At 40.9% G+C, this 72,089-nt stretch overlaps 1 protein-coding gene across 1 annotated transcript; it reads right to left on the bottom strand.

Moving 5' to 3' along the window:
• Nucleotides 1-31,631: 31,631 nt before the first annotated feature.
• On the bottom strand, nt 31,632-43,342 carry VMA21 (vacuolar ATPase assembly factor VMA21). Its single transcript, XM_012477339.2, has 3 exons — nt 43,260-43,342; nt 37,304-37,413; nt 31,632-36,426 (listed from the first exon to the last, which is right to left on the bottom strand). The coding sequence occupies exons 1-3, from the start codon at nt 43,310-43,312 to the stop codon at nt 36,284-36,286; spliced, it is 306 nt and encodes a 101-aa protein (XP_012332762.1). The 5' UTR covers nt 43,313-43,342; the 3' UTR covers nt 31,632-36,283.
• Nucleotides 43,343-72,089: the final 28,747 nt, after the last annotated feature.

The following is a 72,089-nucleotide window of genomic DNA, read 5'->3' as shown; positions in this document are numbered from 1 at the left end:
TCTACTCACCAAAAACGAGAAATAAACTGACAATACATGCAACAACCTCAATGAATCTGCAAAGATTCATGCTGAGTAAAAAAGCCAAACATGAAAATTTGCATGCTGTATGATTCCATTTATATAACATTCTTGAAATGACAACATTGTAGAGATGAAGAGAAGATTAGTGTTTGCCATAGATTAGGAATGAGACCAGACTATGGATGCTGGAGAGAGGTGGGTGTGGTTGTAAAGGGCAACACAAGGGTTCCTGGTGATAATGGAAGAACTGCTCAGTGTCTTGATGGTGATCATTAATACTTATCCAGGGGATAAAATGTTACAGAATTTAACACACACACACACACACACATACACACATATATAAAACTAAAAATTGTGAATAAGATCAGTGGATTGATCTACTCTACAATGGAAAAACTACATATGAAGAAATTGGGCAAAGTGTACAAGGGATTTCTGTATAATTTCTTACAAGTGTATGTTAATCTACATTGATCTCATTAAAAAATAAAATTCAGGAAGGCATTAAAGACACAACAGTCAGTTGTGAGAAACATAATTTTAAGGCTTTTAGAAGAAAAGAGAGGTGAATGTCTTCATGACCTCAGGATACGGAAAGATTTCATTTAAAAATATATAAGTAGCACAAACCACAAAGTTAATGATTAATATATTTGACTACATTCAAACAAAAATTCTGTGTAACAAATAGCATTTCAAACACAAAAAGGCAAGCCAGAGAGTGCTAGAAGATACATGCAGTACAGGACTCTAACAAAGGATTGATCAGAATATAGACCAATAAACTACAAAACAGTCTATTTTTTAAAAACAATGGGCAAAAGATACAAACGCAATTCCTCAAAGAGAAACCCTGATCAATGTACATGGAAAAAATTTATCAACTATCCTAGTCACCTGAGAAATGCCCACTAAAGCACAAGAAACCATTTCACACCCACCAGATTGGCAAACATTTCATTTAGTATTATTTTGAGACAACGTCTCCCTCTGTTGCCTGGGCTGGAGTGCAATGGCCGTGATCACAGCTCTCTGCAGTTCAATCTGGGCTCAGGTGATTCTCCTACTTCAGCCTCTCAAATAATTGCGACTACAGGCATGCACCACCAAGCCCAGCTAAGTTATTTGTTTTTTGGTTCTGTTTTTGTTTTGTAGAGATAGGGTTTCACCATGTTGCCCAGGCCGGTCCTGAACTCCTGAGTTCAAGTGATCCTCCTGCCTTGGTCTCCTAAAATGCTGGGATTATAGGCGTGAGCCACCATGCCCAGCAGAGCAAAAATTTTAAAGGTCTGAAAATACGAGTTGCTGGCAAAGAAGTGGGATAACTGGGGCTCACATACACTGCTGGTAGCGTGTAATTTAGTAGAAACACTTAACTCAACTTGGCAACATCCAGTAAAATGGAAGATGCATATATTTTGTGACTCAACAATTTTACTTCTAGATCTATAACCTAGATAACAGCTTAAAATCTTTTTGGTTCACGAGTTATAGTATGAAATTCACTTTACATTGTAGCCTAATATATATATGTATAGTTGAAGCAAAAATGTTCTGCAAGAATTTTTATCCTGCATGAAAAGCCTTCTGATATTTTCTTTTCTTTTTCTTTTTTTGTTTTTTTTTGAGACAGAGTTTCCCTCTTGTTGCCCAGGCTGGAGTGCAACGGTGCGATCTCGGCTCACCACAACCTCCGCCTCCTGGGTTCAAGTAATTCTCCTGCCTCAGCTTCCCAAGTAGCTGGGATTACAGGCATGCACCACCATGCCCGGCAAATTTCATATTTTTAGTAGAGGCAGGGTTTCCCCATGTTGGTCAGGCTGGACTGAAACTCCCGACCTAAGGTGATTCGCCCACCTTGGCCTCCCAAAGTGTTAGGATTACAGGAGTGAGCCACCGCGCCCAGACTACCTTCTGATATTTTCTATTCCATTTTATTTTTTTACTACATAGCACAACCAATTAAACTGATCTCATGATATACTAATGCAGTGTTTTTCAGCTCTGGCTGCATATTACAATAATCTGGGGGAGCTATTAAATTTCCATTGCTGAGGTCACAACCCAAATAAATTAAGTTAGAATACCTGGGGGGAGGTAACCGCAGCATCAGCAGTTTTTGAAGTTTCCCAGATGGTTCCAATGGGTAGCCAAAGTTGGGAATCACTGAAATAATTGGCCAAAATGTGAAGTTTGGAAATCACTGCCCTAACTGCTGAAATTCTAATGAAGGTAAGTTAGTAACAGTATTGTGCCAATGTTAATTTTTTGGTTTTCATTATTGTACTATAGTCATGTGATATTAATATTAGAGGAAAGGAAGTGAACATTATATAGGAACTCTGTACTGTTTTTGCAACTTTTCTGTGAGTCCAAAATCATTTCAAAATAAAAATGTTTTTTAAAAAGAAGAGAGAACTGCAAACTGCCCTAGAGAAATTATTGCACCAAGAGATGTGAATAAGAATATTCACAGCAACACTTGTGTGTAAAGTCAGAAAACTGGAAAGGTTAAAAAGTCCACCAAGAGGAGAACGTGTAACACACTGTGGTACATTCCTACAATGGCATACTATACAGTAGTTAAAATACATGAACTAAAAGTACATATATCTACATGGATGGATCTTAAGAGCAGATAATGAGTGACGTAAAGCAAGTTGCAGAGGGTAATTTATAGCATGATACTATTTTGTGAGGCTTAAAAGCAGGCAAAATAGTATTACATATTTTACAGATGCAGAGAAATGGATGGGAATGAAGACCACTAAATTCAGAATAGTGATTACTTTGGGGAGGAGGCAGGAGAATGAAATCAGAGTCGGGTGGATGAGAGACTTCAATTGCATTTGTACTGGTTCATTACATAAGCTGAGTAGTGGGTATGTAAGCTTTGGTTGCATTACTCTTTTTTTGCTCATTTGTATGTCTAACATATTTTATAATTTAAAAAATAATCTGATCATAACAAACGCCCCACATTGGTTAGGGATGCTGATTGTGGGGGAGGCTATGCATGCACAGGGGCAGGGAGTATATGGGCGATCTCTGTATCTTCCTCTCCATTTTGCTGTGAACCTAAAAGTGCTCTAAAATTAGCCTTATTTTTTTTTTAAATTAAGTCAAAGGACTGGTAAATCATCAGGTGGGATAGAAAAGAGAACGGTGGTAGAGAAGCTGAGTTTGGGAGCAAGTAAGTGGCAGTCACACACCATGCCTGCTCTCTACCCAACCAGGTCATCTGACAGTGTATTTGACTGCCAACGTGCATAGAAAAGGACTATGCCATGTGAATGCCAAACCCTTGGGGCTAGCATTTCATTAGTAACTTGAAGAAAGTAAGCTCAGATGACAGCCCAGCTTCCTTCCTCCCTCCCTCCCTTCCTTCCTTTTGTTTTGATGGAGTCTCACTGTGTCATCCAGGCTGGAGCGCAGTGGCGCGATCTCGGCTCACTGTAACCTCTGCCTCCTGGATTCAAGAGATTTTCCTCCCTCAACCTCCCAAGTAGCTGGGACTACAGGCTCACACCACCATGCCCAGCTAATTTTTGTGTTATCAGTAAAGATGGGGTTTCACCATGTTGGCCGGGATGGTCTCGATCTCTTGACCTCATGATCTGCCTGCCACGGTCTCCCAAAGTGCTGGGATTACAGGCATGAGCCACTGCGCCCAGCCAACAGCCCAGTTTCTCTGATCTCACCTTAAAGATAAACTCCTTTATGTTGGGTATTCTCTCAAGGTAGGGCTTAGAATGAAAAACAAAGCCCTGGGAGCAAGGTCAATCAACCGCAAACATTTCTCTAGTGTAGTCCAAACTCTGGACTCTACAGCTGGAATAGAAGTATGAGGAATGGAATAGAAGTACGGAATAGAAGCCGAGGCGGATCACAAGGTCAGGAGATCAAGACCATCCTGGTCAGCATGGTGAAACCCCGTCTTACTAAAAATACAAAAATTAGCCAGGCATGGTGGCACATGCCTGTAATCTCAGCTACTCAAGAGGCTGAGGCAGGAGAATCGCTTGAACCAGGGAGTCGGAGGTTGCAGTGAGCTGAGATCGTGCCTCTGCACTCCAGCGTGGTGACAGAGTGAGACTCCATCTCAAAAATTACAAAAAAACAAAGTAGGAGGAAAAAAAGTGGTGGAAAATGGACTAGAGACACCCCTTTTCCTTTAAATAAGAATCAGGCTCTGTTAGGGCTGTTAGGTCCATCAGACCTTTGCCATGACCATTCTTAGGTGTGATCACACTGCTGACCTCCACTGCCTACCCGAAGCCATTCACCATCACACAGAGGAATAAATGGGGGAGGTGAAGGAGTTAATTTAGGATCCAGGACAGCTTCGAAGAGGTGGGTCAGGCAGCAATCAAGGGCTGTGGGCACCTAAGACCAGCATGAGGGTACTATGTGCCTAGGGTACTGCAAAAGACAATAAAGAAAGGAAGGTGGGAGGCACCAAAGACAAACCCCATCTACTTCCTAACAGGCTCAGGCCCCGTCCTGTCTCCCACACTTTCTCCCAGCTAGCAGATGGAAAATGCCTCCCAAGCAGGAAGGGAATATGTTGGCTCCTACTCCATCTTCCTCTGGTAGAGTTCCAGGGTCTAGGGGTGGAAGGTACAATGTGCCAGCACCATTCATCCTGCTTTCATGCCACATGTAAGAACTTCTCTCTTTTCCCCTTGCCTTGTACCTCCTCTTTAAAAGGAAAAACCCATTCTTCATGCTTGCCGGTGGAAGAGGCTCCATGCGGATGCCTACCTACGGAAAGTTGGGGAGACCCACTCATACATGAGGCCATTATCTGAATCCTCCACAGCAAATGTGAATCCCAGATGGGTATCACCTTGCTTATGGCACAACACTAGCTGTAGAGAGATCAAAGACAGAGACGAGCGGAAGGACTGGAAAGGGATTTAGAAGACTGAGTTTACAAGGTTTGGCTACTGATATGGGGATGAAGAGAAAATTGTTAAAGATGGGAATTGGTGAAGGATTTACTAAGTGCTTGGCAACATAATGGGTGCCATTCCCTGAGATATCTACATAGTGTAAGAGAAGTAGGTTGGCTGGGACAGGATGATGGTAATTGAGGAGTGTAGGGGACAACTGAGTGGAGGTGCCCAAAAGGCAGGCGGCTTTTCACATCTGGCATTCAGGAGAGGTCTGAGCTGGAGGCATGTATTTGGACATTACGGCATAAAGATGATGACTAGGGAGTAGACAAGATGGCCTAGGATAGACTGGAGAGAAAGAACAGGACTGACTCACTGAAGACAGACCACTAAGTAAACACAGAGTTGGGTAGCATGTTTAATGCTCACCTTGCTGCTTCTCTGTGACAGTTCTTTGAATAACAAAAAACTTTGAAAAAACACCAGTACTCCAGTAGAAAATCAACACATTTGATTTAATTTCTAATGCACCTTTCCCACCACAACTGCTATACATTTTGAATAAATTGAGGCAGGGGAACTTACTGGAGACAAATTAAACCAAAAAGAATTTGTGAGGAAGACAGTGTACTTTGATGAGATGAAATTTGTTCCCTAAACCACTTTGAACAGCTCTTTATCTCATTAAGCAGGATCAAGCTTTTTAGACAAAAACGTATTTTGGTCAAGTCTTTAGACACTGGATTGAAAAACTGAAGAGAATAATCAGACAGTAATTTCCTGGGTCCTAGTTGAAAAATTCTGTAGAGGTGCTTTGGCCAACCATATACAGAGCATAATTTTATGTCTAAGCTGCTGATGACAGTGCATATTTCCCATAATAGGCACTCTAGCTGCACGCCATAATGAACTGAGAGGAGGTGAGAGCCTATTGATGGATTTACTAAAACCTTAGCAATGGCCAAGTGATACTGATCAGAGAACATCAAGAGTCCATATGATTAAGTCTTTAGCATTCTAAGTTCCTTAGAACAGCCCCTCCATGTCAGCACTGAATTTTAGTTCCCTTTGTAAGTGACAAGAATGCATTAAGAAGAGGTTTGCACAAATCAGAAAAGCTCCCTTCTCTCCAGGAGGCTCTGGTGCTATAGTGATGAATCATTGAGGTGAGGATACTTGAAGCAGTTCCTGTACCAAGAAAGTTGCTTTGAATCCTTTGTAAAAGAAATCCTTCATCACCAGCCTCTCTTCCTTCCTTCCATTTCTAGAATCTACCTGGTAAGAGGAGACAGAAATGACCACTGAGATGAAGGCCTGCTTTACCTGCTCTATCGGTTTTCTAGAGATACTTGTAACTAAGTATCGCATACTGGGTGATTTAAACAACAGAAATGTATTGTCTCACAGTTTTTGAGGTAATAAGTTGGAAATCAAGGTATCCAGAGGGTTGGTTCCTTCAGAAGGCTGCAAGAGAAGCATCTGTTCCAGGCCTTTCTCTCCTTGGCTTATAGATGACCATCTTCTACCTGTGTGTTCACATGGCATTCTTCCTGTGCGTGTGTCTGTCTTTGTGTGCAGATTTCCTCCTTCTATAAGGACACCAGTCATACTGAATTACAGCCCACCCTAATGCCCTCATTTTAACTTGATTACCTCTATAAAGACACTATCTCCAAATAAGGTCACATTCTGAGCTGAATCACCTACTGGGATTAGGACTGCAACATATCTTTTTTTGGGGGAATATGATTCAGCCCCTAACACCTGCCAAGCACATAATCTGGTCCCTAGAAAAAGCACCATTCCCACATTGGGCAGCCTATTACTGGTAAGAAACTTTGAGGGTTGAACCCATGGACTTTCAGAGCTGCAAGGGCCCCTAGAAACCATGTAGTGCTACAAAGGACTGGTCCAAATTCACAAGGCAATGCCTTAGTTAAGACTCAGTTCTTAAAGGTACCAGAAGCCCTACGCAGAGGCCATGGGGAAGACAGCAAGATGAGTATCTTTTTCAAGGACTAACCCACAGGGCAGGAGCCTCCCCAGGGTCTTGCTCTGATGGCATAATGGGTGGCACTCCAAACCACTTTTCTCAGCAGCTGTTGTACCTCCCCTCATGTCCTCCTCCCGCCCTCATCCCATTTCTAGGTATCCATGAGGCCTGACAGTGAGTCCAACTGAAATGGGTTATTTCACCTTTCGAAGCAGATTTTAAATCCATTTCAAAAGTAAAGGAAAGAAGCCAGAAGTGGAAAATAAAGTGAAGTGACTCACCTCATCATTACAAAATATGATTGAAAACTGCATTAACTTAGACATATACTGAGCTTTCTCTTTTAATATTAAAATGAAGAATAAAAGTTATTGCTCAACCTTCATGAAGTTTTCTCTCTCTGAGGTCTGCAGACCAGTCTGTTATCTCTTTTTTTCCTCTCCTTTTTAAAAATTGAAACTGGACCCCTTCCTTACACCTTATACAAAAAACAACTCAAGATGGATTAAAGACTTAAATGTAAAACCCTAGATGAAAACCTAGGCAATACCATTCAGGACATAGGCATGGGCAAATATTTCATGACAAAAACATCAAAAGCAATTGCAACAAAAGCAAAAATTGACAAACGGGATCCGACTAAACTAAAGAGCTTCTGCACAGCAAAAGAGAAACTATCATCAGAGTGAACAAACAACATAAACAATGGGAGAAAATTTTTGCAATCTATCCATCTGACAAAGGTCTAATATCCAGAATCTACAAGGAACTTAAGTTTACAAGAATAAAATAAACAACCCTATTAAAAAGTGGACAAACAACATGAACTGACACTTCTCAAAATAAGAGATTTATGTGGCCAACAAACATATGAAAAAGAGCTCAACATCACCGATCATTAGAGAAATGCAAGTCAAACCACAATGAGATACCATCTCATGTCAGTCAGAATGGAGGTTATTAAAAAGTCAAGAAACAACAGGTGCTGGCAGCTGTGGAGAAATAGGAATGCTTTTACACTGTTGATGGGAATGTAAATTAGTTCAACCATTGTGGAAGACAGTGTGGTGATTCCTCAAGGACCTAGAAATAGAAATTCCATTTGACCCAGCAATCCCATTACTGGTATATATCCAAAGGATTATAAATCATTCTATTATAAAGACACATGCACACATATGGTCACTGCAGCACTATTCACAATAGCAAAGACATGGACTCAACACAAATGCCCATCAGTGATACACTGGATAAAGAAAATGTAGTACACATATACCATGGAATACTATGCACCCATAAAAAGGAACAAAATCATGTCCTTTGCAGGGACATGGATGGAGCTGGAAGTCATTATCCTTACCAAACTAACACAGGAACAGAAAACCAAACACTGCATGTTCTTGCTTATAAGTGGGAGCTGAACAGTGAGAACACGTGGTCACAGGGAGGGGAACAACACACACTGGGGCCTATGGGGTGGGGGGAGGAAGAGCATCAGGATAAATAGCTAATGCATGCAGGGCTTAATACCTACGTTATGGATTGATAGGTGCAGCAAACCACCATGGAACACATTTATCTATGCAGCAAAGCAGCATGTCCTGCACATGTATCCTGGAACTTAAAATAAAACTAAGTATAAAAAAATTGTGCTAAAATCCACATAACATAAAATTTATCATCTTAAGCATTTTTTAATGTACAGTTCATGGCAGTAAGTATATTCACATTGTTGTGCAACCATCACCACCACCCACCCACATAATTTTTTCTTCCTCCCAAACTGAAATTCAATACCTATTAAACACTAACTCACCATTCTCCCCACCCCACCATCCCCCAGTAGAATGGCAACCACCATTCTACTTTTTGTCACTAGAACAATGTCCAAAAGAGTTGTCCCTAGATCTTCTTCTAGTATTTTTATGTCTCACATCTTATATTTAAATCTTTAATTCATCTTAAGCTGATTTTTATATACTATTTAACTGAGCATAGTATCTTCAAGGTTCATCCATGTTATAGTACATGTTGTAATTTCCTTCCTATTTCTTCCTTTATGAAAGGTCTAGTTTTCAAAACTTCACTGTTGGGTTGTTTTTAGTTGGGAGAGGCCACTAGGGCCAAGTGTAATTGCAATTGGGAAGTCATTATGTTAGAAGTGAATCCTGGACCCAGTGACTAAGGCTTACAGAAAAGGAAAAAGGATAGTACAGAAGTGATGAATTCAAGGAGATTCCCCACCCCTGCACACCTGCATCTGTATAAGACACAAGCCCAAACATGCAAGGCAAGGTCTTTTGCCTTATCCATTCAATCCAACTCAAAATGTGTTTCTTGAATGCTGATATGCAAAACATTATGGGTCATGTAGAGAGAACTTCAGTGGCTTAGGGTAGGCCAGTGCAATGAGCTCACATACAGAAGGCAGAAAATAGAGGTTAGGGGACCAAATACATTTGTCCATCTGCCTTTTCCTCTTTGTGTACATGCAGCCCCCTCTCCCCAGTCCTTGGCATCATAGCTTGGAAAACAGTGCCTCCAGCCATCTTTGGCCACTTTAAAGCCAAGTGTAGGGAATTGATTGATCAATGTGTCATTCATTCAGCCCCTACCTTGTTCCAAAGAGGACTGAAGGGGAACAGTACAGGTCATCAAACCTTTAAGTTTTCTATTACCAGAGCTTCCCAACCAGTGGGTTGCATATTAGTCACAGGCTTGTGTAGATACTGATTCCCTCAGCCCTTCTATTGACTGGGCAGAGTCTCCAGCAGGAGTTTAGTTTGTGGAAAGGACACTTCAAGCTGTAAACAGCCTCATTTGTCTAATTTCAGTGTATGGTACAATATTATCATTTTCTAAGTAGGTACTCATATTAAAAATAATTGGGAAGCCTTAGACTATTTATTGTCCATGGTTCATCTGGCCATCTCAACCTTTATCAGTTCCTACCTCCTCTATCGGTCTCCTCTTTCAATTCCAGCCCAGCATTCAGGGCACATTAATCTCCCTCTTCTCAAGGGTTCAGATGGAAAGATGCTCATTAACTACCTCATTCTGAATGTCAGGGACTAGCCCATGTACAGGAGCTGCACAGGAGAAGGTAATTAATACTTATTCAGCATATACCAAACATGGAGATTTTACATATATAATCTCAGGTCATCCTCACCACAGTGGCCACCATTATTAACCCCAGTTGACAGATGAGAAAACCAAGGCTCACAGTAGTTAGAATACCTTACCTGCGTATAGAGCTATGATATATAGAGGCATAATTTGAACTCAGGGCTGTCTTGCTCCAAAGCTCACGCTCTTCATCTCATACTTGACTGCAGACATGACCATGTCTTCCGGTTTCATTTCTTCTCACCAGACTGAGGATCACTTCTACTTCAGGACCCCCCACACTGTCTAACACAGTGCTAGGGTACATAGTAGGCACTTCATGAATGCTTCTTGAGTGAGCTTGTTTCTAGCTTAACACATCTAGCTCTTTCCAGGGCTCAACACTGTTGAGAATCAACAGCAGACCAGGTTTCTCACTAACATCCATTGACTGATGTGACATAGTTTGGTTAAGTCTGGCATTTTCTCATTGACTTTGATATCTCCCAAAATGGAAGCAGAGTCTCAAAAACTAGTAACTGAATGTTCTATTTGAAAAGTTAAAGTTAGTACACCATGATTAGATGTCTACAAGCAATTTTAGCCTATTTAGTCTTGTGGATCTATAATCACTTTCAAGTTACAATCATGGCATTATTTTCTGATCCATTTTTGAACAAAGGTCTTAATGACTTCTGTTTCACTCAAAATCCATTGATCCATTAGGAGCTTTTAAACTTCCCCTGACAGTAGAGTGCATGAGTACAGCCCTATGTTCTACTGGGACTGGAAATAATGTACTGATTTCAAAATACCACCTTGGCAGAAATCAACTGACAATACTTAAATCAAAACTTCTCATGAATCGTAGTGCTCATTAGAGCACTTAACCTCAAATAAATACTTCAACTCCATGTGAAATTAGAAAAAATGTTGAACACATTTTCAAGATCATTGATATCTGGAAAATTGTTAAGTATTTCAGAGTACCTCACTGATTTCCAAACTAGTGCTTAGAAACTTCATCACAACAGCTCAAGAGGAGGCAGGCTGGGTGCATAGGCTAGGACCCCCTCGGTGACACTGCATAACGTCACTTCTCTTAGACCACTTTCCAATCTATAAAATGAGGGGGCAGAACTAGTCAATCTCAGATACCATCAGACTCTAAAATTGCTACTGTTCTGTGGGGTTTTTTTGTTAGGTTTAAGAATAATGTAATCAAGACAAGTGGTCCTCAAATTTTTACATTCATAGCCTACTTTTGATTATTACAGTTTTCTTGTGTCACACCCTAGGGGAATAAAACACACAAAACAATACCAAACAAGCAAGCCAAAATTACAACACACAAAAGTTCAGTTTAACAAAGTCTCTCTGTGTCTATAAAAGAATTCCTAGTCATCACTATAGGCACCTGGTTGCTTTTTAGCCCTGAGTCACTGTGAGAACTGTTGGGTTCCCTAACCAGAGTTGCCCCGCAGTATCCATGGGAGATTGGTTCCAGGACCACCTAGGATACTAAAACCAAGGATACTCAAATCCTTTCTAGAAAATGGCATCATATTTGCATATAACCTATCTACATCCTCCCATATAATTTAAATCTTCTCCAGATTACTTATAATACCTAATACAATGTAAATACTAGGAAAATAGTTATACTGCATTATTTAGGGAATAATGGCAACCATACAAGTCTGTACATGTTCGGTACAGATGCAACCATCCATTTTTTAAAGAATATTTTCTAGTCATGGTTGAATCCACAGATGTAGAACCCATGTATACGAAGGGCCGACTGTACTTAGGAAGCAAAGTTCTTGCATGTACCCCAACCACTGTCTTTCTTTGGTTCATGTCTAATGTTATAATCCATATGCCTTACCTTTTCTTTGAAGCAAATTGCATTCCTGTTCCAACCTCATTCATTTAGGTGCAAGGGGAAGAGAAAATCAGAACAGTAACAGGAGATGGGGTAGAGTGGCTGAAAGGTGACATAGGACTTCTGGTTTTACTCTAAGCCGAAGTTTTGTGCAGAAGAGTCACATGATGTAAATCTTACTCTTCAAATATCACTCTGGCAACTATACAGAGAAGAGACTGAATGAGGCAAGGGCAGAAGCAGGTAGAGTAGCCAGGAGGCTCCTGGAGTGATTCAAGTGATGCTAAGAATAACTAGAACTGGAGTGGAAGCAGGAATGGTAGTGAGAAGTGGAAATATAGACAGAATTCATTGATGGATTGAATTTGGGGTATGAGAAAGAGAGGTCAAATTAAACTCCAAGGTTTTAGCCTGAACAACTGCTATTTACTGAGATGTGGAAGTCTGCAGAAGGAGCAAGTTCAGGGGAACAGATGAGGGATTTGATCTGAGGTGTCTGTTGCATACCCAGTAGCTGTGCATAATTCACATCTGGGTGTACAAGTCTAGGGTTCACGGGAGAGGCCTGGGCTGGAGATATATGTTTGGAAGCAGTACATACATGGTTTTGAAAGCCATGAGATTAAATAAGATTAGAAAGGCAACAAGTATAGCAAGAGAAAGGAGAATGCCTAAGGAATGAACCATATGGCCCTCTAACCTTCAGATTAGATAGGGAGGAACTGTTAGAAGTGAGGGCAAAGGAGCAGCTGGTGTAGTAAGAGGAAAACCAGAAGACTATGGAGCCCTGGAAGCCGAGAGAAAAAAACACAACCACAACTTGCTTATTTCAAGACTTTTTCTGATACATACTGCCAGAACAGAGCATATGACTAAATTGTGGAAGAAGAGAATCTTGTTCAATGAACAAAATCTGGTGGCACAACCATCCCACTTAACTACAACACTGCCTGCTATGACCCAAGCCACAGAAGCTGACCCTGGCTCTTTTTTGCCACCAAGCTCTCAAAGAAACATTATAAGCAGAAAAGTTGAGCAGGGATTTCAGTTAGCCAGACCTTGGTCCAGACCTCAGCTCTGCCATATACTGGCTGTGTAATCTTGGACAAGCTGCTTCAGTTCTCTGACCCTTAATTTCTTCACTTTTAAATGGACTATACCTCCTAGGGTACTGGAAGAGTAAAAATGAGCACATATGCACATATAATTTGGCACAGAGTAAACAGTTCAGAGTGCCAAATATTATTAACTACTCTCTCTCTCTCTCAAGAAATACTAAAAATTAATCTATTATACTGAATGGGCAAAAACTGGAAGCATTCCCTTTGAAATCTGGCACTACAAAAGGATGCCCTCTCTCACCACTCCTATTCAATATAGTATTGGAAGTTCTAGCCAGAGCAATCAGGCAAGAAAGAGAAATAAAGGGTATTCAATTAGGAAAAGAGGAAGTGAAATTGTCTCTTTGCAGATGACATGATCGTATACTTAGAAGACCCCATCATCTCAGCCCAAAATCTCCTTAAGCTGATAAGCAACTTTAGCAATGTCCCAGGATACAAAATCAATGTGCAAAAATCACAAGCATTCCTATACACCAATAACAGACAAACACAGAACCGAATCAAGAGTGAACTCCCATTCACAATTGATGCAAAGAGAATAAAATACCTAGGAATACAACTAATAAAGGATGTAAAGGACCTCTTCAAGGAGAACTACAAACCAATGCTCAAGGAAATAAGAGAGGACACAGATGGAAAAACAGTCCATGCTCATGGTTAGGAAGAATCAATATTGTGAAAATGGCCATACTGCCCAAAGGAATTTATAGGTTCAACACTATCCCATCAAACTACCAATGACCTTCACAGAACTGGAAAAAAAACACTTTAAACTTCATATGGAACCAAAAGAGAGCCCGCATAGCCAAGACAATACTAAGCAAAAAGAACAAAGGTGGAGACATCACACTGCCTGACTTCAAACTATACTACAAGGCTACAGTAATCAAAACAGCATGGTGCTGGTACCAAAATAGAGATACAGACCAATGGAACAGAATAGAGGCCTCAGAATTAATGCCACACGTCTACAACCATCTGATCTTTGACAAACCTGACAAAAACAAGCAATGGGAAAAGGATTCCCTATTTAATAAATGGTGTTGGAAAAACTGGCTAGCCATGTGCAGAAAGCAGAAACTGGATCCCTTCCTGACACCTTATATAAAAATTAACTCCAGATGGATTAAAGATTTAAACATAAGACCTAACATAAGACCATAAAACCTAAATATAAGACCATAAAAACCCTAGAAGAAAACATAGGCAGTACCATTCAGGACATAGGCATAGGCAAGGACTTCATGACGAAAACACCAAAAGCATTGGCAACAAAAGCCAAAATAGACAAATGGGGTCTAATTAAACTCCAGAGCTTCTGTACAGCAAAAGAAACAATCATTAGAGCAAACCAGCAACCAAAGGAATGGGAAAAAAATTTTTGCCATCTACCCATCTGTCAAAGGGCTAATATCCAGAATCTACAAAGAACTAAAACAGATTTACAAGAAAAAAACAAACAAACCCATCCAAAAGCGGGCAATGAACAGACACTTTCAAAAGAAGACATATATGAAGCCAACAAACATATGAAAAAATGCTCATCATCACTGATTATTAGAGAAATGCAAATCAAAACCTTATTGAGATACTACTTCATGCCAGTTAGAATGGTGATCATTAAAAAATCTGAGGACAACAGATGCTGGAGAGGATACAGAGAAATAGGAACACTTTTACACTGTTGGTGGGAGTGTAAATTAGTTCAACCATTGTGGAAGACAGTGTTGTGATTTCTCAAGGATCTAGAAATAGAAATTCCATTTGACCCAGCAATCCCATTACTGGGTATATACCCAAAGGACTATAAATTGTTCTATTATAAAGAGACATGCACACGTATGTTCATCGCAGCACTGTTTACAATAGCAAAGACCTGTAATCAACCCAAATGCCCATTGATGATAGACTGGACAGAGAAAATGTGGCACATATACACCATGGAATACTATGCAGCCATAAAAAACAGCGAGTTCATGTCCTTTGTAGGGACATGGATGAATCTGGAAACCATCATTCTCAGCAAACTGACACAAGAACAGAAAATCAAACAACACATGTTCTCAATCATAGGCAGGTGTTGAACAATGAGAACACATGGACACAGGGAGGGGAGCATCACACACTGGGGTCTGTTGTGGGGGCTAGGGGAGGGACAGCAGGGAGTGGGGAGGGTGGGGAGGAGCAATGAGGGGAGAAATGCCAGGTACAGGTGATGGGAGGATGGAGGCAGCAAACCACCTTGCCATGTATGCACCTATGCAAAAATCCTGCATGATCTGCACATGTACCCCAGAACCTAAAGTATAATGATAAAAAAAGTTAATGTATTATCTGAGAAATCAGTTGTGCTGCCTTTATATTCCCAAAGCTCAGAGAAAAATCTATGTAATCTACACCCTTGAATTCTAAGGTACATATGATTTCCCACTTTGACTACCCATCCCCCACTGCTTCTCACTGCTACCTCCTCTCACCCCACAATCGAGCTTTACCTTGTCCATGCTGGTCTCATTTCCATTTAATGCTGTAACCTGAATCCCAGCCACATTCACAGAAATGGCCATTTGCCAGCCCTGATCCTCGTGGCTCTCAAAACATCATTTGACACTGTTGATCATGCCCCTTTTCTTGAAGCCACACACTCTGATCCTCATCCCTCTTGGTCTTCTCCCTGGACTCCTCTCCTTCACCTGCCTCTTAAAGCCTGGACTACTGGGCCTCTGTCCTGAGTCCTGTTCTCCTTTCACAGTCTACACAGTTACCCAGGGGAGCTCATGAATGCCATGCTTCACCTCCGCACCAAGGTAAGGGCTTTTCCCTCCAAAATCTATACTAGGATTTTCCTGTCTCGTGAGCTCCAGACCAGGATAACCAAATGCCTATTGGGCATCTTCTTGCCCTCTCAATATACTGACAGGTACCTCAGGTTTAATGAAGGTCTAAAGCAGAATCCATTCTCTCCTCCGGCCTCCAAAATCACCTGTTCCTCCCTCAGTCATCAGTCTCAGTCACCCACTCCAGAAACCATAAGCCCCTCCTTTCCCTCACTCAAAAAATGTAATTGATCCCGTAACAAGAATTGTTAAGTGCTACCTTCAAAACATATACATCAAGATATGCATGCCTCTCTGTGATAGAGGGGCCTGCTCCTTGGTATAGTATATAGCTGTTATCTCTGGATCGTGAAACTAGACATAATCTTAACTTTGTATTTTTGCATATTTCTATTTCTAAAAATTTCCTCCACAAACGATCTTCAAACTCTTTCTCTAAATGCTTGCTATTCAAAGTATGGTCCCAGATCAGCAGGATCTGCATCAACTGGGAGCTTCAGGCCCGACCCCAAACCTACTAAATTGGCATTTTAACCAGATTTCCTTGCGATTTTTATGAATGCCCAGTTGGAGAAGCACTGCTCTAGTTTCCTGCCACTCCCTGGCTCCCTCCTTATTCTCATCTACCTCCCCGCGACTTCCTCACACATCTAGGATGCCTCTCTCCTCTATGCTTTTGCTCATGCCATCACCTCTATCTGCAATCTGACAGCCTCTCCCCACCATCCTTGTCTTCTGCCTTCAAGATTCATCTCAGGAAAATAAACACTGGGGTAAAACATCAGGTTTATGACAGGCAAAATATTAATACTTTTAATATATAAAGATCTTAAAATCAATGTAAAAAGACCATACCGTGACCAAAGGTATAGACTAGAGAAGGAAAAGAAAGTGGCCAATAGACATTTGAAAATCAGTGTAAACATCACTAAAAATCAAAGAAAAACACTGAATACATAGAAACAGAGTGTAGAATGGTAGTTAGCAGGAGCAGGGTGCAGGGGCACAGAGGATATGGGAAGATGAAAGTCAAAGGGCACAAACTTGTAGTTCTGTAGGCTAAATCTGGAGATCTAGTGTACAACATAGGGACTAGAGTTACTAATGTCATACTGTATACTTGAAATTTGCCCAGAGAGTAGGTTTTTTTGTACTCTTGCCACAAATAAAGAAAAGGTAGCTATATAAGATGATGGATATGTTAATTTGCTTGTCTGTGGTAATCACTTCAATATATATTTGTATATCAAAACATCATGCTGTACATCTTCAATATATGCAATAAGAAAGCTCTATTACTAAAAAAATCAAAGAAATGCAAAATACAGTAAAAGTACATTTGTTATCTATTGCTGCACAGCAAATTAGCCCACAACTGAGTGGCTTACAGAAACGATAAATAATGATTATTTCATATTTTCTGTGTGTCGCTCAGTCAAAGTGTCTACTGAGCTACAGTCATCTCAAGGCTTAAATAAAGCTGGAGCATCTACTTCAAGATGGCTCACTCCCATGGCTGGCAAGTTGGTGCTGGCTGTTGCCAGGAGGCCTCAGGCCCATACCACATAGACTCCCGCAGGGCTGCTTGAGTGTCCTCATGACATGGTGTTGGCTTCTCTCAGAACAAGTAACCCATAGGAGCCAGGAAGAAGAGGCCATGCTATTGATGACATAGTCTCAGAGTCACATACCAGTAAGTCACCTCTGTAATACCCCAGGCACAGAAAGACAAATACCACATGATCTCACGCATAAAACCTAAAAAAAAAGTGGAACTCCTAGAAGCAGAGAATAGAATGGTGGTTACCACGGGCTGAGGGTGAGGCAGTGGGGGGGAATGAGGTGATATTGGCCAAAAGATACAGAATTTCAGTTAGACAAGAGGAACAAGTTCCAACAGATTATTGTACATCATGATGATTATAGTTAGTAGCAACGTAGTGTATTCTTGAAAATTGCTGAGAGTTGATTTTAAGTTTTCTCACTACAAAAAAAAAAGTGTGAGGTTATGCATATATCAATTAGCTTTATTTAACCATTCCACAATATATACATATTTCAAAACATGTACACCAAAAGTATATACAATTTTTATTTGTATATTAAAACATAAAGAGAAGAAAAAAGAACAGATATTCATTCTGTTAGATTTTTTTAAAGTAAGTAGCAAATCAGTTGTTTACTATATGAGTGACTTCCTGACTTTTTAAAGCATTTGTGTCTATTGAGAGAGAAATGATAGACAGACTGATGGTTATCTCTGGTGATGGTATTACAACGTTTTATTTTTTTCTTTTTGGAAGTAGTCATTGTTTTCTATCATTGTAGAAATACATGTCTTCTGATGGGAAGAAAAAAGGGGATATATTTTAATTTTTACAAAAGACGGCCCAGGCATCACTGTGCCCCAGAAGCTTCCCTTAACCCCTGATTTTGCTGCTCTTGCCCTGCAGCCTGGGTTAGCTGCTTTCTTTTTTTTTTTTTCTTTTTTTTGAGACAGGGTCTGGTTCCGTGACCCAAGCTGGAGTGTAGTGGCACAATCTTGGCTCACCGCAATCTCCACCTCCTGGGTTCAACCAGTCCTCATACCTCAGCCTCCCTAGTAGCTGGGACTACAAGTGTCATGCCCACCTCATTTTCCTAATTTTTGTAGAAACGGGGTTTCACTACATTGCCCAGGCTGGTCTCAAGCTCCTGAGCTCAAGTGACCCACCCACCTCAGATTCCCAAAGTGCTGGGATTATAGGTGTGAGCCACCGTGCCCAGCTAGTAGCTTTCTTCTTATGCCCCCAAAGTACCTTGTCCATCCCTCCTTCAGTGCACTTTCCAAGTGGTATTAGCCTGTCAATCTATGCCTCTGTCCTTCCGCCTCTCACTAGATGCACATAGTGCGATGCTTATCCATCTCCAGGTCCCTGATGCCATGTGCAGAGCTTGGTCAACAACAGAAACAGACACTTGGTGTAATTTCTTGAAATGAAGTGAATAGCACTGCTCACCTAGAGCCAAGCCAGATGGTATGTGGAGTTGGGGTCCATTATGACTGTGCACGGCTGATCTGGAAAGAGGAGGGCATGGCAGATAGCATGGGGGAGGTCAGATGTGCTACTGGCCCAGACCCTGGTACCTTCCTTTGCAATGGCTCCAGAACTAGGGGGAGCCCATTGCACAAGAGACGTATTTAGTGGTTCTCTTAGCTAGAGACCTGAACTGGTGGTATGTTATTAACTCTGTAGTTTAGTTTCAAGACAGTAGACTGATCAGCAAAGTTAACCAGACCTTCATTTTGATAGCCTTTAGTTCTGTTCCAGGTTTCATCAATTAAATGATAGCAGGCCAAGCACTTGAGTTGAAGCAGAGATCAACTGAATTCAGTTAATAATGTCTCAGAAATGCCCTAAAATAGCACGTGATCCAGTATCCCGGCTAGCTCCATTATCCCCACCCATACAGAGCAGATAATGCCATATATGCACGTTCTGAAATATGACTGCCCAGGTCTGTTAAAGCTCCTCCATTCCAAACAGTTGTGAGCAATTAAATCAAGTTATAAATGCTTTTTTCTTACGGAAAAAATGTGGGACATTTTAATCGGGTCTTGAATTATGTTTATACTACAAAATTGAAAATTTATTATTAATGAGGAGGGATGTTCCAAGCTTCTAAGCTTCCTTTCCAGAATAAATGTCACTAAATTAATCAACGACAAAAGAACCACAGATTATTCATGCCTAGGATTCAATTCTAACTGGGTCCATATTAACGTCAGAGCAGGGAAATTTTTAACATCAGAAATGTGAAGCTGGCTAATGATAGCAATACCCTTCAGTGGCCAGCTTGGGAGCTCACCTTGGGGTGGATGGGCCTGGCTTAGAAGACCCAGCCATACTGTAGTTCTTTTGGCCAGCTGACTCAGGCCTGTCCTGGGCCAACTGAAAGATTCCATGCCCTCCTTTACCAGGTAAGTCTGCAATAGACTAATCTTTTTTCCAAACTCCTCAAAGCTTCCCAGAAAGGGGCTCAGGGGTTGCAGGTGGGATTGTTGGGTATGAGGGAGTATCCCTGAATTCCCAATATACATGTGCATGCACGCACACTCACACAAACAGGCATGTGATGTGTGCATGCATTTCAGCCAGCATAGCTGTGCTCCCTAAACCTTCCCATAACAACCCTCCACATTGTTGGCTTTTTTTTTTTTTTTTTTTTTTTTGAGACAGGGTCTTGCTCTGTCACCCAGGCTGGAGTGTAGTGGCACGATCTCAGCTCACGGCAACCTCTGCCTCTAGAGCTCAAGCGATCCTCCCACCTCACCCACCTCAGCCTATCAAGTAACTGGGACTAGAAGCATGTGCCACAACACCCAGCTAATTTTTTTGTAATTTGTTTTGGTAGAGACAGGGTTTTACCATGTTGCCCAGGCTGGTCTCAAACTCCCGGGCTCAAGCAATCCTCCCACCTTGGTCTCCCAAAATGCTGGATTACAGGCATGAGCCACCACACCCAGCTGCATTAAGTTTTGTTAGGAAAAGAGGTTCTGTTTAAAATTTAAAAAAATAGTTGAGAAACTTCTAGATGCATCAAGCTCTAAGATTATGTGATCTCTTCTACAGCTTTGTTGGTTCCAGCTTTGTTGGTAAGAAGTCAGTGAAAATACAGCCATCTAATAAGAATTTGGGAAGCAGCTGTTTTTTGTTTGGTTTTGATTTGGGTTTTTGGTCTTGTTTTTTTCCCCAATTGCCAAATGCTTCCAAGGTGCCTTTGTACAGAACCAAAACAAACTGCTCAGGTAAATGACAGCCGACATTTTCATATTTCTGATTCATTTGATGTTAGTCATTTTTTTCCCCATTGGGAAGATGCATATTTTTGTGACAAGAGCTTCATATTTATTTTAAAAGTAGATTCAGTGATGTCATAATTTCTCATTTTCTTAAGTCCTGAAGCAGTCATTCCCTGTAGAGAAGGGGGATGCATTCCACCAGGTAATTACTGTTGTTTATTATGGAGGCAGGAAGAACAATAATATCTTCTTTTTTTTAGCATATGCCCCTAGTTCATAAAGGAGATAAAAGATTAAGGAATAATGAGGGGGTAGTCATTACTATATTATGAATAATTCTTTTATTTTCTGTTTGCAGGTACTTGGTAGGAAAGAATGTTACACTCAGAAAGATGAGAAGGCCTTCCTGAGACTTTTGCAGCAAATCCCTAATATTCCGCAGCAGTTATGTATCAACGGCCTGGGGTGGCAGTGAGGTTCACTTCCCAAATTCACTAGGTGAAGAACCAGTGTCAGGCCCGCTGGGCCGCAGTAGCTACGTAGAAGAAAACATGTACAAGGAAAGCACAGGGGCTGACAGCTAGAAGACACAGATGGGAGGAAAGTTTGGAACATTCTCTTGGGGAGAAACATTTTCTGTGGACACAGAAAATGTTGGGTTTCTTTTAGAGTTTGCTTGAGGAGTGACCAATGGAAATGATAAGAGGTTTCTGCTGTACCATTTGAGTGTCGGGCCTAGTAAAGTAAAGTGACCTGGATGTGTCTGTCTATTCCCAGGCCTGTGGTTAATAAACATTGTCAGCAAACAGCTTGGGAGGTAATTGTGCTGTGGTTGGAAGGGTCATGAAATGGGTGCAGACTCAAAGGTACTTCTATTAGAGGCTCATATTCTTAGACTGCAGTTATTTTCTGTCAAATGTAGCCTTTGAGTGAAAGCTGTGATCTCAAAAAGTGGACTATGCTAGCACTGAGAAGGGAATTTTATTTTGTTTGGGTACTTTTACAGAATCAATTTTAAAATAAGTACCATTAATCAGCAAATAGAATTAATAATCTAAAGGCACCTTGAATTCGCCCTTGCAGCATACAAAGCAACTCCCACGTATCATCTAGCTGACCTTTGTACAAATCCATGTGCAACACATGGGTGATGTCTCCACCCACCCATGAGGACAGTAAAGCACAGTGATTTTGAGAATTAGCCAAAAGCATCCTTCAGAACCTGTGACACTGTATACGTCCCCTAATGTTAATGCTTTTCCATCAGATATGCCCCTGTAACCTACTTCGACAAGAAGACCCCAGTAAATGCTCACTTGGCACATACAACTCAGAAAACAAAACCACAGTGTTCACATTAGTGAATGCAGGCTCCAAGTTTCCCTTAGTTCAAAGCCAGCCTTCCCAAATCCATGAAAAGGCGGATATTCCAAATCCCTGCCATGGCTCTTCCTTCCACCCGTCTGTCATGAAGGTGTTCATTCATTCAGCCATTCTTCCTATCCCTAATCCTGCAGGCATGCATTCAGCAAACATTCATCGCCTGTCTACTGTGTGGTTCCCAACTGCCAAGAAGTTCCTAAGTATAAAATAAAAAATGTTTGACAAAATGAAAACTTAATTCAGGATATTGTTTCTACTCAGGACCTAACTCCATTGTCCTGTCACACCTTACTACCCAACTTTACCCTCCCCTAGTCTCCCACCATTCAGGCTACCTGGGCTTCTTCCTATTCCTTCAATATGCCAGGACCCATGCATTGCTAAAAAAAAGAGTCCTTTAGGGTATCCTCCCCATCCCAATACCACCAAGCAATCTTCCATGCATGAGGAAGCTCAATGCCACCCCAGCCAGCTGGTACCACCACTGGGCATCTCAGAGAATCAGTGTTTCTTTAGGTTGAGCCAAAATCTACCTTCCTACACCATTTACACAAACCGGGGCACAAAGATGCCAGTTTTCGATGCTACCGTCAACAAGAACATTTGGGCACCAAAAGAAACATGCCAGCTTTCTCGCATCTAACTCCACATCCAGAATAACTTGTTAAAGATATAAGCAAGGGGTAATTTTCTTCATTTGTTTTCTTTTTTCTCTTTCTTCTCCTTTCTGTATAAACCACATTTAAATTACCTGCTGGGGAGGAATATAAATGAGACTCAGTTGGACCTCATGAGTCATCTTTCAGAGGGAAACAAAGCAGCCTTGCTTCAAAAAGCAATTTAATTAAGTTGTTATATGCTGTGAAAATAAGCTTTTAAAGATGAATCGAAACAGTTGCATGCAATTGTTTAAAAAATAAGTAAACAACGAAAATTACTGTCTGGTTTTTAGGTACGAAAATAGTAAAAGAAATGAAAGATATTTTAAAATGTGACATAACATAAAGTTTGTGTGCAATATTAAATAAGGAAAAAAAACGAAGTGGGCTCTTAGCTGAGGACACATCAAAGACAAACAAAAGGAAATGTTATCCTTTAAGGACAACACTCTTCTGTATGGACAGCCCTGTTCTGACGTAGGAGGACAGGACACAAAGTTCCAGTCTAGCCTTTGACCTTCCCCTCTCTGTGTCCCAGTATTTTCATCTGTCAAATGCAGGTGAATCCTGTTGTACCTATTTCTCAGAGTTGAGGGTCGAATGGAATAGTGGATACGAAAGCACATTGTAAACTGCAAAACACTGGACCCATATATGACATCGTTCTACCTACTCATGAATAACTCCATTTCTTTAGAGTAGAAAAAAACCACTAGGAGTTACAGCTCTTTTAAACATAAATGCTCAACTTACTTTTCCTCCCTCAGTATTATACATCTTGAAAATACAAAGAACTGGTGCACCACTTTTGTGAATTATGAATGGCAAACAGCCACATGAACAGGGCATAGTTCATCCCATTGTTCCTCACCTGGGAGGGCAGTTGGTTGTTTTTCTATAGTTTCCCTCATGCCCAAGGTGAATGTTCACTGTAGCATAGTTTGTAGTGTCACTTCTCACTATTGGTAAGGAAGCATCTGATAGTACAGGTTTGCTTTTGTCCCTCTCCTGCTGAAAACCTTTCACTGCCTCCCTGTTGTCTACTTTCCTGCCCCTTAGCCCTGCACTTCTGCCCTGGACTCTCTGTCCTTGCAGCTCTGCTCTGGCCATTTTGAACTCCCTTCCCAAAAGGCCAAGCACACCGTTCACAGGGTCCTCTGTGTCCTGGTCCTGTCACCTCCCCAATCCCAGTCCTTCTCAGCCTTTCCTACCCCAGTATCACACCTCCTCCTCTGCTCTGGACCTGAAATGCTCTTTCCCAGATCCTACCCGACGCCTACCTCCCACTGCCAACTCCGTTACTTCCTCCAAGCAGCTAGGTGTCATCTCACCTATAAAGCCTTTAGTGAACTTCCTCTGAGCCTAGGGAAATTGATTCCTGTGTGTCCCTTATAGAATTGACTCTTATCTGCCTACCACTTACAGACATCAACTGGAACCCCTCAAAAAAGGGTGTATCCCCATTTACTTGTCATTTTCCCTCTCTAGTCTGGGAGCTATGTTCAGGCACCATGTCCTTCATGCCTCTCTGTACCCCCAGCACATGGCACATGGAATATACTCACTAAATACTTCATAAACTAATATCTGGATGAATGAAAAAAAAGTCTGACCTCTACGGCATCAGCCCCAGAGAAACGAACTCAAGAATTACACAGACTGGAATGAGACCGATGGAATCCAATCTAATCAACACCTCCCCATGGATATTTGAAACCAGTAAGTACTGCTATTTATAGCCTCTAAAGTTTCACTTTAGTTAGATGAGTCAACCAATTATTGTATTGCCCTAAGTTTTCTTAAAATTCATTTAAAACTATTCTGAAACATAGTCAACTTATTTATCTTTAGTTCAGGCATGCTTCTTGTGAAAGTATGTAAACTTCTAGAGAAAAGAAAATCCATATCTACTAGGAAATGAATTTATAAAATGGATGACCAGACAATAGTAGCCTAGCCTGGGATCCAAGAGTTAGTGTTACCTCCAAAAAGTGACAATTGGCTCCTTATTCACCAGAAGGATCCAAGGATCCATTCCAATCACACATTAGTGATTTTGTTTCTACCAACTCTGGGGAAAAGCCTTTCTTAGTACTTTATGCCAAAGCAGAAGTCCATATGTGGTTTTCCATGAAGTTATAACATTAAATTTGTTTGTGTATCTTCTAGAAATCAACCTTGCTGACTTATAAGCACAAATCTAAAAGCATCTCCTTTACTGAAGACCAAGAAGGAACATATTAAGTAAAATTTTAAAATATCTTAATTTACCCCCTTTAAATCCAAGGGCTTATATAGTCAGACCATTTGTGATAGCAATGTTTTTAAATATTTTGTACATTTCATAAACAGATGAGACAGAATATCATTTAACATTCTTGTGAAAAATCAACATTATCCCCAAGAACTCTGATGCCAAGGGGCTCCTGAGACACCAAGAGAGCTGGTCTGGGAATTGGAGAACTAAGTTGTCATTCTGGCTTTTTCATGGCTTGATATGTGACCTTCAGCAAGCTACTTCTGCCTACTGGGAGTCATCCATACAATGAGGAGTGAGACTAGATGATTTTGAGATGGTTGCTTCCAATTGTGTGAGGTATTTATCAAGTTTTCAAGTACACATAATGTTATGTTACTATTTTACAAAGGGAATATAAGAACTTATATTCAGTGTCTTCTAGAATTTGGTAGGCTAGAGAGGTACAGATTAAATGAAACACAAACAGCTATTAGTAAATATTGCCTATTGCCATGACATATGATTTAATAAGACTAGGGTATGCTGAAATAATAACGAAACTGCATATAATTACCTGGCCATATTTTTCAGACCCAAACTCCTAGATTTTTTGTTTCCCTGTGATGTACTCATTTGGTAAGTAGAAAACAGTAACTTCAACACTTCTGTCACTTCAAGTTATCTACTTCCACAAGTAGAGACTACAATTAATATATATGTCCATAGGGAAATCTGTTTCTATAAACTACACATGAAGACTATTCCAGAATGCAAAACAAGTTCCCTAAGCCCCTTCCAATTATGGAGGCAATGACGATTAACAACTGATTTGGTGGAAAATTACTTTGTGCATTCAAAGCCTGAAATACTGCCAAAATGAGAGGGAATCAACAAAATAACATAGTCAAGCTAGATTGAATCCACAGGAAATATTACAGAAGTGGCACTTAATGAGCTGGGCAAAGGATGCTGCTTGCTCACCAGGTGAGGCTAATACAAGACCTTTGCCCAAGCTTTCCATGACAACACATTGCTAATTTCCTTAAGAAGAATCCGCTCCAGTAGTGAGTCACTGCCCTTTTACTGGCATTATTTTAATGATATGAGATAGAAGAAAAGGTCGCAATTTAGATCAATGCCACCTTTGGATGACGGAGTGGGTGAGTCATCAAATGAAATTAACGCTGAAGCGTGGTTACCATTTTTGCTGTCTATACTCTCTACAAATAAAAAATTCAATGAGATATTTCAGGAGAGCTGGTTGCTTGGTTTCAGCCTCATTCAAAGCTCTTCATTTCAGCACAGACAAGAAACATGGAAAATTTTCACAACAATGATATTAAATGTATCATGAGGCAGTCAAAGGGCTCAGATGTCTATATGTTGACAGTGGTCACTCTAGCAACTGACATAAAATACAAAAACAAAAGAAACTCAGAGCTGCAAGAACACTAGAAATCATCTTAGTCCTTCCCTTCACTTTACAGAAGACACCGAGGTTAAGAAAGGGAAGTGACTTGCCTGAAAGATCACATACTTAGAGGCAAGGTGACACGAGAAGCCAGGTCTTCCATCTCCTTAATCAATGTGCTTCCCAAACACCAGGCATTTTTGACTTATATATTCTGTTTTGGACTTTAGATTTTACAAAATGTTTCTTATTACTGGTAATGAGAAACAGCAGCCAAAACAAAGATGAAGACTTTTTTAAAAGATTTGAAAAGTTTGTCAGTTTTTTTAAAGTCTTGATTAAAATATTTGTTATTTAAATGCACTGTAACACCCCTCTAGAGAAGATATACAGATGGAAACAAGCAAAGGAAAAGATGCTGCATGTCATCTGATATCAGGGAATTATAAATTAAAACAGAAATGAGATACCACTACACACCCATTAGAATGGTCAAAATCCAGAACACTGACAGCAACAAATACTGGTGAAGGTGTGGAGGCAAGAGGAGTTCCCATTTATTGCTGATAGGAATGCAAAATGGTACAGCCACTCTGAAAGACAGTTTGGTGGCTTCTTATAAAACTCAACATACTCTTACTATATAATCCAGCAATCTTGCTCCTTGATATTTATCCAAATGAGTTAAGAACTTATGTCTACACAATAACCAGCATATGAATGTTTGTCCTAGCTTTATTCATAATTGCTGAAACTTAGATGCACCCAAGATGTACTTCAGCAGGTGAATTGATAAATTGTGGTATATCCAGACAGTGGAATATTATTCAGCAATAAAAATAAATGTGATATTAAGCCACAAAAAGACATGGAGGAAGCTTAAATGCACATTGCTAAGTGATAAGTGAAAGAAGCCAGTCTGGAAAGGCTACATAAGATTCCAACAATATGACATTCTGGAAAAAGGCAAAACTATGTAAACAGTAAAAAGATTAGCGGTTGCTAAGGACTTGGGTGGAGGAAGGAATGAATGGGTAAATTTTAAGGCAGTGAAACTATTCTGTGTGATATATTATAATGGTAGATACGTGTGATTATACATTTGTCAAAACCCACATAATGTACAACACCAAGAGTGAACCCTAATGTATACTATGGAATTTGGGTGATAAAGCTGTGTCAGTGTTAGGTTCATGTTTATGGTGGGGAAAGCAGGGGACGTGGGAGCGGGTGAGGAGGACATATGGAAACTCTGTACTTGCTGCTTAATTTTGCTATAGACTTAAAACTCCTCTAAAAAACAAAGTACATTAATTCTTTAAAGTGTTGTAGTTTTATTTTAGGATTTTTACAACTCAAAGATTTTGGATTAGGAAGTACAACACAGTCCACTGGGCTAGCTTAGGAGGGACAGCCCAATAGCTTCTCAGAAAATCCACTTTCATGTTCTTAGAATATGAAAGATAATCACTTTATCCCAAAGAAGTTGGTACTTAGTACAGAGAAGATCTCATGAAATGCATTCAAAAAATGCATATTTATTTTTATTTATTCGTTTTTTTAAAAAAAACAAAAACCTACATTCTGGCTGCTATAACACACATTGCATATTTATAATGAAATTGAAAAAGATTAAATTTTCGAAATACCAATGTTTACTTTGTTCAAATGATTATATGTATTTTAATATGTAGTCAGAGTTCAGGAAGCTTGTTCCTTGAGTTCAACGTGACAATCAAAACATCTGTTATTTCTAGCTAGAAAGTTCCTCCTAAAACAGCCACCCCAACGGTCTATGCTTAGATTATAGATAATCATAACATTATATGAAGGCTATTATAAAGAGTCATTATTAGCAGTAATGAACAAAGTTAAATGAAACAGATAACAACCAACATTAAAATGATCACTTGATATTGTGGAATAGTGACAGATTAAACTTTTAAAACCTACTGCATTAAAAGAAAGAATATATATCTTCTAAAATGAAAACTACATCAACTTCTGAGATACAAAGAACTGTGTGGTCAAATGATATCAGTTATGAAGAACGTGCATTATGTAGAAAACATTGTACTGAGGACAGAGATGGGGCCTAGTTCTGGAGGTCATCCCCTACTAGTACCCCTACATGTCAGGCCCAGCTGCCTCAGGGGCTTAAGAGAACAGAGCACACATTACTATGAAAGTAAATAGAAAGATTTCTAAAAAGGGACATCATAATATGGAATGACATCCATTCATTCAACACATGCCTTATACACCTATTTTGTGCCACACATTCAGGAGAGTGGGAGAAAAATGTATTGACATGGTACCTAACTGCATGGAAATGCATGGACCTCTAGAATTCACCAGGCAGAAACAGGAGTAGGGAATTGAGAACTGTTTCATGAGGCTCCCTCTCAAACTCTCTTCAGCATGGCATTGTGTCATTGGTGTTCTAAGAAGATGGTGACCTAGCCAGAGAACTGTGATCATGGGATTCCAGCTTTTAGAGGCTACTCACAGTCCCTGGTTTGCAGCTCTCCTCCTCCATCAGCCAAGCCAGGAATAGCAGGTTGAGTCCTTCTGACATCACAACACTCCGACTTCCTCCTGAACTTCCCTCTTCCACTTTTAAAGACCTGTACTAGTTCCTTGTGGCAGCTATAACAAATTGTCACACACTTGGTGGTTTAATCCATTTATGCCTAGTGTTTCATTATTGGAATGCTAAGCTTACGGGAGTTATTTATATCCTACTGCTCAAGGTCATCGCCAAGGTGATTTTTCACAAAAAAAAAAATCCGCAATCTCCGGCATAAATGGGTTAAAACAATAGAAAGGTATTCTCTTAGTTCTAGAGCCCAGTAATCGAAAATCAAGGCATCAAGAGAGCCATACTCCCCCGAGAGGCTCTGGGGGAAAATCCTTCCTTCTCTTCCAGCTTTTGGTGGCCCCAGGCTTCCTTGACTTGTGGTTGCCTTACTCCCATCTCTGCCTCCCCCTTCACATGGCTATCTCCTCTGCATGAATATGTCTCAAACTCCTGCTTTCTAAGTATCCATGTGATAGCATTTAGGATTTTAAAAATTATCAAGGATTATTCCACCCAGATAATCCAGGATAAACACTTCCTCTCAACATCCTTCATCACTTTCCCCATATAAGGTAATACTCACTCTTTTCCTACATAAGGTAATATCCACAGATTCTGGGAAATAATAAGTAAATGTATCTTTGGAGCACCATTTTTTTAGCCAATCACAAGAGCCTGTGACAAACATTGGGCCCACCCAAAGTATTGATAATACTGTCTTAAAGTCAGCTGAGAGGCAGCCTTAATTCCATCTACAACCTTAATTCTCACCTGCCAGGTCAAGTAACATATTTACAGGTTCTAAGGATTCAGATGAACATATTTGATGGTTCATTATTCTGCCTAGCTACACCATGTAACTAACTGTTACGGACTAAATTGTGTCCTCTCCAAAAAAATTCATATGTTGAATTCCTAACCACTAGTACCTGAGAATGTGACTGTATATGGAGATAGGGTCTTTAAAGAGGTAACTAAAACAAGGTCATTAGGATGGGTCCTCATCCAGTGTGACTGGGGTCCTTGTAAGAAGTGATTAGGACACAAACACCACACAGAGGGAAGATCATAAGAAGATACATGGAGAACATAGTCATCTACAAGCCAAGGAGAGAGGCCTCAGAAGGAACCAGCCCTGCCCACACCTTGATCTTGGACTTCCAGCCTCCAGAACTGGGAGGCAATGCATTTCTGTTGTTGAAGCTCCCAGTTCATGATTCTCTTTAACAGCAGCCACAGGAAACTCATAGTCATCTAATCAAAGAAGCTACAGGGAAAAGAACAGACAGGGAGTGGGAATCTTGGAGCATCTTAAAATTCTGCCTACCACAGGTGACAGTCTCCACCAGACTGTCCAAGTCATTTGGAAGAACGTGTGTAACTTTTCTTGCTCATTCCATTTTCCTGGGCTTGCTATTCATTTCCCTCTCAACTTTTTACCTTAATTCTAATTGGTCTAAGGTGAGTTCAGAGGGAGAGTGAGTAAAGAGTGGAAGAGGACTGTGTCTCTAGCTAGCAGAAGCAAAAGTAGTAGAGGGAAAAAATGCACGATTCCCTTGGCCTGTCCTACATACAATTCTTATGAAAGAAATGGTAGACATGTGAACAGACTTCATTTTTCATAGCCCCCAAACAGTTTCATTTTCTATTGTGAATATTTTTAAAGCAACAAAATCTGGCTATCCAATGTACATTTTTCTTTAAAATGTGTATTTTTGTAATTTACACATAGCTGAGGAAATCAGATTCTGTTTCTACTCTATTTCGTTCTGTTTATGTGCATGTTCACAGGCCAGAGCTAAACACGGTCACGTTGTTGATAAGTGCAGAGTCGCAGCAGCAGAGCAAAAGCGATTAAGAACTGGTGGGTGTTCCCAGACTGTGTCTGCAAGACACATCAAGAGCATTCTATGAAACCATGCTAAATGACAAAACCCGAGCCCCACATGCATGAAGAGCACATCTAGCTTCCCTTCTTGACCTTGTGATCCGCCCGCCTCAGCCTCCCAAAGCACTGGGATTACAGGCATGAGCCACTGTGCCTGGCCCCAAAGAGCTTTGTAGCCTCCCCACTCCATCCCGAGACTCCGATTCAGAAGGTCTGGGTTAGATTTAGGCCATCAGTTGTTTTTAATGAATCCTACAAGGTGATTCTAGTCAACTTTGAGAGCCACTGTCCTGTGGCAATGTTTCCTGAGTTCCCTATAAAATTTTTTGATACTAAGACGTTTCAAATGTGTTTGCGAAGGGGATAATATTAATATTTATTAATAAGAATTAGCTGGAGTCCTCAGAAGCACAGGAAGGAGCTGCAGTGCAATCAACAGGTGATTAGAGGATAGAGGACACAGAACATTAGTCATGAGGGGGAGGTATGTCAAGAATTAATTAGCGATAAGTATTTCTCAACTCTCCTTTAGGGGCATTTGAAGCCCACCCCAGATAAAGTATAACCAGTCCTTTACATCTCAACACCCCTCCCCCACACTCCCAATCAGTTTGAGCATTTCTGGTTTACATTTACTGCATAAAAACTTATTCTTGACGGCACTCTATATAATCTACATAGTACAAACAGAGAGGACAACAAACAAATTTTTTAAAGTGAGCTCTGTACGTATTCCACGTTATAGAATGAGAAGCAGACAAATTTTAAAAACAGAGTGGTTACTAAAACATTAATTGAATCAGGACACATCAAAGTAGCATTACAGATACTTTTTTAATGACAACAGATGGTAAATTTATACAAATTATAGGCTACAATATAGTGAATACAAAATCCATCCAGATTAACAGTTAAAAAAGCATCACTTACAAAAGTAAATCTGATTCAAGTAGCTAAAGAACTCAAGCCCCCCATTCTGATGATTATACACAGCTTGAAATGCAGCACATCTAAATCCTTCCCCTAGTCAGGGCACTATTCAATACTACAGCATATTCAAGGACTCTAGTGATTTAAAGATTCTAACACTTTTAGCATCGACGTCAAGAGACATCTCGTGACAGGTTCACTATGCAAAACTCAAATGAGAATGTGTGAACATTCTTTGCAAACTGTAAGGTGCTGTGCAGATGCTGTTAGCTATTGCTATTATTACTATTCAGTGAGATTACACTGAACATGGGAAAAAGGAAGACTACTCTGTTTAAGTGACAAATATGACTTATAGAACATCTTAAAAGGAAAGCAGATATTACTTTCAAATACACATAGCAACAACACAGGCAAGAAAAGTGTGGCCAGGAGTGATGTTGAGGAATTCTTATCTTAAGGAAAATATAAAGGATTAAGCTATTCATAGATTATGTGTAATATTTATCATTAGATTCCCAAAGTCCCTGAAAACAATTAATTTTCATGGTGACCCTTTCCCCTGAAAAGGGAAAAAGAAATCTTGTCAGGTTACTAATGTGCTGCTTCAGTCAGCTCTTGTAAAAATTATCTTAAACATAGGAGTAGAGTCTCAATTAATAGTTGTACTAATCTGGTGGGTGAAACAGAGTGCTTGACAGCAGAGAAACCTACCACTGACCTCAGACAAGTGACAAATTCTGTGTCAAAGTTGAACCATAAGTTTACAACTTCACTTGGGCATAAATTAAACAATAAACATGAACTTGTCTAGATGTAAGAAATACATACTAGGTTCATTTAAGACGGGATTTAAATCCTCTTTATGTACTTTCTGGTTTCATCTTTCTTTGGATACACCCTACTTGTTTAACTGATTTTACTGGTCTCCTTGGGTATTCTAACTGTATATACAAAACTCACTTGAAAATGGAAAACGAATGCCAAACAAGTCAATCAGTTGTTTCTTTTGGCAAAGCTGATGAGATTTTCACAATAAAAATGTTCTAATTATTAGGCCGGGCATGGTGGCTCACGCCAGTAATCCCAGCACTTTGGGAGACAGAGGCAGGTGGATCACCTGAGGTCAGGAGTTCGAGACCAACCTGGCTAACATGGCGAAACCCCAACTCTACTAAAAATTAGTCAGGCGTGGTTGCATGTGCCTGTTATCCCAGCTACTCGGGAGGCTGAGGCAGCAGAATTGTTTGAACCTGGGAGATGGAGGTTGCAGTGCCTGTCATCCCAGCTACTCGGGAGGCTGAGGCAGCAGAATTGTTTGAACCTGGGAGATGGAGGTTGCAGTGAGCTGAGATCGCACCCCTGCACTCCAGCCTGGGCAAGAAGAGCAAAACTCTGTCTCAAAAAAAAAAAAAAAAAAAAAAAGAATATATTTCTGTTAGAATTTCCATAAAACACAGGTTTTTTTTGTTTTCATTTTTGAGACAGAGTTTCACTCTTGTCACCCAGGCTGGAGTGCAATGGTGCAATCTTGGCTCACCACAACCCCTGCCTCCCGGGTTCAAGTGATTCTCCTGCCTCAGACTCCTGAGTAGCTGGGATTACAGGCGTGCGACACCATGCCCAGCTAATTTTGTATTTTTAGTAGCAATGGGGTTTCTCCATGTTGGTCAAGCTGGTCTTGAACTCCTGACCTCAGGTGATCCGCCCGCCTCGGACTCCCAAAGTGCTGGAATTACAGGCGTGAGCCACTACACCTGGCTGAAACATAGGGTTTTTTATAATGGCAGGCTTAAATTTTTTTTCACTGACAACCCAAAACCTAATTCTACTGTTATATGTACAATGGTATCCATTTGAAGAGCTAATGACATCAGATGCACTCTACAGCAGACTTTTCATTTTTCAACACAACTGAGAAAAAGGACTACATTCTCAGGGGTGAGGAAGGTAATGTGGTACCGTAAATGGGGTTAAATCAGTAGTTTCGACTGACACTTCAAGTTATACCTCCTAATTGAGGTTATTCTTACAATTGGTTTTCAAACAATAGGGAATATATTCCAACCTTAAAACATGTATAAGGGCTCAACTGTAGTTTTCCTTTCTATACATCTTGAAGTATATACATTGTGTAAAAGGAAACTAGTGAGACATCTTGAAAAATACATCTGTTTGTCAAATACCTTATGTTATTTGACATAGTTAAAAACAGCAGCAAACTAGTGAGTTAACAGTTAAAACTCTAGGAACAAACTAACTGCTATGAAAACAAGCCTATTTTGTAATGATCCTAAATATCAACCCTAGTATTTGATTTTAACCTTCAAACGCTTGGGCTTTTTCCAAGAGGAAATTACAACTGTCTTTGCATGTGTCCCTGGTTTAAATACTTGCAGAAAAATACCATATATCATTATCTATTCAGCAAATGCCTGAAACCAAACAAAATAATCCAACATTGGACAGTAATATTTTACAACAGCATAAGATCCCAAAAGCACAAGAAAAACCTTGGCATTATATAAAAAGAAATCAGGTGGACAATTCTAAATACAACAATACATCTTAAGTAGGGACCATCTAGAAATCTACCACACACTACCCTAGACTCAAATGTCATTATACTACAATTGTAGTCTTTAAGCAAGAATTAAAAACAGTTCCATAATAATCATACTGATCTTTCACTTTTCTCAACAGTTAAACACAAATGCCTATTTGACTTTTATGACTAATCATCCATCTATTCCTTTAGTCCAATTTCACAACATAAAACATAATGTGAACAACAAATCGGTAATCGTTTCAAATACTTAAGCAAGAATCCTAAGTATTAGGATTATCTGTAACAGAAAATTTGAATTTTAAGAGAATAAAGACAGAATGTGCTCATTTAGAAAATGGCTAATAAGGCCCGGCAAGGTGGCTCATACCTGTAATTCCAGCACTTGTGGAGGCTGAGGCGGGCAGATCACCTGAGGTCAGGAGTTCAAGACCATCCTGGCCAACATGGTGAAACCCCCGTCTCTACTAAAAAAATACAAAAAAAATTAGCCGGGTGTGGTAGCAGTCGCCTGTAGTCCCAGCTACTCGGGAGGCTGAGGTGGAGAATTGCTTGAACCCAGGAGGCAGAGGTGGAGGCTGCAGCGAGCAGAGATCATGCCACTGCACTCCAGCCTGGGCAACAGAGTGAGACTTTGTCTCAAAAAAAAAAAAAAGAAAGAAAGAAAAAGAAAATGGCCAATAATCACTCATCTGAAAAAGTGCAAACAGCTGTCAAGAAAAGCTGGCAGAATTTGAACTTGTAAACTAAACTTTCAGTGTGTATCAAACTAGCATTAAGAAATGCCTTTCAAAAATGCATACGGGATATAAACTAAAATAGGGGTTATTTTTAGATGGCAACATTATGGGAAATTTCCATTATTTTTTCCTGTATGAATATGTATTTTTCCAGCTTTCTACAAAGAACATGTATTATGGTTTTATAATTAAAAAAATAAATACTTTGGGGAGTGTTTTTAGATTGCACACAATTAGTACCAAATAACCACAAAGTACACAGACTAAAGATACGAAAATAAATTCAAGGATTTTTTCCATCAGATAACCCCAAGGAGAATACTTTTTGGGTAAAAAAAAAAATGTTTTCAAGATTTTTTCCATTCTTAACATATGCAAAAATGAACATATTTAAATGCAAATCCCTATCATATACACTACAATTTAAAAAAAAACAGTAGGAAAAACAATTTTAAATGGAGCATCCTCAAACCTTTTAACTGAAGCCTAGCTTCAATGTTGAATGAGGAAGCAAAGTATCTCATTAAAAAGTTGGTTTGCGAAGCACAAAGCTGTCCTGCAAGGGGACCTGAAGGAAGCAAGCTGAGTGTTTGAGTGGTGAGATCTTTGTTTTGCTCTCTAGATCTTTCAGTAAGCTAAAGTCCTTTTACCTCAATGTATGTGATTTAGCCTAGTTTTCCCATAAAATAATGTAATGGAAAATTCCTACTGACTAGAGATTACACTTTATGTGAAATTCCTTAGTGACATTCAAATTCCAGTGTCCACAATTTAAGCAACTTTCCATAGGAAATTAAAATTCCAAATCCAAGGACTTGATATTTTCATGCTAAGGAAAGCATTCCAGCATAAAGTGGAGTTTAATTTGCTTCATTGTGTGCATCTTAATATATCCAACGGAGTAAAACTCAAAAGTAACCATAAGTCAGAATACTATAAAACATGTTTTGTTGAAAAAAGATAAAATTCCTTCGAGAATAACGTATAACTAAATTAACATTTGTAACTAATTTAACTTTTCCAAATTCTCATTTGCAAATGAGATTCATACAGTGAAAACTGAATACACAAACCAACATATTAGAAGGATCAAAATTTACACTACTCAAACATGACTCCTTAAGACTGACTTTAACATGTTCTTTTAACTTTATTCAAATCAGATGTCCCCCACTCCAGCATTTACCATTTTAAAAAATTAATGTAATGCTACCCAAAGGTGACATTCACTTTAATCCTGTTTGCCTTCACGCCACTGTCGTGAGCCTTCATTCCAGGCCACATACACAAAGAGGGCCAGCACCACATGGACAGCGACCACTGCAACAATAGCAGCATAAAAATAGCTGTCCCTATTGGACATCCCAAGGGCGCCTATCAAGAGAAAAAAGAAGTTTCCATTTTATTCCAAAATTTACCAAAGTACAAAAAAACAAAGCATTCTAATTTTTAATGACATTATTTAACTAGTCAGGCAATTAAAAAGTAATATTATGGGTGGTAATGAATCAAGTATTCACTAAAAGATATGAGTATCTTCTATATACTAAGAACATTAATTTAAACAAAACCATAATTATAACTTAGTCTAAAGACTTTAGGCCAGGCGAGGTGGCTCATGCCTGTAATCCTAACACTTTGGGAGGCCAAGGTGGGTGGATCACCTGAGGTCAGGAATTCAAGACCAGCCTTGCCAACATGGTGAACCCCCGTCTCTACTAAAAATACCAAAAATTAGCCAGGTGTAGTGGCAGGTGCCTATAATCCCAGCTACTCAGGAGGCTAAGACAGGACAATCACTTCAACCCAGGAGGTGGAGGCTGCAATGGGCCGGAGATCCCACCATTGCACTCCAGCCTGGGCAACAAGAGCGAAACTCCATCTCATTAAAAAAAAAAAAAAAGACTTCGACATCAAAAAGGGGACTTCATTTTCATTTTCTCTTCCTTCCATTATCCGACACTAGAAGTCCATTACCCCAAATTCCTCCTCCCACGTCAGCCAACTCCTATTCTTAAAAGGGTACTAAGAGAGAGGATTTGCACCCTATTTCACAGAAAACCATAAATGAGTAAAATGTCAAGCTGAAACAACAAGTTATTTCATAAAGACTCATTATGAGCAATATGATATTTTGAAAAGCAAAACAAGAAAAAAAATAAGAATACCCAGTTTACAAATATAAAGAGGTCATAAAAGCACAGAATCTTAAATCGGGGGAAAATACCTGTTTCAATGGGTCTAAGATTACCTTCAAATATATAAGATTTAGTTGTGAAATATAACCCAATAGGAACAGTGATCATTAAAGCTGTGAAGAACAGGAGCGTCTTCAGCGTAGATGCTAATGAACTTTCATTTCTGGAATAAAGTAAACAAAGAGAAAATCAGAACCTGCACAGCCATATCCAAACGCTCTTATGTCCCTAAAGCTATAAACATCCACAGACGAGATGCTACATAGGAAGAAGATCACAGGCAGGGCTCATAATCCGAAGATCATAGAGAACTAGCTGTGGGTAGTGGGAATTTCTTCCGCTGGAACATGAAGATTATATACCAGGGACTATCATTCACATTCAGTGTAAGAGGACATGTCAGGGAGCCTCAGATCAACTGTCAACAAGCTGAGTGAACAAACTAATGAAGAAACTCGGTGCCCCTGCCTCTGGAACTGCAGCTTCTATACCCAGGAAAGCCACAGTGAACAGTGGCCCCACTGCCAGATCCATGCAGCAACCATGTCTGCCAGCACCAGACACTAGACCTGGGAATGCAGCAGGCACCACGGTTGGATCAGCACACACTCTCCCGCTAGAATCGGAGCTTACGTCAGGGGAAGCCACCAGCTTGCTGTCCTCCAGCATAAGACAGTGGACCAGCAAACTAATGAGGTGAACACACCTGCGCACCCTCTCCCACTGGAATTAGAGCTTTTGCCCAAGAAAACCACTGCCACACCAGTTCCTGAGCCCATGCAGCAACCCTGACCATGAGAACCAGACACCAGACCAGGGAACTGGCAGATACCGCAGGTGTATGGATCAGCACGCCTTCTCCTGCTGGAATCGGAGCTTGCATCTGCGGAAGTCACCAGCTTCCTGTCCTCTAGCACCAGACAGTGGACCAGCAAACTAACCAGATGGAGCCAACGCACCAGCGCGCCCTCCTCCACTGGAATCGGAGCTTCGGCCCAGGGAAGCCACTGCCACACCAGTACCTGAACCCATGCGGCAACCCTGACCACAGGCACCAGACACCAGACCATGGAAGGAGGTAGGCAGAGCAGAAGGACCAGCGTGCCCTCCTCAGCTGGAAGAGGAACTTCTGTTATGGGTGAAAGAGCTGTTATAGAGCTAGAGGGAATACTTCCAGACACGTTTTAAGAGGCTCACGTCACCTTGATACCTAAGCCAGACAGACACAGCAAGAAAACTACACGACAACATCATTGATGAACATTGGTGCAAAATTCCTCAATAACATATTTTCAAACCAAATTCAACAATAATCAGGCCAGGTGCGGTGGCTCACACCAGTAATCCCAGCACTTTGGGAGGCCGAGGCAGGCTGATCAGTTGAGGCCAGGAGTTCAAGATCAGCCTGGCCAACATGCCAAAACCCCATCTCTACTAAAAATACAAAAATTAGCTGGGTGTGGTAGCGCCTGCCGATAGCCCCAGCTATTCAGGAGGCCAAGGCACGAGAATCACTTGAACCTGGGAGGCAGAGGTTGCGGTGAGCTGAGATCGCACCACTGCACTCTAGCCTGGGCAACAGAGCAAGACCGTCTCAAACAAACAAACAAAAATACATCAAAAAGATTATGACCAAGTAGGATCATCTCAGTTGATGCAGAAAAAGCATTTGACAAACTTCCGCATCCTTTACTCAGCTGAAAGAGAAATCAAGTTAACAATCCCATTTATAATAGCATTAAAAAAATACTTAGGGGCCAGGCTCAGTGGCTCATGCCTATAATCCCACCACTTTGGGAAGGCTGAGGCTTGAGGCCAGGAATCTGACACCAGCCTAAGTAACATATCAAAACCTCACCTCTACAAAAAAAATTTTTGAAAATTCGCTGGGGGTGGTGGCGAATGCCTGTAATCTCAGCTACTCAAAAGGCTGAAGTGGGAGGATTGTTTGAGCCCCTGAGTTCAAGGCTGCAGTGACCGGTGATTGGGGCACTGTACTCAGGCCTAGGCGACAGAGCAAGAATCTATTTTTTAAAAAAAGAGAGAAACTTAGGAATAAATTTAACTCATCTAAGGAGATGAGTGACTCATACACTGAAAAATATAAAACACTGATGAAAGAAATTGAAGATGACACAAATAAATGTAAAGATATCCTGTGATCATGGACTGGAAGAATTAATACTGTTGAAATGTCCATAGTACCCAAAGCAATATACAGATATGACAAAATCTCTATCAAAATTTTAGTAGCATTCTTCATAGAAATAGAAAAACAATCCTAAAATTCATACAAAACCACAAAAAGCTCCAAATAGCCAAAGCAACACTGAAAAAGAATTTGTAAGCATCACACTTTCTGATTTAAAATATTAGTTATAGTAATCAAAACAGTATGGCATTGGCATAAAAACTGAAACATATAACAATGAAACAGAATAGAGCCCAGAAATAAATCCAAACATATACAGCCAACCAATCTTCAACAAGGGTGTCAAGAGGAACACAATGGGGAAAGGATAGTCTCTTCAATAAATGGTACTGGGAAAACTGGATTTCTACATCCAAAGAACAAAACCAGACTCTTACACCATATACAAAAATCAACCCAAAATGGATAAAATAAAACATAAAGATATAAAGTTTTACGACATAAAACTAGACATAAAAGTTTAAGACATAAAAGCACCTAGGGGGAAAAGTCCTTAACACTGGCCTTGTAATGATTTTTTGGATATCACACCAAAAGCTTAGGCTACAAAAGGAAAAATAAAGGGGCTTGCATCAAACTAAAAAGCTTCTGTACAGCAAAGGAAACAATCAACAAAATGAAAAGGCAGCCTACAGACTGGGAAAACATATTTGCCAACCACCTATCCGATAAGGGTTAATATCCCAAAATTTATAAAGAACTCTTACAACTCAGCAAAAAACCCACCTGATTAAAATGTGGACAACACCTGGACTGACATTGCTCCAAAGACATAAAAATGGCCATGAGATAAATGAAAAGGTGCTCAACATCACTAAATCATCAGGGAAATCAAAATCAAAACCACTACAAGATATAACCTCACACTTGTTAGGACAGCTATTATTAAAAAGCCAAGTGATAACAAATGTTGGTAAAAGTGTGGAGGAAAAAAACCCTAGTACTTTGTGACTAGAAATGTACATTGGTACAGCCATTATGGAAAACAGTTCCTAAAGAAATTAAAAATAGAACTACCATACAACCCAGCAACCTCTCTTCTGGTATATAACCAAAGAAGATGAAATCACTACCTCATAAAAATATCTGCACTTCCATGTTCACTGAAGCATTATTCACAATAGCCAAGATTTGAAAAAACCTAAGTGTATGTAGACAGACAAAATAAAGAAACCGTAGCGTATATATACAAGGGAATATTTTTAACAGCCTTAAAAAAGGACATCTGCCATTTGCCACAACATGGATGGACCTGGAAGACATTATGTTAAGTAAAATAAGCCAGACACAGACAGACAAATACTATATGATCTCACTTATATGTGGAATCTTAAAAAAAAAAAAAAAAGTCAACTACACAAGGATAAAGAATAAAACAGTATTTACCATGGGGGTAGGGGTGAGAGTGGGAGGCTGGAGGGAAGGAAATAGGGAGATGTACATCAAAGGACACAAAGCAGTAGATATATGGATGAACAAGTCTAGATACCTAATGTACAAGAGGACTATAGGCAATAAAGTTGCATGGTACTAGGGACTTTTGTAAATAAGGAGATTTTAGCTACTCTGGTCACACACACACACAAAAGTATGTGAGATGACAGATAATGTGAATCTGCTTGACTACAGTAATCACTTTACTGTATGTATGCCATAACATCATGTTGTGAACCTCAAATATACACAATGAAATTTATTTTTGAAAAAGAACCTGAACAAAAAACCCACAAAAACACTGGGTAGAACATATATTAACTATAACTAACCTCACGCCTATTTCTTGATCACATGCTCCGCACATGTGTGAGAAATTAAATAATTACTGCTGTAAAAAAAGTTCTAGCATTTTCTTTTGGTACTTAAATAGATCATCTTTTAACATGCCTCATTTTGGTTATTACTTAGCTACACAACTCTCATTTAATATACATAAGCTCCCTTAAACTGTTTCCTACTAGTACATTTTTAGAGGAATTTATTGTGTAATCCTCATGAAGAATATGAGTGTGTGGCAGTAGAGAATCTACAAAAAATACAAAAAGTCACTACTTGGCCAATTCTTTTGTGGACCCTAAAAAAAGCACTTGACTGATATTTCTATGGTGAATAAAAAAGTATGTTTTAGGAATGCAACTTTCAGATTATCTAACGTGATAAAGGAACAGAAAGGAAATGTTAACTGATTGTTGTGTTCTTTACATGACCTCTCTTGAGTATCTATTATCTGGTCTGGCTTTTAAAAAGTTTACTATTGAAAAGATGATATAACACCATAAAAATGTTTTAAAGTAAACAAAATCACTTATAATCCCACCACCCAAATATAACTTTTCTACATGTTAATTTCTAGCCCTCACACAATCTATACACAGCATACCTTAATAATTTATAGCTAATTCCTTCTCACTTCTCTTTTTACCTTAAACTTCAAAAATATGACTTTTCTGGATTGTGACCTCACTAATATGGGACTAAGCATTAAGTCAAAGTGTACATACAAACTTTTGAAAACTAGCAAACTTCCTCTACTATTTATAGGACATTTTCTCCCTGGCTTCCAGCCACAAGAGCTGTTGGTTTTGCTGGCACAAGCCACCTTGGGTAAAATCAGTGGCTTATTCCAAGACAAAGCAACTGATACTATTCAACTGATTTCTCCTATGTATCTTTGGGTGCTACTGAGTGGAGACTTGTTAGAAATGATGAATGAGAAAGGCTGGAATTAAAGTTGTCATCACGCAAAGGAAAAAGTTCAGGATGAACCTTACTGTGCCTCCATTCATAACACCACCTAGTTTTCCCACTTCATACAAACTTCTGCAACCAACATTGAACAGACAGAGCCTACCACATTCCCTTTTGTGGCAAGTAAGACAACAAAATTCTTTCTTCCACTGCGAAGATTTCACTGAAAATTCCATTAGGAAACCAGAATCAGTCTAGAAGAATTATGCTCTATTTAAGTGTACCTAATAAAAATATCTGTTGGTATTCTCATAAATGAATAGTAATTTTTAAAAATCCCACATTGAGGCTGGATAAAGAAAGTGTGGTACATATACACCACGGAGCACTATGCAGCCATAAAAAAGAATGAGATCATGTCCTCTGCAGCAACATGACCGGAGCTGGAGGCAATTATCCTAAGCAAACTAAGACAGGAAAAGAAAACAAAATACCGCATGTTCTCATAAATGGGAACATACAGTAGGTATGGGAATATACAGTAGGTCTTAATGAAAGGTAGCTAACTCCCTTATCACTCCCTTGCCTACTTCAGGTGGGCCAGAACCACTTGCTCTCTCATACATTCCTTATACTCAGCCACCAGCCTCCAGCTTACTGATTCTCCAAGTGAAGCAGTCCCACTCCAGAGAACTATTCCCTTCTACTCGTTAATTCATACAGCAAACATTTATTAAGCCCCGACAATGCAGGACCCCTAGGGAACACGGAGATGAAGGAGACCGCGTTCCTGTTCTCAGAAAGCTCACCCTGAAGTAATGAAAGAGACTGCAATATAGACGATAGCGAGAGGAAGTGCTAGGACAGGAGCACTAGCTGAAAGCTCACTGATCTATTCCCCATGACTCCGGGTCCCTTATTCCCGTGCGAAAGGGTCGGGACCCGGCGTGCAGACATCTCAGGCCCCAACCTGCTTTCCCCGCCTCCCTCCCTGCGGCCAGGTCCCTGGGGTCCAGACCTCACGCCCACCCCATTCAGCTAGGACCTTTCCTCGAGTTCTGCTCCTGGCTGGGGCCGGTCCGCCTTGCGGTCCGGGCCCCGCTCAGGGCTACCTGAACTCAGGAGGCTGCAGTGCGTTCAGCGCCGCTTTATCCGGGCGCTCCATGGTGTCGCCGTGCCGGCCACAGGCGCTCGGCGGCGGGGCTTGGGTCGGCGGCTGGGCTTGGGTCGGCGGCCGCGCTCAGTAGGCTCCGCGAGAGAGACTGGATGAGGCTTTTCGCACCGGAAATACCGGTTCGCGCCGGAAGTGCCCGTTCGCGCCGGGCGGCGGCGGCCGCAGTACGCAGGCGCAGCGTGGCGCGGCGCAGGGCTGCGGCGGTCGCGGGTGCGGGCGCGGGCACGGGTGCGGGCGCGGGCACGGGCGCTCACGTGACTTACCGGTGGTGGCTCAGCGGCGTGCGCCCTGTCAGGAGGTTCCTGTGTTGGAGGAGGAGGCCGGGCGAGTAGCCCACATATTCCACATTGAGCTGGTACTTGCCGCGCAACATGGTCCTCCGGGGTGGGCGGCGGCTTTGCCGCCCCCTGAGCTCTGGTAAACACCTGTTGTCCTTGTCTGCGTCCCGGTCGCCGAGCTGGGGGCCGCAAGGAGACCTGAGCAGATGAGCCGCGAGGAGGGACTACCAGCCAGAGGGCTGTGGTGCTAGGCAACTAAGCGTATTCCGAAGACAGCAACACAAAAAAAAATGCACATTATTCCATCACTACTTGAGCAAATAAATGCCTCATTAATTACTGCCCACAGTGGAAGGACGTCCAGCCCTTGGCAGCTGGGAGGAGTTAAACAGTCACCCGAGTCCGTAAAACTAGATAATGTCAGAGTTCAAAGAGCTCTTGCTGAGAGTGACTGTTCCAGACTCGATGCCAGTGACCCCCAACTTCCACTTAAAAGTTAAAAACATATTTTGCAGCTGCTCAGAAAGCTGTCAATGAGACAACAGGGACTTAAATAGTAAGAACAGATGGGCCTCCCGGGCCTGCGCAACCCGAGAGAGGTAAAAACGAAAGGGTGGGTAAGCCTGGAGTCAGGCTTGACAAAATTAGGTTGCCACTGGCTGCTAATGAGAGGACAACCCTTACATGGTTAGCGCCTGGAAAGGGCCGCTGACCACACGGCTATTTTCTTCACCACATGGATACAAAGACCACATCTGAAATCATGACTAAACCAGCAGCTTAGAGTGATGGAAAAGGCAATGGACTGGGCAGCAGGAAGTCTGGGTTTTCGTTCAAACTGAATAATCCCCCTCTAGGGCTGAATGTGCTGGCTCACGCCTGTAATCGTGACACTTTGGGAAGCTGAGGCAGGAGGATTGCATGGGGCCAGGAGTTCCAGAGCAGCTTGGGCAGCATAGCAAGACTCTGTCCCCCACAAAAAAACTGTAAAATATTTAATAAAAAATAATAGTAATCTCCCTCTGGGCATCATCTAGACCCTTAGGTGAATAAGAACCACCTAATGTAAGAACTTGGGGTACAAATAGAATCTAGCTCTAGGGTAGACAAACTGAGCCAGCTGACCAATACTTACAGCCTACCACCTGTTTTTCTACAGCTCTCAGCTAAGAATGATTTTTCCATTTTTAAATTGTTGAAAAAGTCAAAAGAATAACATGACTTGGGAAATTTACATGAAATTGAAATTTCAGTGTCTATAGATAAAATTTTATTGGCGCTCAGCCATTCTCATTTGTTTGTATTGTCTACAATAGCAATGTTGAGTAGTTGTGACAGAGATGGTATGATCTGCAATGCCCAAAATGATCTACAACGCCCAAAATTTTTACCATCTGACCCTTTTACAGGAAGAGTTTTCTGATCTCTGCTCTACATATCAGCCTGCAATGAGGTCCTTGAACCCCTAGGGACCCATAAATATAGTAATTGTGGTTCTGAAATCAATTTTTAGTATTTTTAAAAACCTAATGAATCTATTTACTTTCTATAAGGCATCCACAGCTACTTAAAACATCACCTTTCTTTGATTTTCGGCACTTACTATGTATCATGATGAGGTTATCCTAGTTATCACATAAGAAAAGACTGTTCACAAATTATTATGAAAATAAGCCTTAGTATACTTAGTAGAGTAAATCTTTTAAAACATGGAATGAACACAAATGGGGGAACAGAATTGTGACTTATTATTCCCCAATGCCTAGAGTAGGACCTGGTATATAGTAGGAATTAATAAATATTTGTTAAATAAATAAATTGGGTCCACAAAAGGAAAAAGAGCAAAATAGTTCTTGATTATGAAAAGATTGGGAACCAGCTTGGTGTGGCGGCACATGCCTGTAATCCCAGCTTCTCAGGAGGCTGAGGCAGAAAATCACTTGAACCCAGGAGGCAGAGGTTGCAGTGAGCCAAGATCGTGCCATTGCACTGCATTCCAGCCTGGGTGACAGAGGAAGACCCTGTTCCCCCACCAAAAAAAAAAAAAACTGGGAACCACTGTTGTTGTAGTTTGCGGGGCTGCCATAACAAATGCTACAAACTAAGTGGCTTCAACAACAGAAGTTAATCATCTCCCAGTTCCGGAGGTTAAAAGTCTGAGATGGGGATGTTGGCAAGGCTAGTTCCTTCTGAAGGCTGTGAAAGAAGGACTGTTCCAGGCCTCTCCTCTATTTTCTGGTGGTTTGCTGACAATCTTTGACATTTCTTGGCTTGTAGAAGCATCACCCTGATCTCTGCATTTTTCTTCAAACAGCCTTCTCCCTGCATCTATGTCTCTGTCCAAATTTTCCCTTTTTATAAGGACACCAGGCATAATGCATTAGAGGCCCGTCCTACACATGTATGAACTTAACTATTTACATCTGCAGTGATGCTGTTTCCAAATAAAGTCATACTCCGAGGTACTGGGGGCTAGGATTTCAGCATATGAATTTGGGGATGAGGTGGGTGACGGGGCCGACAATTCAAACTATAACAGTAGTCTAAACTCTTCCTTGTACAGATGAGAAAACCATGGCTCAGAGAGGGGAAGGGCCTCGCAGGAAGTCACACATTTATCTAGTGGGACGTAGCTTGACTCCTGACTCCCAGGCTGGCACTTCTACACTCTCACATTAGCAGCCTAAGTTGCACTTGTGTGGTAACTCAAACAAGAACCATTCATAAATGAGATTAGCTGTGAGACAAACTGCTTATCTAATTTACATAGTAGTGTTTTTTTTTAATATAAACAAAAGCTGTTATATCTCTTTTTCATGCTGACTTACACACTACCAACATTTACTGTGTGCTTACCGAGGTAGAGAGAACTCCAAAAATAAACTCAGACTCTGTAAGAGAAGGAACGAATCTAGCCAGCAGACAGCCCTCTCAACAGAGCCCTGAAACCTCCTACCTGCAGTGCTACAAAAGAATTAGAGGCAAGTGGAACCCAAACAGAGCCGTTGCCATGGGAATGAAATGGAATGTTGGGGGTATGGCCACTACAGAGGAGACCAGAGTAGTAGTTTCCTACCACTGCTGCCCTAAAGCATGTGTCTTGTGCTTCATTTTACAGGGTATATTCACAATCCCTACAATCCTACAATTTATAACATCCCCATTTCATAAGTGAAAAAACTGAGGCCAGGGAAGATTTCAGAGTCTGGCGAAGGCTTCACAATGCCGCTTAAAGTCAGAAACTGATTCTCAAACTGAAAGAGCCCCAGTTTGGCACTTTAATTGTAGTTGAGAAAACTGACAGCTAAAGATGGGAAGTGACTTGCCCCAAATTCCCTAGGTCAGTGGTAGAATTAGAGAATGTATAGTTCCTAACTCTGTCTAGTCTTTTCTCCACCATATTTTTGTAAACTTCTATACTATTAACCTAGTGATGTGGAAAGTATACACCCAAAGACAAGTTTTGCAACCCCAAATTGCTTTACTTACCCGAAAAAAACTTAGATCCCTGAAGTTTCCTTTTGGGTGGCTGGCTGTGGGATTGGATCAAACAGCCATACTTGAAACACCAACTGATACTTGCCGAGGCCTATACCTAAACAGCACGGTGTTTTTAAAACTAAGACATTAAAAAAATAGAAATAAGCTCCACTGTACAATCAACAAAACTCGTATTTAAAAAGAGAGAAAGTGAGAGAGAGAATAACTCTGGCTTCTTTGTAATGTAAGGTGTAATGTCTTTTTAAAAACCCCAACAAATTGGTAAAATATGCTGCCTGGTGAAAAAGTATAGTTCCATTTATAGAAAAAAAAAGAACTAAAGGATTATTATAGTTAAAACCTCCATTGTCAGCGCCCCCTTCACCCGAGGCAATGAATTTTTACTCAAGTGTCTTCCTTACCTCACATCAGCCTCTGGCCACCACTGTTGCCCTAAAGCATGTGATGTCTTGCACTTCATTTTAAATAGCATGTTCACAAACCCTACAATTTATACCATCCCCATTTCATTTCCAGGTAGAAATACTGAAACTAAGGGCAATTTCAGTCTGGTGAGGGCCTCACAATGCCCCTTGTCTCCTGACTCTTGAATGCCCTAAAATTTACGTCAGGCTACATCTTCCAGCTCTATCTGCCAGACAGCTAAGCTGGGATCTTTGAGCTGATGAAGGGACTTGCCGATTGTAAGGTTTGTTCTTGGGTTCTTGCCGCGTTTAAAACGAAGAAACTGAGGCCAGCACAAAAATAATCTAATGCAAAGGAATTTATTCAGGCTCCCGGGTGAGGTTCTGCCGTCCGGACAGGAGGAGCCAGAGAAGTCGCACGGACTCCTCTCAGACGTGGGGTTTTATAGGGAGTGAAACAGCTGGATTGGTTGTGGGAGAGCCAGACTGCTATTGGGTAGTTACAAGCCTTGACCTAGGACTTGGCTTCTTGTTGGTTGGAATTACTCGGCTGTTATTGGTTGTTAAGACTCGGCTGCTATTGGTTGTTAAGATTCAGCTGCTATTGGTTAGCAAGAGGCTAGGGTTACCGCACCTTGTTTGCATACTGGGCTCTTTAAGGGAAGACTGTGCTAGAAGGGGAAAAGGGAACCTGCATGAGCATGAGCCTGCCTGAGCAAGTCTGAGCTTTCAGAAAGAAAAAAAAAGGGGGGGTGTCCGTGCTCCCGGCGAGGCAACCGGCCTTACACCGATGGAGTCAGGGAATGGTCAGGGTCCATGCCTCAGAACTGTTCTCACCCGGAGCCCATGGGCCTTCTGGCAAACAGAAGTAGGCACTGGGTAGTCGGGAAATGGGCCCCACCATCTGTCCAGCGTGGTGCCAGCTCAGCCTAGGATCCCACTTCCCCTGGCACACCAGTGGTTTGATACATACAGAGGATCTCCTGCCCATGAGGGGTGGCCGCGCTCCAGTTACCAACCCCAAGGTGAAATATCCTGGACCAAGTGCTTTCCTGATGGGCCTGCAACCAGAGGCTATGCTACCAGAAGAGGAACTGGACAAGGGAACCCTGAGGACAGATATGACAAGGCCACGCCCCAAGATATACACACATTTCCCCCCATCTAGAGGTCCAGGTTCTGAGGAGGTGCTCACAACCAGTGGGCTGAATAAAAGAGCAAGTGATGGTGCAGAGAGAGCTAGGCTGGGCTCACCAAGACCCAGAGCCCGAGGGTTCTGGAAACACTGCTCTTGGCGGAGCACGAGGCTTGGTTGCCAGAGACCTCGAAGTTGGGTTTCCACGCCAAGTGGGCGGGGCAGGGGAGGGTGGGGCAAGGCCGGCTCCCCGCTCAGGCCTCTCTGATTGGTCTGGAGCAGCACGTCTTTCCAGCGGACTGTGGGCGGGTCTGGGGAGACCAAGAGCCCCTCCCACCCACAGCCCAAAGCTGAGGGGCGGGACCTAGGGCTGGCTGCAGACTGAGAGCCCTGCGGCCAGCAGGTGTTCTCTTGGAGGCTGGCACACCCGGCCCGAGCTGCACTCTCCAATATTGATTCAGTAAATAAATACATAATTGATGAATGCGTGAGTGGGTGAGAGAAATCCAAGGGAAAACCCAAAATTCTTGCAGGATTTCAATGCTAAATAGCTATAGATTTTATTTTGGTTGTTTTTCCTGTTCTCAGTTCTTCCTTTATCCGTAATTGGGTGGAAAAAGTTAGAAACACTTGAGAGAGGAAAATACTGCTTCAAGAGGGAAATGAAACCCAGGAGAAGCAAAGCAAGGAGCAGCTGGTGATTCGAGCATAGGTAATAAAAAGACATAATAAAAGATGAAGAAAGCGCTCCAGGCCTGGGCATGCCTGGCCCTTGCCTTCTTGGCTGAGAGGTCCCAGGCTGCTCCTCTAGCTCCTGTCCTGGGAAAAAGAGATCGCCTTCCAAGAGGGGCGAAGCGAAGGGAGTATGTGTGCAAGCGTGTGGGGCTGTGTATATGAGTGTGTGTGCATTTGAGTATGTCAGTGTGCTTCATTGTGTGTGTGAGGGTATGTGTGATTGTGTGTGTGTGCACGCGCATGTGAGTTTGTCTATGTAATTGGGGGAAATGAAATTAAAAACAAAATCTCCTCCCAACCTGGATAACCTCTCTGTAAAGGTAGAAGAGAAAGAAAACTATTTTCTTGAATAAACATTAAATCAGACTGTGATGTGAATCACAGGCAACCAGCTAAAGGTATTGCAAGGACAGAAAGAAATTTCACACTAGGCATACCTCAGAAGTATTGCAGATTGGTTGCAGACCACCCCAATAAAGTGAATATTGCAATAAAGCAAGTCACATAATTTTTTTTGGTTTCTCAGTGCATATGAAAGTTATGTTTATACTATAGTATTGTCTATTAGGTGTACAATAACATTATGTCTAAAAGCAATGTATCTACCTTAATTTTAAAACACTTTATTGCTAGAAAATGCTAATGATCATCTGAGGCTTCAGCTAATGGTAATTTTTTTGCTGGTGTAGGGTCTTGCCTTGATGTGAATGGCTGCTGGCTGATCAGGGTGGTACTTGCTGAAGGTTGGAGTGGCTGTGGTAATTTCTTAACATAACTATGAAGTTTGCTGAATCGATTGACTCTTCATTTCATGAAAGATTTTTCTGTAGTTTGCAATGCTGTTTGATAGCATTTTATCCACAGAACTTCTTTCAAAACTGGAGCCAGTCCTCTCAAACACTGCTGCCACTTTATCAACGGTTTATAAAGTATTCTAAATACTTTGCAGCCATTTTAACAATCTTCACAACATCTTCACCAGGAATAGACCCCATTTCAAGAAACCCTTCCTTTGCTCATCCTTAAGAAGCAACACTTCATCTGTTTAAGTTTGATCATGAGATTGCAGCAATTCAGTCACATCTTCAGGCTCCACTTTTAATTCCAGTTCTCTTGCTATACCTCATCTGCAACGACTTCCCCCATTGAAGCACTGAACCCTTCGAAGTCATCCGTGAGGGTTGGAATCAACTTCTTTTACTCTCCTATGATTGTTTATGTTTTGAGTTCTTGTGAATCATGTATGTTTTCAACAACATCTAGAATGGTGAGTCCTTTTCAGAAGGTTTTCAATTTACTTTACCCAGATCCATCATAGAAATCACTATCTATGGCAGCTGTAGCCTCATGAAATGTATTTCTTAGCTAATATACTAGAAAATCAGAATTACTCATTGATCCATAGCCAGCAGAATGGATGTGCTGACAGCCATGAAAACAACATTAATATCCTTGTACATTTCCATCAGCGCTCTTGGGTGACTAGATGCATTGTTAATGAGCAGTAATATTTTGAAAAGAATATCTCTGGTTTTTGAGCTGAGAGTCTCAACAGTAGGCTTAAAATAGTAAACCATACCGTCAACAGATGTGCTGTCATCCAAGCTCTGTCTTTCCATTTATAGAGCACAGGCAGAGTAGATTTAGCATAATTTTTAAAGGTCCTAGGACTTTTGGAATGGTAATTAAGCATTGGCTTCAACTTAAAGTCACCAGCTACATTACCTCTAGTAAGAGTCAGCCTATCCTTTGAAGCTTTGAAGTCAGGTGACAGTAGAGGTTAGGCCCATCTTTTTCCAGGAAACTGGAAGATTAGACATTATCTTCCTTGATAATCACATCTTGAAAAGGTGGCTCCCAGGTCCACGAGGAAACATTCTTGACTTGTGACAGTGGCAAGAGGGTTATGTAATCACTGGGAAGATTTATATACATTTGAAAACAACAGAAAAAGAAACGTTTAAATAAAATGGAACAGGAGGAGTCACTTCTCTTATTTCTCAACAGGAAGAATTAAGTATCTTAATTTGTGTTTGCCTTTATAACATAGATGTGCTAAAAGCCAAGAAATGTGTGTGTGTGTGTTCTACCCAAAATGTGGCCCCACCTTGCACACCTCTCCAGTGTGCTCTCCCACACACAGTTCATCCCATCCCTGCGCCCTCCATACTGTCTCTTCACCACACACACACCTTGGATGACTTTGTAGGAAAACCAAAACATGCTGCTAGTCCTCAATGGGCTTGTGCTGTGTCTGCCTCTGAATTGCTGCTGCTACCCCCATTTCTGCCACCTCCCAAGTACCACCTGTTTTTTTTTTTTTTAGCATCTCTTATGGCATTTGGGTCTACAAGTTAGGACTTGATCTTTTCTAACTCCTATTACAACTAGTTGGTACTTCTAGTCTCTCCCACTAGACTGTACACTAGTTGGGAAGAGGAGGACATGGCTGGTGGCTATTTTTAATCTCTGTGCTGTCCACAGCACAGGGTTTTGAACACACACCCTCAGTCAAAGTTGTGACATTGAGTTGCACTGAGAATCTTACTAGGGCCACCTTTCTGGCTCCCATAGCTCACCTCCAATCCTCACCCACCCTGTTTCTGTTCCTCTGCCCCATAAACTCTGCTGTTATAAGAACTCTTATAACCTAGTGGTTAAGGAATGGTTAAGGAATGTATTGAAGCCAGAAGAAGGAGAATTTACAAAATGTGTTCTCAATGTAATTCCCCATTAGATACCTTAGGGTACATATCTGATCTAGTGCACTTAAAATGCACATTACTTTGGGAGCGTCACCTCCACTTCCATACCTCATGCTCCATCTGGACATATGACACTGGCACTGGGCTTTCCAGATGTCTCAGGGCTGGGCCCAGACAGCCAGAACTCCCTACCTTACCTCTCAAAAAGACCCCGAGAGCTGAAAGACTAGTTAGAGAAGGTGTTGCCTCTAGGAATGCAGGGGGCCATAGAAGCTCACACCACTATGCACACAAAAATCCTTTCTAGAATTGCAAACTGCCAACTGGTCACACAGCCTCTATATACCCCTTGCCTTCCAGGAACAAGGAGCTCGGTGTCCTCCAAGACATTCACCTAGCATGTCTTATCTCCATGAGTAGTCTGTCAGTGGTAGAGGTCAGCATAAGTGTCCTCTCAGGATGCTCACCTCTGTTAACCTTACCTGAGACTTGTTGGTGATCACATCTCACTGCCTTGATCTGACTGTCCACAAGCCCCCCAAATATCTATGCAAGCATTGCCAAGTCTTCTCTGACCTGCCCCTACTGGATTTTTTAGAGCCAAATGTGTGTCCTCACATTGATCCCTGGTGCATCTCACCTATGTGTCCACAAGGAAGACACACAGGACCCAGTGGGAAAGCAGCTTGGTTGCAGTGAAACAAACTAGACTTGGAGTTGAAGGCCTGCACTTGAATCTGGGTTCCCCCACCATTTTCTAGCTGTGGCATCATGAACAAGATACTATCTCTTTCTGAAAGTTTATCTCATCTGGGAATGGTTTATTATGAGGATCTGATGACCTAATGGGTGCAGTAGTGATGAAATAAGCAACTTGGCCATAGGAGAAAAAGAATTGGACTGGAGGTACAAAGATATGAGAGCAAGTGTGTCTCTGGGCTCCTATGTGCCCTTGTCAAATGTCAGAACTAGATGAGGGTAGAACTAGAGGGACTCTTACTATTAGACTTTTCGAGCTGTGGTTTAGTGGCATCTGTCCCCTTTGTGAGCAGTGGGGGGAGCCGAGGGGTACTTGCCCTAGGGTGGAGGAGGGGATGGATTATGATAGATGACTAGTCCCTTCCTCCACAAAGTGGATGATTTTGTGTTCTCTGAGCCTGTGGTGAGATCAGGCATATTTTTTTATAGCACCTAGTACAGATTTGTGTACACAGTTGGGCTTCGCTGAATGAATGAATGAATCTTTCTTTCTTCATATAACAGGAAAGGCCTGTAATGGGGTGTTATCCTTGGCCCCTGACACCAGGGTAATGATGGCGTCCCACAGTAAAACATTTTTGTGTGTAAATATCACTTAAGTCTGCGCAGAAGTTGTCAAATAGTGAAGCCCTGACAGAAGCCAGTGCACCAACCTGGAAACATTTTTATGGTAATCATTTTCCTACAGAACTCAGAGCTTCAAAAGGAGGGCATTCAGATACTCCCCTAGAAGGTTGCAGCTGGAAGGAACTTTCAAGATCACAGAATCCAACCCTTTCATTTCCCAGATGGTGAGGCACCAGCTGCAGGGGGTGAGGAAAGGGGTGCCTTTCCTGGCCCAGAGCCTGGCACATAGTAGGAACATACCAGAGGCTTGCTGCTCCATGCCTGCCTGCTTGACAGTGTGCGCAGTGAGGCCATGACAGTAGGGTAAGAAACCAGCCACCAACCAGGCAAGGCAGCAGGGCTCAAATTTGACCCGGGAGTGGCTGGAGGTAAGAAATCAATATAGACAGGAGCTGGAAATGAGACCAAGGTGGCAGGGGGGAGAGAGAGAGAGAGAGAGAGAGAGAGAGAGAGAGAGAGAGAGACAGACAGAGAGAGGAAGAAGAAGAAGAGGAAAAAGAAGAAGAAGAGAAGGAGGAGGAGGGGGAGGAGGGGGAAGAGGGGGAGGAGAGGGAAGAAAGAAGGGAGAAAGGAGTAAAAGAAAAGAGGGTAGAGGACACAGTTGGGTTCCAGTGACATAACATAAGCAAGAAGAACAGTGAGATGCCCAGCAGCCTATACCTGGAACAGATGTGACATGGAAGCTCAAGGACAAACATCTTCCCTGTAGGGAGGGTTCTGGGAAATGCTGAACAGGTGCCACAGGTCTGCAACTTGGGGCAGACTCTGGGAACATCTTCTTTGGCCAACAAGCATGGCCCACAGCCTTCTATATCCTCTGTGGGGACCATCTCTTCTGGGAATGCACTGCCTCAAATTCACAATTCCAACAGGCTTCAAGTGCCTTGATTTTCCCATTATTTGGAATGCACATCCCATCGATACATTTCAAACTCTTGTTCATACTTAAGAGTTCAGCTAAAATTCCACGTCTTGCATGGAGTAATTTTTAATGTCCAAGTCTTAACTCATCGTCCCCATGGACTCTAGTAGTCCCGCTTCTTCAACGATCATCTCAGTGTGCTTTACATCAGAGTTCTTTGGAAGTGTGTCTCTCCAAGACCCAATCTCCCTTCAGATCACTCCTTTATTGCACTCCAAGAATTGGTTTCATGTCTATTCCTGGCCCCTTTAATGCCTGCGTTACAAGTGCTCAGAGGGCATTTGTGGCCCAAAGGAAAGAATGACAGGAGAGGGGCTGGCTGCCCGGCTATCGTACTTCATAAAGCAGCACTCCCTCTCCAACATCACCCAGGAAAGGAGGGAAGGGAGAGATAGAGGGAGAGGAAATGGAAGGAGAAGTGAAGGGAACAAAGAAGGAAAGGAGGGAGAGGAAGAAAGGGAGGGAGAAAGGAAGGACTGGCGAGAAAACGGAGTCTCCTAGGGAGAGTGGGAGGGTGGCTGTGGTGGTGGACTAGCAGACCGGATTCCCCACGTGAGGCAGGCACTTCGTAATTTCATGCATAGATTTAGTCTTGCATTCATTTACTGAGTGTCTACTATGTGCAACACACTGTTTTGTTTTGTTTGTTTTGTGGTGATATATCCTAGTGGTTAAGGAAGGGTAAGCCTGTGTTCAAATCCCAATTCTGTCATTCACTAGCTATGTGCTCTTAGACAAATTATTTCGTTCTCTGTACCTCAGTTTCTTTATCTATAAAATGGGTACCCTAATAGTGCTTTCCTCATAGGTTCTTGTGAAGATTAAATACTTCAATTGATATGAAGTGTGTAAAACACTGTTTGGCACATAGTGTGCTTTACATAAGCCCTGGTGATTATATTAGGCACTGGGAATATATATTCTGCTCACATCAGTGATCAAAGCCAACAAAAATTTTGCCCCGATTGAATTTAAATTCTAGTGGGCAGAGACAGACTATTGACAGCAACAAAGGAAATCACGTTAGGAGGTGAGAAATGATGTGCAGAAGCAGAGCCAGTAAAGGGAAGTTCAGAGTAGGAAGGTGGGAGTCTCAATTATAGATAAGATGGTTGGAGTGGTTCTCACAGAGAGAAGACCTGTGAGTTGACTGTCTCAACTGGGACCTGCAGCATGGGACTGGCCAGCTCACCATCTCTACAAATTTGCTAGGGCCTCCAACGTTGCATGTGTTCATGAGCGTCCTTTGGGGACAGAAGGACATCCTTCGAAAGAGAGCTCCTAGAGACCAGGTGACTTCTGGGTGAAAAGCTGTTTGCTGTTGAGTTAGAGAAGGCACAGAAACTGGTGAGGAACTGGGGCCTTTGCCAGCACAGCAGGGTAAACACTTGTGGCCAAGTCTGGCAGCAGCTGAGCCTCTGCGGAGCAAACACGACGCTTGCAGCTGGCATAGAGGCAGCCAGGGTAGCCAAAGCCCTTTGGCGATCTTAGCTAATGAGCGCCTGCAGTATGAAGCTTGGCTCCTACCTTTCCATTCTATGGGACCACATCACATTTTTCCTAAGCTGGGCTTCCTCTTACCTGGGAAGGCTGGTGGAACAGACTGAGAGTGCCCTGAATTTTTAATGATGCATAAAGTACAGAAGGTTTTGCTGTGGGACATTCAGAGAGAGACTTTCTGAGTTTCTCGGGCTATAGGATAAAGGCGTATTCTCCAGGGATATGAGAGTTATAAGAAAGATCAAGGCATACCCTAATCTGCAACCCCACAGCTCCAGTTATAGAAAAGTATGCTCAAAAGTCACTTTGCCAATCCCAACCCCACCCTTTGCTTCCTGCCTCGACACCCATCTCCTGCCCCTCATTCTGTTTCAATGCTGTTTGTAGTGATTAACGTGCTACCGATTTCATTTTTTGGATTATGTCCCTGCAATTTGATTGCAAGGTCCTCAAGATCATGAAAGTTTTTGAGAAGGTGAGAAATTCTAGAAGGACCACTCAGGAAGATATATTCAATTGTTTATTAAATAAGTATTTATTAAGCACCTACTACGTGCCACACATTTCTCAGTGCTTGGGAAACAGCAGTAATGAACAGAACAGACCAAAATTCTTTCCTCATAGAGTTCCCTATTCTGGTGGGACAAACAAGCTATAAACATAATACTTATATAAGACAGTGTCAGGCAGCAATGCTGGGCCGTGAAGAAAATAGAGCACAGTAAGGGGACCTAGAGTGATGGGGGACCATTTCATCTGGGGTATACAGGGAAGGTTAGTACAGTTCTGTCACTTTGCTCATGTAGGAATTAAAGTCAAAAGGAGAGAAAGTATCTTTTCCAGGGCCACACATAGAGGAGCAAGTGAGTGAATGAGAGATTCTGACAACCATGTATGACCTCTGTTTATATTTTATGTATTTCCTTCCAGATACATAAACATATGCGCATGCGTGTGTATTGTGCTTGAGTATATGTGCATGTAAATAGACACTGCTTTAGTGACTCCTGGCTGCTAGAACAGAATACCATATACTGTGTGGTTTAAACAACAAACATGTATTTCTCACAGTTCTGGAGGCTGCATACCTGACAGTGTGCCACCGTGGTCAGGTTCTTGGTGAGGGCCGTCCTCCTAGTTTACAAACAGCTGTCTTCTTACTGTATGCTCAAGTGACAGAGAAAGAAATAATCTCCCTTGCTTCTCTTCTTAAAAAGGCACTGATCCTATTCATCAGGCCTCTGCCCTCTTGACCAAATCAACTCCTAAAGGCCCCACTTCCTCATGCCATGACATTGGGGATTAGGATTTCAACATAGGAATTTGAGGGAGACACAAACATTCAGGCCATAGCACTCACGCATACCATTTTTTCCCCTCAATTTCTGTGTTGCAAACTTTTCCTTTCACTTAGCCATATTCAAGGACAATTTCCATTGTCAATACACATTAATCTACTCAAAAAAAGGTCATTTTTTTTCAAGTTACTGTTTGTACCAATTTTAAATTTTTCTTTGTTTATTGAGTTAAAGTTTACTTACAGAAAATTTCATCCTTTTTAGATGTACAGCTCTATGAATTTTGACAAACGTATACAGCCATTTATCACCGTAATCAAGGGAGTGAATTTTCCTATTATTCCAAGTAGTTCCTCATGCCCCTTTGTAAGCAGTTGCCTTCTCCCACCTCTAGATCAGATCCCTGGCAACCAATGATCTGATTCCTGTCCCAGTAATTTTAATTTTTCCAGAATGTCATATAAATGGAAGCATGTAGTGTGTAGACTTTTGTGTCTACCTTATTTATTTAGAATAATGTCTTTTGAGATTCACATCACTAATTTATTCTTTTTATTGCTGAATAGCATTCCATTTTACGGATATACTGCAATTTATTCATTCACCAGTTGAGGGGCACTGGATTGTTTCCAGATTCTGATGATCATGAAAAAATCCATTATAAATGTTCACACACAGTGTTTTTTTTTTATGGCCATGTCTTTATTTTTTGGGGGTAAATATCTAGCAAGAGGATTGCTAGGCTGTATTGGAAATGTGTGTTGAACTTTGTAAGAAACTGCCAAACTGATGTCCAATGCGGCTGCACCATTTCGCATTGCCACAAGCAAAGTATGAGGATTCTAGTTGTTCCACTTTGTGATATATATTGTTTTAATTTTAGCCATTCTTATAAGTGTGTAGTCGTATCTCCTTGTAGTTTAACTTTGCTTTTTCCTAATAACCAATGATGTGGAGCATCTTTTCATGTGCTTTTTTACCCCTTTCCTTCCTTCTTTCTTTCTTTTCTTTCTCTCTCTCTCTTCCTTATTTCTTTCTTTCTTTCTTTCTTTCTTTCTTTCTTTCTTTCTTTCTTTCTTTCTTTCTTTCTTTCTTTCTTTCTTTCTCTTTCTTTCTTTTTTTTGACAGAGTCTCACTCTGTTGCCAAGTGTGGGGCTCAGTGATGCAATCTTGGCTCACTGCAGCCTCAACCTTCTAGGCCCAAGCAGTCCTCCCACCTCAGCCTCCTGAGTAGCTGGGACTACAGGTATGCACCATCGTGCCCAGCTAATTTTTGTATTTTTTGTAGAGATGAGGTTTTCATCATGTTAGCCAGGCTGGTCTTGAACTCCTGGATTCAAGTGATCCTCCCACTTTGGCCTCCCAAAAAGTGCTGGGACTACAGGCCTGAGCCACTGCACTAGGCCTGCCATCCTTATTTCCTCTTTGGTGAAGTGTCAGTTCCAATTTTTTGCCGATTTTCGAGTTAGACTGTTTGCTCACTGCTGAGTTATACTGGCTTGCTAAAGCTGTTGTAACAAATTATCGCAAATTTAGTGACTTAAAATAATGCAAATATATCCTCTTACAGTTCTGGAAGCCAAAAGTGAGAATTGTGTCTTCTGGGGTGTCAAGATGTCAGGAGAGCTGGTTGCTTCTGGAAATCTTAGCATAAAATTCATTCCTTATCTCTTCCAGCTTGCTGGTATTCCATGGCTTATGTCCTCACCACCCCAATCTCTGCCTGTGTGGTCACGTTGCATTCTTTTCTGTAGTCAAATCTTCTTCTGCCTCCCCCTTGTCAGGACACTTGTGATTACATTTAGGGCCTAACTGGATAATCCAGGCTAATCTCCCTGTCTCAAGACTCTTAATCACATTTGCAATGTCCGGTTTTGGCACATGAGGTAACATTCACAGGTTCCAGGGGTTTAGGACCTGGATAACGTTGGGGACATTATTCAGTCTACCACATAAGCTTAGAAAGTTCTTTATAGATTTTGCTTACCAGTTTTTTTTCAGATATGTGCTTTGCATATGTTGTCTCCTTTTCTTTGGCTTGTCTTTTTAATTTTCTTAACAGTATCTCTTGAAGAGCACAAATCTGAAAATTAAAATTCTTATTTTGATGAAGTCCAATTTGTACATTTTATCAATTTTTTTCTATTGTGGTTTGTACTTAGTGTGCCCTATCTAAACAAGATCATAAAGATTTTCTCCTATATTTACTCTCAGAAAATGTATAGTTTTAGGTTTTACATTTAAGCTTTGGAATAATTTTGAGGCAATTTTTCTAAGTAGTGCAAGATATGGGTTCCAGGTCATTGTTTTGCACCATCTGTTAAAAATACTACACTTTCTCTGTTCAATTGCCTTTGCATATTGTCAAAAACCAGTTGACTATGTTTGTTTATTTCTGGAATTTGTTATGTTTGATCAATTTATATGTCATTCCATTCACCAATATTACATTGTCTTGTTTACTGTAGCTTTATAGTAAGTCTTGAAATGTGATAGTCTCAGTCCTCCAACCTTGTTATTCTTTTTTAAAGTTGATTCTTTTTAAAATTTTAAATTTTCAGTGGCTTTTTTGTTAGTATATAGAAATACGATTTTTTTGTATATTGTAAATTGGCCTTGTATCCTGTTCTAGTTGCTTTCTTGCACAGATTTCTTGGGAGTTTTTATGTAGACAATCATGTTGTCTGTTTGTATAGACAGCCTTATTATTTTCCATTCCAGTCTGAAGGGACTACATGTTTTCCTTGCCTTATTGCATTGACTAGGACCCTCAGTATGATGTTAACTAGGAGTGATGTGAGTGGACATCCTTGTTTTACTCCCAATCTTAGGGGGAAGCATTTAGTCTTTCATTACAAATTATGTTATTAGGAGCATATTTTGTTGTTGATGATGCCCTTAGTCAAGAAAATAAGGTTCTCTTTTATTTCTCATTTGCTGAGAGTTTTATTATGAATGGATATGTGACCATGTGGTTTTCCTTCTTTAGACTGTTCATAGTTCATCGGGTGGATTATGTTGATTTGGTTTTTGAATATTGAACCAACTGCATTTCAGAATAAATGTCACTTACTTACTCATGACATATTATTATTTCTATATATTACTTGATCAATTCGCTAATATTTTGTTAAAGATTTTTACACAATGTTCATGAGGGATATTGGTTTTTAGTTTTTTGGAATTTTGTTTTTATATCGTCTTTGTCTAGTTTTGACATTGAGGTAATGCTAGCATCACAAAATAATTTAAGAAGTATCCTCTTGTCTTGTATTTTCTGGAAGTTTTTGTAGAGTAGGCATTACATATTCCTTAAATGTTTGAAAGAAGTTGCAAATGAAGCCATGTGGGCCTGGAGCTTCATATGTGGGAAGACTTTTAACTCAAATTCTGTTCAATTTATTTAAAATATGTAAGACTTCCAGTTATCTATTTCTTCTTGGATGAATGTTGGTAGTTTGTCTTTCAACGCATAAGTCTATTTCATCTAAGTTTTGAAATTTATAGGCAAAGTGTTGTTTGTAGTCCATTATCTATTAATGTCTGTGACATAGTATCATTTTTAATGGTTGCCAAATGTGACATTATATAAATGTATCATAATGTATTTAACCATTCTGTTATTGTTGAACATTTAGGTTATTTTTGTTTTTTCACCATTATAAATACCTGTGTGATGAACATAGATGTATATATATATTTTGCAGAGACGTCTGATTCCTTCAGATAAATTCCTAGAAGTGGGCTTTATATTTGTTGTCTATTGTTCCATAACAATTACCCCCAAAACTTAGTGATTGGAAACAACAAAGGTGCCTTATCTCATGGTTTGTGTGGGTCTGGGTTCTAGGCATTGCTTGAGTGGATCTTCTATCTCAGGGTCTCTCTCAAGGCTGCAATCTGTGTGTTGGCTGGAGCTACAGTCATCCCAAGGCTTTGCTTGTGGAAAATCTGCTTCTATACTTACTTACATGATTGTTGGCAGGATTCACTTCCTCCCAGGCCAGTGAGCTAAGGGCCTCAGGTCCTCACTGCCCAGTTGTGGCTCAGTTCCTTACCACATGACCTTCCCTGTAGGGTAGCTCACATAGCAGCTGGCTTCCATCAGAGCAAGCAAGGAATTGAGAGACCAAGACAGACAGGGCAAGGAAGACAGAAGTCATGGTCTTTCCGTAATGTCATCCCGGAAGTGGCATCCCATCACTTTTGCTATATTCCATTTATTAGAAATGAATCACTAGATCTAGTAGGTCTAGCCCACATTCTAGGAGAGGGGATTGCATAAAGGTACAGATCTGAGCAGGTGAGGATCTTTGAAGGGCATTTTAGAGGCTGTCTGGCAGGGAATGTTGGTTGGGAAAGCATGTAGAATCCTTTCATTGTTTATAAAGAATTGTGATTATGAGTTCAATTCAAAAGTCCTTTTTTACTGTTCCTCAAATGCCTAGTTTTTAAATGATCATTTTAAAATAAAATAGTAAATAGAAAATATTTATAAAGTATGTGTAAGATAAAAAGAATAACAGCACTCACATTATTACCACTCAGTTTATTTCTAAAAAATATATCCCTTTCCTCTCTCTCCCAGGACTAATCACTATTCTATTTTTTATGTTTGATATTCCTTTGATTTTCTTTAAGCTTAAAACACATATGTATTTTTAAGCATTATATTGCTTGTTTCATTTGACTTTAAACTATATTGCATTGTATGTATCATTCTGACTTGATTTATTTTTGGCTAAAAGTGATGCTTCTGAGATTAATCTACGTTACATATAACTGTCTTTCATTTATTGTCTCTGTTAGGATCACATTGTATGTATCTACTGTAATTTGTTAATACTTTCAACAGTGGCAGACATTGGCTATAACAAACATGTAGTTATGAATGTTCTTTTTTGTTTCTTGAGACAGGTTCTCATTCCACTGCCCAGGCCAGAGTGCAGTGGTGCAACTATGGTTCACTGTAGCCTTAACCTCCTAGGCTCAAGCGAATCTACCACTTCATCTTACTGAGAAGCTGGGACTACAGGTGCACACCACCATACCTGGCTAAATACTTTATTTTTTATTTTTGTTGATACAGGCTCTGGCTATGTTGCCCAGGCTGGCCTCAAACTCCTGTGCTCAAGCAACCCTCTTCCCTTGGCCTCTCAGAGTGCTGGGATTACAGACATGAGCCACTGTGCCCAGAGCCAGTTATGAATGTTCTTATACATATACGTATCTCCAGGTACCTAGGTGCACAAGTTTCTCCTGAAGACAGACGTTGCCATTCTGGTGGGTTAGGGGCTGAATTGTGTCTCTTCATAATTCGTATGGTGAAGTTTTAACTCCCAGTACCTCAGAATATGATTGTATTTAGAGATAGAAACTTTAAAGAGGTAATTAAGGTAAAATAAGATCATGTGGGTGAGCTCTAACCCAATGTGTCTGGTATCCTTACAAAAAGATATTTGCACACAGACAACATACAGACTGAGTGCTGACCATCTGCAATTGAAAAAGAGAGGCCTCAGAAGAAACTAAAAGTGCTGCCATTTTGATCTTGGACTTCTGGCCTCCAGAACTATGACAAAGTAAGTTTCCATTGTTTAAGGCACCCAGACTGTGGTATTTTGCTATGGAAGCCCTAGCAAACTAGCAAAATGTGGGTATTTTGCTGTGATCTTAATTTGCATGTATTTAATTTGAGCATCATTTTAGATGTTTATGGACTACTTGGGCTTCCCCTCTCCATGAAGTGCTTAGGCACACCATTTGCCCACTTGTTGTTATTGTTATTGTGGGATTATTTGCCTTTTCCTTGTTTACCACCTTTCTCTATATATTGTAGATTGTAATCATTTGGTGATATATGTATTACAACCTATATATTCTCCATTGTGTGGCTTGCACTTTCACTCTCTTAATTTTTCACTTTTCTCATTGATCCATGCTAAAATATCTCATGTCTTATTTTTTTATCTTAATAACATGATAAATACTTGTGAACCCACTGCCAATCCAATAACTAAAGCATTAGTCATAAGTGAAATTCACTTAGAGCTTTGTCACCTATTCCACCCCTCTGCCATTCATTTCCTCAAAATCATACTAGTACCTAACACTTTTCTGGCTCTCCCTAGGTTGCTGTTTTATGCACTTTATGTTTACTAACTCACTTAAACCTTACCATAACCCTGTGAGTTAGCTATGTTAGACACAGAAGTCACTGAAGCACAGAGAGATTAAATTAGTTGCCAAGGTCACACAAGCACTTGGTGATAAAGCTGGAATTTGATTGAGCTCATGCAGTCTGCGCCTTAACCATTTTGCTACACTGCTCGTTGTTAATCACTATATTAAATTTTGTGTTTCTCATTTAATTACTGTTAAAAAAAATTCTTACATATTTCTGCATGCCTAAATCATATAGTTTTTAGTTTTGCTTGTTTCATTGACTTTATTAAAAAGGCACCATGCCATATGTTGTTCTGGGAAACAACCTACAAGGTTATTTTGATGAACAGAAGTTCCTAATAGCAGCATACTTTACATGATCAATCTTTTCCCTTATGGTTTATGGGTTTTTTGCATCTTGTTTAAGAAATCTTTTCCTAATCCAAAGTTACAAAGACATACTCTTGTATTGCCTAATAAAACATCTATAGCTTTGCCTTTCACTTCTGTGGTTTAATTTTTTAAATTTATTTTGAAGTAATTTTAGACTCATAAAAATCGAAAAAAATAGTACATGGGATTCTTACACTCTTCACCAAGCTTCCCTGAGTGATAATATCTACCCAACTATAGTATAATGATCAAAATGGAAATTGATATTGGTATGATACTATTACCTTTAGATCTTATTTGTATTTCACCAGTTTTTACATACATACTTTAAAATTTTAGTGCATAGTTCTATGCAACTTAACCTATGTATACATTTGTTTAACCCCCAGCACAATCAGTATACTCCCTTGTACTATCCTTCCCTCATCCCTAACCCCTGGCAATCATTGATGTGTTCATTATGGTTTTATCATTTCAAGCTTGTTATACAAATGGGATAATAGAGTATGTAACCTTTTTAACACTGGGTTTTTTTCACTCAGCATAATGCCCTTGAGATACATCAATGTTGTTGTATGTATTAATTGTTCATTCCTTTCTATTGCTGAGTAGTATTCCATTATATGGGTGGACCATATTTTCTTTATTCATTCACCCATTGTCTTAGTCTGTGTTTCTGTTGTTTATAACAGAATGCCATAAAATGGGTAATGTATTAAAAAAAAACAGGAATTCATTTATTAAAGTTATGTAAGCTGAGAAGTCCAAGGTCGATGTGCGACATCCGGTGAGGACCTTCTTGTTGGTGGGAACTCTCTGTTGAAACCCAAAGCAGTGCAGGGTCTCACATAGTGAGGGGACTGAGTGTGCTAGCTTAGATCTCCCTTCCTCTTCTTATAAAGCCCAGCCCCACTTCTAGAATAACCCATTAACCCATGAGTGGATTAGTTCATTTATGAGGGCAGAGCCCTCATGACCCAGTCACCTTTTAAGGGCCCTGTCTTTCAATACTCCCACATTAGGGATGAAATTTCAACTTGAGGTTTGGACAGGACAAACATTCAAACTATAGCACCGATCACATAGCATCTGGGTTGTATCCAGCTTTTGCCTATCACAAATAAAGCTGCTAGGAACATTCATATACAGGTCTATGTGTGAACATAAGATTTATCGCTCTGGTATACGTATACAGGAGTAGGATTTCTAGGTCACATGATAATTATATGTTTCACTTTATAAGACACTGTCAAACCTAAGAAACTGCCAAATTTTTTTCTGAAGTGGTGGTAGCATTTATGTTCTCACCAGGTCTGTATAAATGATTCAGTTTCTCTGAATCCTCAGCATTTAATATTATCACAATATTTTATGCATTTGATTATTTATTATTTCTGTTTTAGCCATTCAAGTGAGTGTGTACTGATGTCTTATTATGATTTTACGTTTTCCTAATGAGTAATGCTAGCGAACATCTTTCCATGTGCTTGTTTGCCATCATGATTTCCTCTTTGGTGAAGTGTCAGTTTAAGTCTTTTTGTCCTATTGAATTAAGTGCTTTCTTACTGCCGAGTTTCGAGAACTCTTTATGTATTCTGGATACAAGTCCTTTGTCAGATATGTGACTTTCAAATATTTTCTCTTAGTCCATGGTTTGTCTTTTTATTATTTTTAGCAGCGTCTTTTGCAGAGCAAATCTTTTTAATTTTGAGGAAGTCCAGTTTATTCAATTTTTAACGGTTATGGTTTTGGTGTCACGTCTAAGAGTCCTAGGGCAAGAAGATTTTCTTCTATGTTTTCTTCTAAACAGTTTATAGTTTTATGCTTTACATTTAGACCTGTGATTCATTTTGAGTTAATTTTTGAATAAGATGGGGCCAGGCGAGGAAGGGGCGAGGCACCAGCTCACTCTCGCAGGACAGGGGGCCCTGACAGGGCTCCACCTCCCAGTCTTAGCAATACCAGGTGGGCAGATACTGCAGGTTCCTTTTGTGTTGTTTACCAGGAGCAGAGCAGGTATAATAAAAGATTTTGTCCTGTAGGGGTGCGTTTTTCCCAGTTGTAGAGATGACTGGCCAGAGAGTATGGGATTTTCTTAGGACTTCATGTTTCTAGGTTGTGAGCTGTTCTGTGCACCTAGGCTATGAAGCAAAACAAAAAACAAAAACAAAAACATACCCAGAGAACTCACTGCTAGGTCTTCCCTTAGTCCTGTAGTAGCCAGTACACCCTCTTGCCTCCATCTTTCAGAGTATTCAGATAATTAAATATTTTGTCCAGGGTTTTCCATTGTAATTAGTGGGAGGAATGCATTTCCTCTGTTTTGTTTGGACCTGGGAACTCATATTTAATCCTTTAATTTACAAGGAATTTCTTTTTCTGTATGGTGAGAGTTAGGGATCCAATTTCACTTTTCAAAATATATAACCAGTTGTTTCATTGCCAATTTGCAAGTAGTTCACTCCCCCTCCAACTCCAATGATCGGAAAAGACAGCTCTGATACCTGGTAAGGTCATGCCCTTCACCTTATTCTCCCTCAGAAATGCCTTGGCATTTCTTGTGGACATTTGTTCTCCCATACGCTTATGATTTTGCTTGTTAAGTACAATGAAAAAAATGTGTTGGGATTTTTATGAGAAATGCATTGAATCTGCAAATCAATTTGGAGGAGAATGAACATCTTTACATTGTTGAGATTTCCAACCCATTAACATGATATATTTAATTTATTTAGGCTTTCTTTAATACTCTTGCACATCTCTTGTTTGATTTATTCCTACTTGCTTTAAATTTTTCATGAGCCCTTTAAAAGAGCTCATTGAAGAATTGCTGGCATCAATGCAAGAGCTCTGTAAAGTGACTGGGCACAGATTAAAATACACAAAAATCCAAAGCTTCCTGATAATATAATTTGGCAATAATTAGTTTGAACATATAATGGAAAGTAAAAGCTCTCATTCACATCACAATATAAAATATCCAGTAATGAACCTAACCTAAGAGATATAATTGTCAGTAAGCACTTGCAGCCAACATTACAGACAAAGGAATAATATCTTTAAGGTAAAACAGTATCACCAGTTAATAAGGACAGCACAGACCTCCCAAGAGGGAAGTGGGTAAAAGGCTGGAATAGAATAATCACACAAGAAGTAATAGTAATGAATAGTAAACCACAAAAACTTCAATCTCACTAGCAAGAAAAGAGATAAAAATAACAAGACTTTTTCACCCATAAGTCTGGCAAATATTTGTTTTTTGCTTCACAGTTTTGACAAGGAAGAGGAAACAGCTACCTCTTATACTGCTGGTGGGGGTATCAGTGTGCATGTTTCCATAGGACACTTGGCTGTGTATACCAGTCAATTCTACTTCAGGACATTTGTTCTAAGGAAGTCACCATACTAGCACATCTCACTTTTCTCATCTGCAAAATGGGGCTAATCATGCTGTCATCATAGTGTAATGATGAGCATTAAGGACACAATTCCTTTAGGGCTGCTACTCTGTTTGATGCTTTAGGGAAATACGAAAAAGTCACCCTCACTCTGCTGACAAATTGCTTCTTTTCCAGGCAGATGTCTAGGGGTTTGGCAAATAGACATAGTGTTTGTACAAAGTAAAAGACTGCGCCTCTTCCTCCAGGCTACTTTGCCTGTAGAGTGAAGAGTGGGGTTGATATAAGCACCCACTTTGCACCCTGGCTAACTCCTTTGCTCAGGACACATATACGATGACTCTGAATCCATGTAAAGCTTTTAGCAAAATGTCTGGCATTTGATCATTAAGTATTGTATATTACTGTGCTCAAGGGCATTCAATACAGTGATATTAATAAGGGTGACAATTTGAAAACTACCTAAATGTACAGAAATATGGGAATAGTTACATTAATTTGACATATTCATATAATGGAGCTGTTTTAATCCATGTTTTAAACCACCATCGAATGATATTTGGAAATTCCAAAACATATTAAGTTTAAAACTTCAAGATCCAAACTGGATAGTGAGGGTAACCCCATTTGTAAAAATCCCACTGTATTTACATATATATGTATGTATGTGTGTGTATATATAGATGTGTATATATATAAAGTACATATGTAACAAAAATTTGACAATGGTTCACACTTGTTGGGGAGTGAGAGGTAATTTTTGTTTCATATTTTACCCTTTTTTGTGATTTTACTATTTGTCTGGAATGCGTATATATTACTCTTACAAGCAGTAAAAGGTCATTTAAGAAGTCTCTTCTGTCCCCAACCTGTCTTCCCTGTTTGTGACCCTGGTTGTGGAGAAGGGAAGGACATCCTGAAAGGCAGGTTTTCTTTTTTTTCTTTCCTCTCTTTCTCTATTTCTTTCTTTTCTTTCTTTTTCTTTCTCCCTCTCTTTCTCCCTCCCTCCCTTCCTTCCTTCTTTTCTTTCTTTTCTTTTCTCTTTCTTTCTTTCTTTCTTTCTTTTTCTCTTTCTTCTTTTTTCAGGGTCTTGCTCTGTTGCCCCGGCTGGAGTGCAGTGGCACAATCGCAGCTCACTTCAACCTTTAACCCTTGGGTTCAAGGGTCCTCCTGCCTCAGCCTCGGGAGGAGCTGGTACTACAGGTGTGAGCCACCATGCCTGGCTCTGTTAGGTGCTCTTTGAGGGCAGTGTCAGGGAGGGCGACTGTGGCCCTGGAGGCAGTGGACGCTGATTTGTTTAACCTGGCTCCGAGCCCTCCTTTATCTCCCCTAGCCGAAGTGAGTTGCCTGGGAGTTGACAGGGTCACTCTGCACATTCCCACATGAGGAAGAACCGTGTGCTTTTCAGCAGACCCAGGCGAGGTCTCTGACGCCAGGGAAGCCGAGTGTCAGTGGAGTACCATCCTGTGCCAGGACGCCCAGACTGGGCGAGGTGAGGAGAGGTGGCGAGGGGCAGGACTGCATGCTGGGGGCCCGGCTTGGCCCTGCCCCCTCTCTTCTGGGTTCTTTCGATACCGTAACAAGGGGGAAAAACTAAATGGCAACCCAATCTTCTTATTTATTTAGGAACTAGGTATCTGTGTCTTGCTCTAGGAACTCCTTGTAAAATACACTGAGAAAAAAGTGGACAAAATCCATCCATGCAACAATCCCATCGCTGGATCTTCTCTATAGAGCTAGTCCCCTCGATACGGGCATAAGGGTAGACAGGTCTTGGGAGGAACAAAGCCTCGGCTGGGGCGGCTGCCTGGGTGACACCTACCTCGCCCACTTTCCTCATCTGCAAAATGGGGCTAATGGTGCCTTCATCATAGTGCGGTGACAAGCATTAATGAGACAATTCCCTTTGCTAATCTATATGATGTTTTAGGGAAACACAAAAAGGCACTTATTCTTTAGGGTCCTCTTATTTTAATCCCCATGATACCGTCTCAGAGGAAACCAATTAGAGGAATTTATATTGGACTGAGCCAAGGAGCAATTTCCCTACAGTCAATGGGTGAGTTGGAATAATGGTCGGTCTGAAATGAGGGGACTGTAGTGGAAAAGTTACCTTCTTTGTGATTTAATCAGTATAGAGCAGGTCTAGCCAGCAGACAATAGAACAAAGAGATTTGTACAGGACATTCTGGAATCAGATCAGTTGGGTTCACATTTCCTCAACTTGGTAACTGTGTGACTTTAGGCAAGACACCTAACCTATCTGCTTCTGCATTCTATTCTGTGAAACGAGCAGATAATAGAGTCTGCCTACCACTGACATTGATATAAGAGTGACATGCGCTTCTGCTCATCATATAGTGCTAGGACAGGGTCAGCCCTGGCGTAGGGAATGATCGATGAGGTCTGCTTGCGCTGGGACAAAGTGCCCTCTTCCTCCCCACCACTCACAGTGCGTTCCCGGCGCCTTCATTCCAGTGCTCCTTTTTGGAATCACGCCCATCTCAGATGTGAACTCTGAGGGCTCAAGAGGTAGACTTGCTGTGTGAGGTAAAACTCCAGTGGGCTGGAGATCCAAATTCTGGGTTCTAGATCCAGCTTTGCCGCACTATTCTCTTGCTGTTGCTCTGGCAGTAACAGCTGCAATTTGCTCCTCTCCCAAATGAAGATAATCATCCCTGCCCTTCCTCCCTCATAGGGCTGCTGTGAGGATCAAATGAGATAATGGAAGGAAAATCATTTTGTAAAGTAGGGGTGATTAGTCTCTGAAAGGCCCAGTGAATATTTTAGCATAAAAACTACCTCAATTTTTTACTCAAATGCTGTACTTTTTTGTATAATCTCTCTCCCCAAGTGCTTATCTGGTTCTGAAGCACTGTAGTATCTAGTCACATGGATTTGCAATCGTCTCCAATTGGTTCTCTCTCTCTCAGTTGAAAAAAAAAGTGTTTGTTTATTTTTTAGAACCAAAGCTTAGTTGCATTCAGTCTTTATTTCTACCCTAAATCTCCCTATCCTTGAAATTATCCAGGGTAGGAGCCTTCATCTCCCATCCTATCTTCTCTTTCATCAGGGAGATGTGGATTAGACCTTCCATCTGTTATACTGTATGAGTTCCTGGGCCCCACTAATAAAACTGGATCCACAGGACTGTGCCACTCTCTCCCTAGGCTGTCATAAGGATGAACTGAGGCAACAGATGTGGAGGTGCCTGACACAGAGTGGAAAGTGAGGAACGACTGCAGAAATGGCAGAAACAGGTAATGGAACTAATCAACCAAAATTCAGGGCTCTGGGCACTTTCTCTAATTTGACTAAGTTGTCTTTAGGCCAGTATTCCCCTTTTGTCCTTGATGTTCTACAGTTTAACTGCCATCTCTTTAAGAAGAAATTGGCTATGGACAGCTTCCTTTGAAGGCATTTTTCTTTAGTGAAATCCTGGGGCCAACAGTTCAAGCTTTCTTTCTTGGTCTCTTTCTTTTCCCAAAGGGGCCTCTTATTTTTACTGGGATTTATGTCTGGCATATATCCCATGTAAGTAAAGTGGCTTTGCTATTACAAAATAGGAAGGCAGCCCACTTGCAGAGACCACCTGAGTGATGTATTACAGGGCACAGAGTCATTGGGTGTGACTTTTCCAACAATCTGCATTTCCTATGGCAGATGCACAGCCCGGGCTATGTAAGGACCTCTCCACAGGAGAGGCAATTGCAAATGGGGGGAAATGAAATGAGTCTGGCTATTTATTTTCTGGGTGGAGCCATCACAGAGGAGAGCCTGTCCCCAAGCCATCACTTTTGGCTACTAGAAATTATCCACAACTATTTCTTTTCTTTTTTTTTCTTTTTTTGAGATGGAGTCTCACTTAGTCGCCCAGGCTGGAGTGCAGTGGCGTAATCTTGGCTCACTGCAAACTCCACCTCCTGGGTTCAAGCAATTCGTCTGCCTCAGCCTCCCGAGTAGCTGTAACTACAGGCACGTGCTACCACCCCAGCTAATTTTTGCATTTTTAATAGAGGTGGGGTTTTGCCGTATTGGGCAGGCTGGTCTCAAATTCCTGACCTAGTGATCCGCCTGCCTCAGCCTCCCAAAGTGCTGGGATTACAGGCATGAGCAACCACGCCCGGCCTATCCACAACGATTTCAACAAGATAAATGATTGTATGGGAGTCTGATTTGGCAGAAAGCAAACAAATAGAACACTGCTTGTTTGTTATGGAACTTGGTGTCTCAAACCTTGGGCACATTGGATGGTAGCACCTATTTGATGTAGCAACTTAGATATTTTATTTTACAAACATATCAGCAGACTCTTTGGGGTGTCTTTCAGACATGACTCACCCATTTAATCTGAGTTTTCCTAATTGCTGAAATTGGAGTGCCTACCCTGGCCACTGAGCAAAAAGACTCCATATAATTGCAGGAGAACCCCAGACACTCACAATGGAGAGGAGCTCTCCCTTCACTGAAGATACACTTGTAACTCCTTTGCAAGGAGCTTTTCTCTTCTTCAGCTCATATCCATGGAATTAACTCCAAGAATTAAGTAGGACTTGAGTGACAAAGTTAAAATGCTCAAGGTTTCAATGTTACAGTCGGTGCCAAAATTAAACTACAAATCTCTTTATGACAAAGTATGTGGTAACCAAGATAAAACTTGGCCCTGGAGGCTGCAGTAGAAAGGATGCACGACAAACTGCTGGCATACAGATGGTGACTGCACACCCCGCTCAAATCCACAAATGTTAGCGAACAAAAAGAAAAGCACATCTACACACACAAGGGTAGGCTGGAAATAGGAAGAGCAACTCTCAGAAGACCTGAAACTGTGAAAAATAACTGAAATACAGAAAACAGACAGGAGCAAGAGAGATGTGGGAAAATTTTGCCAAGAAAAGTGGTGGTTTGAGTACTTTTCTTCCTTTAGCTTTTATGTTTACTGTCCAAG

This window comes from Aotus nancymaae, unplaced genomic scaffold, assembly GCF_030222135.1.
Source record: "Aotus nancymaae isolate 86718 unplaced genomic scaffold, 86718_ANA_hifiasm-v0.15.2.pri h1tg000138l, whole genome shotgun sequence".
NCBI lineage: Eukaryota > Metazoa > Chordata > Mammalia > Primates > Aotidae > Aotus > Aotus nancymaae.
This window is presented reverse-complemented; position numbering and strand designations above follow the sequence as displayed.

Bases quoted from the DNA above. Each gene is read 5' to 3' on its own strand.
- VMA21 (XM_012477339.2), bottom strand. From the start codon at position 43,312: ATGGAGCGCCCGGATAAAGCGGCGCTGAACGCACTGCAGCCTCCTGAG. The intron at 37,414-43,259 runs GTAGCCCTGAGC...ACTTTATTCCAG, and splicing joins CTGCAGCCTCCTGAGTTCAG to AAATGAAAGTTCATTAGCAT. The intron at 36,427-37,303 runs GTAATCTTAGAC...TTCTCTTGATAG, and splicing joins TAAATCTTATATATTTGAAG to GCGCCCTTGGGATGTCCAAT.